This window comes from Cupressus sempervirens, chromosome 11 (assembly GCF_028749045.1).
Source record: "Cupressus sempervirens isolate cs-2001-9-10 chromosome 11, ASM2874904v1, whole genome shotgun sequence".
In the NCBI taxonomy this organism is placed as follows: domain Eukaryota; kingdom Viridiplantae; phylum Streptophyta; class Pinopsida; order Cupressales; family Cupressaceae; genus Cupressus; species Cupressus sempervirens.
In genome coordinates this window covers 134,840,445-134,912,533 of record NC_143128.1, presented here as the reverse complement: position 1 = coordinate 134,912,533, position 72,089 = coordinate 134,840,445, and the positions used below count along the sequence as shown (strand labels likewise).

The window sequence follows — 72,089 nt, the reverse complement described above, 5'->3', positions numbered from 1 at the left end:
CACTTGTAAGGTTGGAAGTATTGGAGACATGGAAATCAGATATTAGTATGGAAAATTGTGTGTTGATGGAGTATTGAAGGAGAAAAATACAATTGTAGAGAGAAAAGGGTTAACCTGTGCCTTAGATTTTCCAAATGTATTCATAATAGAATGGATTAAGATTTTACTAAGAAGAATACATGATCATTATATATGGTTGGAAAATGGCCCTACCAAGATCACAAAAAGGATCATTCAATGAGTAACATGGTATGTTACCCTAGATAGACCAAAGACCATGTGAAGTGATTCTAAGGAAGTGATTGAGAAGAATATAGGGGTTGTATGGAACAAAATAGGGATGCCTATAGATATAATTTTAGATCCCCTAATTAAATTTTTAGTGAGAATAATTTCTCACAAGTTCATTCAATCTATTAGATTGGACAGCATGTCTTGTATTCCTATTGATTTAGGCTATAAGATAGTGAATAAGGATCACTCTTATGACCTTGCCAAGATACAACTCACACAGTTATTAGAAAAATTGGGAGAAATAAGAAAGAAAAAGAGTTCACAATGAAAATTAGGTTCATTATTGGTTTATATATTTTTATATGTACAAAATACATTTCCTTTATTTGGAAAAGTTGCTTGGAAGATGAACAGGTCTATTACAGTTTAGATTGGAGAGTTCATAGAGAAACTTGGGGACAATTTTGAGTTACTTATGATTAGCTATTTTGAAGACTTTAAGAAGTCTATGAAGAAAAGAATGAGGGCACTAGTGTCACTAGTAAAGAGATATAATTATGATGTTTTTTTTCTAGTTGATGCTAATTATACATATGTACAAGAAATAGTTCCTAGGGTCAGATGGCTCAAGATATTACCCTATGAAATGAATGTGGATGAGGCATCAACAACCATCACAACACTATGAGTAGAATAAGTGGACAAGAGTAAAACCTCATTTGGCAATTACAAGGAATCCAAATCAAGAATTATATTAGATTTAAAGACAAGTTTTGTGGTGAGAAAGGAGAACAAAATTGTGAAGAAGCTTAAAGAAAGATTTGGTGAAGGGGAGAAGAGGAAGAAGAAGAAGATGAGGATGAGAATGAAGAAGACAATAAACCAAATCAAGCCCCTCTTTCACTAAAACAAGGTTAAGGAGAGGACCAATAAGAAGAAGAAGTAGAACATGATGAAAGTCACAAGGAAGAAGAAGCCAATGAAGCACCTAAACTTGTAGAAAAAAGGAAAATAAAATCCAAGGAGCCAACAGTTAGGAAACCAAGGAAGGTTGTGAAGCCAACACAATAAGAGCCAAAAACACCTATTACCAAGGCTAGCACAAGAGCAACTACAAAGAAGACATGGGAAGTTGACAAACCCAAAGCCAAAAGAAGTACTACTAATGCAGAGCTGAGGTAGAAAGATTAACCAAAGAGGAGGAAGTATATAACTCTAGATGAATGAGATGAGGAGAGGACTGAATCAAAGGAAAAAAATCAATTCCAAATGGTAAGCCATAATCCCTCTTCTGATTTAGAAAACTTGTATGATAATATCAAGAACAATGTAGATATTTTCAAGGTTCACACATGCTGAGTTTGACAAACATGGAAATGTCGAAATGAATAAGGTTGAGGAATTTGTATATACGATGATTGCCATATTTAAGAATACTCCTATTGAGATTTCCAAATATTTACCCAAAAGTCTACATGATAGAGTTGATAAAAGCTAGCAACACAATTTAACAACTAAAAGGAATATAAGGAAGACTACTCTAGCTAGATTAATGCTGGAATTGGACAAGTCATCTATGACTAAGGCCATAAAAAAATATAATGAGTGGTTTTCTCCAAAATAAAAAGCCTTCAACATTTTGTACAATAATATTAAGGAAGTTGTCAAATAGAGCACCCAAATATGGCAAGTTATGTATGGGTTGGAAACAAAAAATGCAATTGAGCAAGCACTTGAGGATGTAGGTGAGGACACATATGAATAAGAATTAGTAGACATTACCAAGGATGGATATGTCAAAGATGGACATGAAGGATACAAAGAAAAAGAAGTAGATATAGAGGCTATAGTTGAAGAAGAGAAGCATCAAGATCAGAATGTACCGAAGATACATATGTCAAGATCTAGTCCCCCTGATGTGGACCAAGCAAGTCAACAAGATACTATCAAGATAAAGGATTTTTCTAATAATATAGTGTAGAACATCAATCCTTTGACATAGGATGATTTGAAAACGATACTATAGGATTCAAATTTAGCTATCAAATTATGCACTAATCTTGTATTAATTAGTATGGATAGGAGAAATAAAACACTAACACATCTAGTGTAACCCTTACATCTATAGAGACAATAGGTCCAAAAGCACATCTAGGTGTCACTACTAACACTTATGTTTCAATGTGCATTATGGTATATAAAAGAAAGAACACAGTGACATCAAATGTCATCACATCAGTGTGAAATTCTTCAGTGCAAGCTATATTGATAGTTGAGTAGGATGGGACACAAGTCCATATAGGTCAAGAAGGAAATCCTACACCTAAATCATGAACTCAAAGTGAAAAAGAAAAAATAAAGAAGTAGACAGATAGGAGTGAAGAGTCTATTTTGACTATGAAACCAAAGTAACAAATAGTGATTCAAACACTGGTTACCCTACCAATCTATATAACCCCTGTTCCTAGTCAAACTCTTCATAGGTCAAGTGTAGATGTTATACCATTGTAGTCATAAAGGCCTAGTATAGATACATCTAAGGCTAAGAAGGCACATCTTATGAAGATTTCAACTTAGATGAGTGATTGAACTTCCAAATTTTGATCTAGCAACAATCACTATAGAGGAAATGATCATATTGCAATAAGCTCTAGCAAGGAAGAAGAACTAAGAGTTATTTAGAATGGATCACAATCAAAGAAAAGAGCTATATGACATCAAATATATATTTCTTGATGCATTTAGCCTCACAACCCCTAATGAGGATAAACCTTTTATTGAAAAAGTAGTAAATATATCAGATAAAATCAGTGATGAAGACCAAGACACAAAGACTAAATTTTTAGAATTTTTTGACAAGAGGTTTCAAACCAAGGTTGATGAAAATATTTCTAGTATCATTACACTATGAGAGATTGACTTAGTAGCCAAGATGGAAGATGTTAACAAGGTTTTAGAGAATACATCTTCTCTATAAACAAAGATTTTTGATGTGAATTTGTTCACACAAGAGGCACAGAGGGATACTGAACTATTGTAGAGAGATTTAAAGACAACAAGAAATATTCTTAAGTTGTCTCCTATTCATACTCAGAATCATTTTGAAAGAATGTTATCTACTCAAGGTCAACTAGCTATATTACAAGAAAAAAATGCAAATACTAAGGCTACCTTGATAAATATTCAAGCCATGTTGACTCCACACATGGAGGTGTTGCACAAGGAACTAACCTTTGTTGAAACATTGATGAAGAAAGATTCTCATCTTTTTACTCATGAGGGCTAGTAGACATTTTTGTTGAGCTAGATATTCAAATTCAATCTCTAGAGGTAGCATGCAGCAATTGAGATATAGAATATAAGATTATAATGGAGGTCCATCAATTTTTTTTGGACAAAAACACTATTCATTTACCACCTATGACATAACTATCAAAAAAGGGGAAGGGAGATATTGAAATTGAACAAGAGACAAGATTACACAAAGGGGGAGTATATGCAGAAAAAGAGCAAGTTAGAAATTGAAGAAAATTTACTCAAATACGAGTATCAAACTTAGATTCAACAAAAAACAATCAACTTAGGGGGAGGTATGAAGTTTTGAGGTATGACTGATAGGTCATTGTATTTGCCAAATTTTGAAGTTTTTAAATTTTGTATCTCAGCTAAGTAAAGATTATTGATTATCTAATTTATGCTCGTGGTAAGCTTATATATGCCTAAAAGTGTTTTTGTGACTCATGTCAAAGTATGAGATTGTTAGTCTCAGATTGGTTTTGACATATGAGAGACAATACACTTAATTCATTACTTTACAATAATTAGTGCATGTCAAGTAAGTAGTGTATGTCGAGCATAAGTTGTCAGATAATGCATGCCAAGCAAGATATATATTATGGGTCAAGCATATAGTGCTAAATCACTCCAGTGATGAGCAAGCTAGTTATGCTAAATGATTTAGATGATGAGTGAAGAGTCGATTCAAACTCATTCAGAGGAAAAGTTATAGCATTAAAGATATAGTCGATGTCAAGCATTAGAGGCTGCAAGTGTTAAGTAAAAAATTTTGGACATAGTTGTTTGTAATAGAACAAACTCCTATGTAAACCATTTTTGTGCTGAATTAAGGGTTGTTTTGTGAATCTAGAAGATATATACTAAGGTATATTATGAATCCCTATGTAGTGCACACAACCAATCAAATTGAGGGTTGTTCTAAGTAGACAAATGGGTGAATCACAATCCTATCTAACCCTATGATGCGAGAGCATCCTAGGTGTAAGGGAAATCTTGCATCACCCAAACATATATTATTTTGAGTCTTTTTTATTTTAATAAGGACTAGTAGACAAGGGGGTTACTATTTATAGGAACTTACTATTTTCAATAAGTTTTTCATATGAGCTCAAAATGTTCTCATTTTCTACAAGAAGGTTCATTTTAGATTTGTTAGCCTACCATAAAAATCTCATTGCTCAAGCATTAGTATCAGAGGAGTTATTGTGGATTTTTGGTGGAAAAATTTGTAGAAAAATCTTTAGGCTCACCGTTGGAGGCCTTACAGTGCCTGGATGTGGTCTGAAAACTCAACAAAATGGTGCTAGCATAGCCTCGAGCTTGTAGATTACGAGTTGTCATTTCCAAAAAGTGGTTATAATAGCCAATCGGAGCAATGGTTTGTGAGTTATGGCCTTCAAAAGTTGGGCTTCCAAAACTTCTAAAATAATTTGTCGGACATGTATTTGGCTGACTCTATGTCTATTGTTAGGGTCTATTGGCCTTGGGTGTTAAGTTTGAGCATCTAGAACCTTCCTGGGCAACATAAAACTACCTATTTAGGAAAGGCTTGAACAGTGTCTATGATAACTTTGGTTGATAGTTTGTAGTTTGTCTTGCAAATTATTTTACTTACGAATTATGTTATTCTATATTTGTGGTCCAAATAAGAAGTCCATATTTTGTTCTCACATTTTCTGTTGTTTCTATGTTTCTTTTACGAGTTTATGTTATTAAGGGGATTTCCCTACATCAAACCCATGATAATTTGAGAAGTAACCTCTTCATGTCTTAGGTGTTTAGAGGAAAACCAAGATAGTTAACCTCCTCCTTTGCTAACCATGATGAATCCTCAACTGGTCTCCCTTTCCATTTGACTAGATATTCCACATAAGTTCTATTTCTGTTACTTTTTCAAACATGACTGTCTAGTATCTCCTCAATCTCCTTTGTAGCCAAACTAGCTGTAGGAATGCTTCATTCTGCTTCTGCAATTTCATCTCCATCACCTCCTTCATAATACTCTATCAAATCTAAAATATTGAATAGTAGTGAAATATTTGAATCAGTAGGCAACTCCACTTATGCATTTCCAAATTCATGCCTCTTTGGTATCTTGCATTATCCAAACCTCTTCATCTTCAACTTATTATATGCATCCACTAGAAAATGTTCCTTTCTCAAATGAACCATGACTTCATCTCCAATTTAAAATACTTTATATCTCATTTTCACATATACCTTAGCCTTATATTGTGTATTCATCTTTACGATGCGCTTCCTGACCTCCTCATGGATGTTCTTCAAATGTTTAGCAAAATTGTCTACTTCATCACTACTTATCTCTCCTTTAGCCAACTGCCTCAATTCATAAGCATTTCTAGGAATACTCCCATATAAAATTTGGAATGGTGATTTACCAGTACTCCTATTGACAAAATTTTTATATGCAAATTTTTCCTATAGTAAAATCATATCCCATCCTTTTGGTTTATCTCCAACCAAGCATCTCACCAAATTTTCCAAATTGCAATTCATAGCTTCTGTCTATCCATTAGTCTGTGGATGATGTGATGAACTAAACTTCAAATCTATCTTCAACTTCTTCCATAACGTATGCCAGAAATACCCAAGAAATTTGGTATCTCAATATGAAACTATACTCTTTGGTAGACCATGTAATCTCACCACTTATCTGAAAAAAACTCTACTAGATGAACAACATTGCTAGTCTTCTTGTAAGGAATAAAATGGGCCATCTTTGAAAACCTGTCAACCACCACAGAAATAGAATCATGCCCATGTTGTGTCCTCGGTAATCCAAGAACAAATTCCATGCTGATATCCTCCCATAGCTTGTCTGGTACAGGTAATGGTTGATACAACCCTATATTCTACTTCACTCCTTTCGCCATCTAACATACTTTGCAACTTTTTACAAATTTTATCATAGCTTGCTACAATTATGGCTAGTAATAATTTTCAACAACCAAAGCTATGGTTTTATCTCTGCCAAAATGTCTAGCCAATCCTACACTATGCTTCTCCTTGATGAGTTTCTCTCATTGAATTGCTAGGAATGCACAACTAGCTTCCTCTAAACAATATATTCTCCTAGATCATGAAATCCAACCATTTTGTCCTATCAAGTGTAACAAGTTTTATACAAGCATTCCACACTTCACCAAAATTAGGATCATCTAGATACAATATGTTGAGTTCCTTGAATTGAACCACCTCTATCTGCATTTCTATCAGTAAAAGTTATCTTCTACTAAGAGCATCTACTACTTTGTTAGATTTCCAACTCTTGTGTTGGAAAGCAAATGTATAACTCTACAAAGACTCAACCCACTTTAAATGCCTTTGGTTCAATTTTCCTTGACTATTCAAATATTACAAAGCTTGATGACTAGTATACAAAGAAAAATTGTTAGGAAGAAGATTGTGTCTCTAGTTCTTCAATGCTTGAACTATTGCATAAAATTCTTGATCATAAACAAAATATCTTCTTTTTGCATCATTCAACTTCTCACTGAAATAAGTAACAAGTTTACCTTTCTAGCTCAAAAAAACTCCTATTGTAGTACAACTAGCATCAAAGTCTACTTGAAACACCTTATTAAAATTAGGAAGTGCTAAAATAGGTTGCTCAATAACTTTTTATTTCAACAAATTAAAACTCTTATTTGCACCTACATTTCACTTAAACTCTTTGCTATCCCCTCTCATTGTTTTAGTCAAGGGTCCACAAATACTGCTAAAACTTCTTATGAACTTTCTCTAAAATGTATGAAGTCAATGAAAAGATCTTACCTTTGTCACACTCCTTGGAGTAGGACATTCAAGGATAGCCTTCACTTTTTTTAGTTCTATTTTCATACCTTCTCATAAGACTACAAATCCTAGGTACACCAAATTTTTCTTTACAAAACTGTACTTCTTTATGTTTATCAACAACCTTTTTTTTGTCAACTTATCAAACACCTTGCAAATATGAATCAACTACTTCCCTAATGTCTTACTAAAGATCAATATATCATCTAGGTGAAAAATGATGAACTTACCCTAAAACTTCTTTAGTACCTCATTTAGTGCTTGGTGCATTGCTTAGCCCAAAAGGCATGACTAACCAGTCATATAGTCCTTCCCTTGTCTTGAAAGTAGTCTTCCATTCATCACCTTCTCTAATAAAAATCTGATGGTACCCACTCTTCATATTTATCTTTATCAAATACATAGCTCCACTCAAATAGTCCATAATATCATCCATCCTTGATAGTGGAAATCTATAATTTATTGTGATCTTGTTGATAAAATGATAATTTGTGCACATCCTCCATTCTCCATTCTTCTTTGGTGCTAATACTAGTAGTACAACACATGTACTAAAGCTCTCTTGAATCAACCTCTTCTACAACAACTCATGAACTTGCCTATTCAACTCATCACTTTCTGCTGGTGTCATTTTGTGCATTGCCTTGTTTAGCAAACTAGCTCCTAGAACCAAATCTATCTAGTGACTAAGCTTCCTCACTGGGGGCAATCCTTCAGGTACATTATCTAATACTATATCAAAAAAATCTCTCAACATATCTACAACTTCTGTAGGTACCTCCTCTACTTCTTCTTTACTATCTTAGGAATTATATCAAAACATATTTTGGTAGCACTAGATACCTTTTCTTCTTTATCCTTCAATGGCCTCGACTTATGTTTCACTCCATCCTTAGTTAGAGTGTAGGTATTTTCTCACCCATCGTGTACAACATGCCTATCAAACTACCATATCCTACCCAACCACATATGACATATGTCCATAAGTATGATATCACATAGTACCTCATCCTAGTAGCTTGAATTCTTGAACTTCACTAAGCACTGCTCATTGACCATGACCTAATGGTCATCTTGCACCCAATCAATATAGTATGGATGCTAGTGTTCTTGCCTTTACAAATACAACTTGGTGACCATCATTTCTAACACTAGATTATTAGTACTTCCACCACTAATGATCACATCACAACACTTATCTTAACATCTACACCTTGTGCAAAATAAGTTCCTTCTTTACTTAGGTTCATTCTCACCACTTAGCAAGACTCTTCAGTTTACTAGGACTTCTCCTCTTTTAGTATTTTAAAAATGTGAGGATCTGGCACCTTCATCAACATGTGCAACTCTCACCTGACCTTTTGTTCTTTGATCTATCCTTGCCTAGTGTTGGATACATTCAAATGCTCTATGCCCTCTTCTCCCCAATGAAAATATTTTCCACGGAAGCCTCATCTTCTAGATCTTTGTCCTCTACCTCTTCCTCTATAATATCTATTGTTCTAATCATGGAAATGACTGCAATTTCCCCCCTCTAATTTTGATTGCTACTTCTAGCCTCATCCTTGTTCTTTTGATCATCATTATGACTATCATAAGATCATCCACCTGATCTTCCACCATGACCTCTTCCACTATTCTTGTTGTCAAACTTCTTCCTTAGTTTCTCCTCAACTCTTAGAGAAAACTAGTATGCCTCCTCAATACTACTCATTGGAACTAGACTTAGTTCATCCTAAATGCTTGGCCTTAACCGATTAATATAATGGGTGAATTTCTCCTTATTAGCTTCTGTATGGATGATTCTAATGAGAACTCAGTGGAACTCTTTGGTATACTCTTGAACATATTTTTCTGCTTGGTTCAACCATTGCATTTTCTTCAATAGATCAAGCTCATAATCCATGAGAATGAATTGTCATTTTAGTTTACCTTTCACCTGATCCCATCTGGTGATTTTTTCCTTTCCCTTTCTATTTCACTCCAACTAAACCTCCTACCACCATCTTCACATGTCCCTTTAGTTTTTCCTTCACAAACTTGTTCCTATTAGGATCATCAATATCTTCATACTCAAAGTACTCCTCTAGTTCATTGATCCAATTGATCAGCTCCTCTAGATGAAGATTTCCTGGAAAGTGTGAACTTCAAACTTAGGTCTTTTTCTAATCCTATAGATGACCCTAAAAAGACTCTCTTCCTTTGGATTTAGAACTGCCTCTACTTTGACATTTTCTTCTACTTCATCCTCATCCTCACTTTCATCTCTTATGGGAAGATTTATTTCTCTGCATATCTTTTCTTCTAATGCATGCATTTATCTTTGGAGGGCTAAAAAACCCTCAGATGTAACACCTACAACTCTTCTATGACACTCTCTTTGTTGAGGCATTTTCATGTTTCCACTAAAACCCTAGTGCAAACTACCTCACAATTGATGATCTATCTACATGCTCAGCCCAAATCATGGTCCTAGTATGAACTGCCTCACAGATGGGGATTTGTTCAGACACTCAAGAACTCTAGCTTTGATACCACTTGATGCAGGTGACTACCCTTCATACCATAAACTCATAACAAAAACATAGAAACAAAAGAAAATGTGAGAACAAAATATGGGCTTCTTACTTGCACCATAATTGAGAAATTACAAAATTCATAAGTACAATAATTAGCAAGACAAGCTATGAACTATCACCTAGAGTTGTCCTAGACAATGTTTGGACCTTTCTTAAATAGGTAGTTTTATTCCACCTAGGAAGGTTCTAGATGCTCAAACTTAATACCTAGGGCCAACAGCCACTAAAAATTACACATAGAGTTGGCCAAATACATCTTTGACAAATGATTTTAGAATTTTTAGTAGCTCAACTTTCAAAGGCCATAACTCACAAACCGTTGCTTAGATTGGCTATTATAACCACTTTTTAGAAATTCTAGCTCCTAATATATAGGCTCACAATGGTGTTAGTACCCTTCTACCAAGTTTTTGGACATCATCTAGGCACTCTAAGGCCTCCAATGGTGAGCCTGAAGATTTTTCTATGAATTTTGCGACCGAAAATCCACAATAACTTTTGTGATAATAATGCTTGAACAATAAGATTTTATTGTAGGCTTACAACTCTAAAACAAAAACTTGTAGAAAATGAGAACATTCTGAGCTCATATGAAAAACTTACTAAAAATAGTAAGTTCTTCATAAATAGTAACCACCCTATCTACTATTCCTTATTAAAATAGAAACAACCGAAAATAGAATATTTTTGGGTGATGCAAGATTTCCCTTGCACCCAGGATGCTCCTACATCACCCTAAGTCACCTAGGTCTTCTTAAGGACACCAAACCCTAAAGAGTTTATGAGTAAAGCGAGAAGTTTACATGCACAGATAAAGCATTCATGGTGACTAAGGAGCTGAGAGTAAGGGTATGAATTGCATAATCAGTTGAAGAGAATAGAGGAAAGTAGAGAGAGAATAGAAGTGATACATGTAATCATAGAGGATCAAGTATACATTAGAAAAAGGTAATCTGATATCTAGTAGAGAGGTGCTGATCAAAGGATCAAGGCTGAGACATTCTAACAAGTGAATCAGTAAAAAAATTTAACCGAGTATTCCTAACAAGATTTTATAAATCATTTAACATGGTGCTTACTTTATTTTAAGTTGAAGTCTTTTAACCAGGAACACTTCTAATAGGATGTTAAAATCCTTTAATAAGTAATATCTAATAATCCTTGTAAGCCTTTAACAGGGAATAATTTTCATAGGGTAGATCATAGTTTATGATCAAATATTGTAGCCTTCATTGGATACACTTTACAACTACAGTAGTGAAGATTTGTGGGTGTCATCCCCACCCTAGTTTTACCTTCTCATTTGAGGGTTTCTAGGTAACCAATATCTTGTGTCATATGTGTTGATGTTATTTATTTAATGCTATGGATGAATATGTTTAGCTAGCTAATTCAATTACATGCAAACTATGAGATGGATGTGTGGTGATTGTTTTAATGGCTAAAATTTTGAAGGACTAATTCACCCCCAACTCTTAGAGTTTACTTTCCCAATTGTATTTCTAGTAGCCAAATTATTCATAAAGAGAAATGAGTATTGTTATAGAGTTGTTGGGTCTAAACAAAAAGAGAAGATCTGGAGATAATGAAAAAGAAATAATACTTTAGAATTTGCTAGATACATTAAATGCCATTGATAACAAAAGGCAAGTAACTGATGTAAGTGTTCACAAAGAGCATTAATGACTATGATTAACAAAATTGATTTTTCATAGAAAAATCAAGTTCAAGAAATTTTTGAATTGTTGAATATATCTAGAAGAATAGTTTAAAGACATATTAAAAGGAAAAATTTACTAGATGAGAACACTTAAATAAACTGGTTTAATGCTTTCTCAAAAATATATAATTTTTAAAGATCTTAGGAGATAACATGTTGTTTAAATATTGGGCTAGTTATTAACATATTTCTTCCAATATAAGAGACACTATATAGATGGAATATGAAGAGACGAGTATGAAAATTACACATCAAAAACCCTTTGTAGACATAAGGCAAAGTGAATTCATTGAAGCTTTCAAAAAAGAATTTGTAAATATGAAAATTTGTTAGAGAATTTTTGAAAGATTGTGCCCCTATTTTGTATGCATAAATAAGGTATGTAAAACTTATTTTTGTCAAAAGTGTGTTGATTTTAATCTTTGTTTGCAATATTATATAATTTCTATGGAAAAACATAAGCTAGGTGTGATAATTCATAGAATTACAACACAAATTTTCAAGCTTATGTTATATGATATTTCTGAAGACTCAAATGCATGTACAAATTGTGGAGATTTGAAGAAATTTTCAAATTAAATGGATAATATTGATGTTTCAACACTAGATGTCTGGAATATATTTGAGTATAACATGTAGTAAAAAAATAATAGAGATGAATCTAAAAATAACATTGAAGCAGAGAAATTTACCATGTGGTGAGTTTATGGACAAATTCAAGACTATGATTAGTCTACACATCTAACATTGTCATGGTGCAAGATGACAAGTGAAATAGTTTTGAGATTCAAAATCTTGTTTCCCACCATGATGTATTCTATCAATTATAGATTTTTCTAAAAACTATACATTTTCAAATCAGTCTAAAATTCAAGATAAATATTATAATTTAGTTCAAGTTAGAATTTTCATACAAGTTACCCATAGACATGTGCAATTTGATGTGGATGGGTAGAAATTATTGATCCAAATGAATGCATTATCATCAAGTAAGTCTATTTTTGTATCAATTTTGATAGGGTTCATGATAGGAGCTATGTAGCTCATTATTTTTGCAATGTTCTTTGGTCATCTTGAAAATCATCAAATAAATGATTTAGAATAATGGATTTGGTCTAATGGTTGTGTGAGTATGGATAGATGAAAAATACACTTTTAAATTTAATGTGTTATACATAAATATAATTTCTCATAATTTTGTTTTTTTTTTCCGTAGGACAATTAAAGTCTACAAAAGCATTGAACTGGGTTGCAACAAAACAAGTCAGGTGGAATGATAAGTTTATTTGGACCTTCTTTGAAAGTGGTCATGGAAAAGGAGAGTGTGATGGAGCAGAAGCATGTGTAAAGCATGCACTTTATCAACATGAACTTTCAAGTATAATATTGATATGTACTAATCAAATTTGATGTAAATGAGTATCTTATATAATTATTTTGTATATTTTTCAAATTCATACAATTTCCTTTCATGTACATGTGCAAAGATAAGGAAATAAAATCAAGTTATTGAATGGTGTAAAACACATTTTTCTCCTTGAGAAACAACATATATAATAAATCATTTTTTGGGGAAGTGAAAGGTAAACTTTATATTTTTAATTAAATGTAAGATTTTCAACATAGAAATTTGAAAATTTAATTTGTTCCAAATAATTATCGATCCAATCCTTACAATTGTTAATCAATTCTTAGAATTAGAAGATTGAATCAACTAATGACTACATGACAACACAAACTTCCAGTAATTGATGTAAGAAAACATCGTGTTCTTTTTAAGCTTGGATTTAGAAAAATTCAATGAGTCAATGAAAAGTATTGCAAGTGGGCATGTCACAGACTAGAAGTTGGAAGAGATAATCAGAAGTCCTCCTTAGGAAGAAGATGACAATGATATTAATATTCATAATGCTATGTATTCATCTAATTATGAACATGTTTATGATTTAGTTGTTCTAGCTATGCTTTTACAAATATGTTTCATTTTTTATATTTAATTATCTTGATATTATAAATTTATATTTTTCATTAGTTTTGTTCATCTATAGGTGACATCTTTGATTTGAATGTAGGTCTTGAAAATATGGAAGGTGTACATTACTATATACTTAGATATACATAAGAAAAATTCAATTTAATGAACCAATTAAAAATGATTATAACCATTCATATCCAACTAGTTTAGTTGTTATTGAAGGTATAGATTATCCCCTTATGACATATATACAAGTAAATAGTTTGTGTATTTACTCTAAATATTTATAAGTTAGAGATGATTACTACAACTAGTTAATGAATTAAATCATGATTACTTATTATGTCATGTATTCATGCACTTGATCAATAGACATATGATGTACCTAGGTCATAATAGTGGTGATCCTCACATACACATCTCTATGTGTATCATTTACCCCTCTATCTCTAGTTGTAGCTAACTCCAAATATTTTGGCATCACCGAAAGGTTTTGTCTAATCAATTCTCATTTATTAATAGGTCCCAAAGCATTAGCATGTCTGAATTTATATGAAAACCTAGCCTTACCCTGCCTAGCATGGCTAGGGATATCCTATATAATCAACATCACAATCTAGATGAAATTATGTAAACAAGTTTTTGCAAAAATTTAGGGGGAGATCATCTTATTGGGGCCACATGTGATGTGCATCCAACAACAAAGGATGTATAAAGGTTGCCCCAATGGATTAGTACACCTTGTAGCATAGTACCCTCTAACTCTTTTAAATGGTCAATAATATGGGAATATTTTCTTCACATTATCTATAGAGACCAAATCAACTATCTCTCTCCACCTCATACCACCACTAACACCATGGTAGAGAGCACTATACAATGCTTCCAAACATAGACTATCATAAGGGTTAAAACTTTGAATAGTGTTCATCATGTTAATCAACTCATCTCTAATCGCAATTACCTTGTCCCTTTGTTTTATGGTAGGTAAAGCCTATAAACTATGATAATGGAATCAAATGCACTTTGTAAGATTTGAAGAGTCTCGTCGAAAAGTGTTTACCTATCCTAGATAGTATTAGTAGATTTGTGTGATGATCTGTTGCATGAACAACCATGTACACTATTGGAATTCTTTAGAATAACTAAGAGGGGAGAGGGTGAATAAGTTATCTAAGGTCTAGATCTACTATTAAAACTTTTCACAGCTTAGTGAACCCATAAGATATGTATCATCATGAATGCATCCATAAGATTATCAAATCACTTAAAACTTGTAGGTTACTATTAAATAAATTTGTAGAAATATAAACATGAAACATAGCATATTCAATAACAGACTTGACATAATGATTTATGTAAAAACCCAATTTGGGAAAAACCACCAATAACATGCTACTCTTTCTCACTCTTCTAAAGTGATGCCCTATGAAAGGCCAACCTTGTTAAAGGTTATAATGCACATTGTTAAATGTGACCCTATTAAAGGATTTCAATCACCCTATTAGAAGTGAGCCTTGTTAGAGGACTTTAGACCATTCACTTGGAATGACACCTGGTTAGATGATTTATAAATGACTATTATGTCAACCTTAATCCAAAGGATTTACCCTAGACTGATACAATTATTAGAGAGTAACAATAAGGCTTGATATGATAGCAACTTACAAATTCATTTGCAAATTATAGATCCTTTTTTACTCCTCCATTTGGCTTGGCCTTCACACACATTAGTTCTGTTAGCTTGTTCACACTTCAAGCATCCATACCCTTAAGCCTTCTTACACTACTTGCCAATGTAGACTCTTCACTTAGGTCACTAAATGAAAGAATACCCTAGACTCTTTGTCTTTCTTAGGTTCTCACACATGATAACCTTTTCTTCTAACTAACTATCTCTATAAATAGAGAATTAAGATATTTTTCATTCATTCTCCATCATCCAATTTAGGGTTAGGATAGATTAGGTAAGATTCAATTAATACACCCCTTATTTCATTTCATTCCCTTCTAGAAACTTCTCCCTCAATCCTCTTTAAATTCACCTAAAAATGGATTACCATGAATTATGTGTCATCAGCTCATCATCTTATCATCCACAAAGTTCATATAATCCATGAAATCAACTTTGACAACTCAAATCCATTGAATTCATGATCTATCTAATACTATTGACACTCAAAATTAACTAGCTTCTGATGCTTGGCACATACTGTGTTGTTTGATATGTGCTGCAAAATCACTCGGCATGAACTAAAGTTTACTGGTCCTTGCGCAACAACTAAACTTTACTTGCCATCAATTATTTCACTTATCTTACACTAAAATAGACCTTTTCTTTAGTCCAACTAATTTTCTACTTAGCTTGCAATAACTTTTCTCAATAGTTACTATCCACTTAGTCAAGCTTGCCAAACAAACTTTGTTTACCTTGTTCTTCTCATAAGTAGATTATCAATGCACTATAATATCACTATCTTAGCTAATTCTTGTACTCCTTTTCCATATCATAACTCAACATTTCCTATAGGTGCTATTGTTACATCATTTTGATCAAATCCTCTTTATCAATTAAGCAAGTGATAATACTTAAATCATATAAGTAGTTGTCCTACTAGTAGATAGTAGGTTTGAAATTAATGACAAGATAATGGTTGAAACACATTTATCATACTTGTATCAATCTATTTTCAACAATCTCCATCTTTGGCATTGATAGTAGACCAAATTGATCAACCAAAATTGCTAGGTTTGAATAGTACGACCAGCAAGATACCAAAAAGAAAATGATTCTTGTATTGAAATCTCTCCCTCCATTAGTAACTCTCATCTTCTAAATAGGTTACAAAATTATGTTCTGTTCTGATCAACAGACAATCAACTTATCCTTATGACTCCATCTAAATTACTTCTTCTATCTCCCTCTACATTATCTTCCTCTTACTAGGTAGATGTAATCAATAGATACACTTTCTCTCTCAACAGTTAGAATTTCTCCCTTGTACTATGTGTTAGTATTTCTCCCTCTTTATTTAGTTCCTTTATGTGTTGTTAACAATGTTTATCTCCCTCATAGGATTCTCCTCTTTCTTCAATATCTCTCTCTCATAGGTTTTTGTTTAGTTATATCTCCCTCTTTGATAACAAGGTCAAAGACTTGTCATCTTAATATGTAGATATGAATATCTTTAGTTTTACCCTCTATCACTTTGCTTGTGATTGATTTGTAAATCCAGCTCCTTGATTACTTTAGGCAGCTCCTAAACTAAGATCTACTACATCAATATGTAACACATGTCAAATAACTTGTTTGATGTAGGGCACTCCTCTTGTTTCTTAGATAGCCTTTGATAGGGGCATCACCCCTAGTTTACCTCTTAGATACTCATGAGAATCTTTGGATAATGTTTTGCTGAAGATGTTAGTAATTTTTTCTTTTGTGTTAACATATTCCATCTTCACCTCTTTATCTTAAACTAATTCTCTCAAGTAATGATGTTTGATTCAAATTTTCTTAGTCTTTGTGTGCATCAAATGATTCTTTTATATATGCATAGCACTTGTATTGTCACAATAACATATCACTAGTTTAGTGGTCTCTTCCTTCATACCTTTGAGTAGCTATTTGATCCATACAATGTTTGTACAATTTACAACAACAACATATTCAGCTTCAGTAGTAGATTGAGAAATGTAATTTATTTCTTGCTATTCCATGTAACCAACCTCTTGCCTAATAAAAATGCTCCTCCACTAGTGCTTTTGCTATCATCAATATTTACAATCCAATCAACATCAGTATAGTCTCTTAATTCAAATTTTTCATTTTTTTTTTATAGTATAGACCATATTCGTTTGTTCCTTTAAAATATCTCATTATTCTCTTTATAGCCATCAAATGATTCTCCCTGAGATTAGCAAAGAATCTTGCAACTATCCCTATAAATAATGTTATATCAGGTCTTTTTTGTACTACATATTGTAGTTTCCCAATCATAAACCTATATAATGTTTGATTCACCTTAGTTGAATCAGCATTCTTTGACGATTTATGTCCTATCACCATAGGTTTATTTACTATTGTACAATCCTCCAATCCAAAAAAAATTAGTATCTCCTTAACATACTTTGACTAAGTAATGTATATGCCATATTTCATCTAGTGTACTTGAAAACCTACAAAGAACTTGATCTCTCCAAACATAGACATCTCAAATTCTTGCTTCATTTGATTTGCAAAAGCCTTATATAAAGTATCTTGACCTCCAAACATGATATCTGCAACAAAAATTTTAGATAATAAAATACCTTTTCCTTTCTCTATCTTTAAGTATAGATTGATTTTATCATTATTTCTTTTGAATCTAGTTTTCACAAAATAATTATGAAGTCTCTCATACCATGCTCTTGGTGCTTGCTTCAAACCATATAAAACTTTGAGTAATCTACATACCATATTTTTATTGTTAACATCAAAAAATCCTTTTGTTTGTTCTATATAAACTTCTTCCTCTAATATAAAATTCAAAAATGAAGACTTAACATCCATTTGATAAACTTTGAAACCTTTATATGCAGAGTATGCAAGCAGAGTTCTTACTCTTTCCAATCTTGCAATAGGGGAAAATATTTCTCCATAGTCAATCCCTTCTTCTTGTGCATATCCTTTATACACTAGTATTTCCTTGTTGCTTGTAACTTCACCATTTCCATCTAACTTGTTTCTATATACCCACTTGATACGAATCACATTTTTCTCTTCTGGCTTAGGAAGTAGAGTCCATTTTTTTTCTCAATTTTTTCAATCTCTTCTTCCATGGCTTTATTCCAGTCCACATCTTTTAAGGCATCTTCTACTATTTTGAGTGCTTTCATGCTCAGTAAACATGGATAATTTCTCAACTTATTCCTTGTCATTGGTCTAGCATTTTTATCTCCAATGATTTTTGCAGCAGGATGATGTCTCTTCACATATGTAGGCAATCTTTGTTCAGCTCTGGTTTCTTTTTTTGGTCTCTCAACTTCTAAATCACTATATAAATCTCTATTAGGTAGTTGAACATCTCTTTCATGTACACTAATCTCAAAATAAAAATGTGCCTCAACTTCATTCTATAACTCAACACCTAAATGTAACTTAGTTCTTGAATGTAGCTCGACATTCATAGTATGTGACTGAACAACCACTAAAACTTGTTATTGATTTGTAACTTGATTTGCAACATCTTCTTTATCATGCATACATTTATAAAAGTATACAAATAATTTGTATTCTCTCGGTTCCTTCATGGGTTCAACCTCATATACTTCTATATATTCATCAAATTTCACATTTGCACTTTCCACAACTTTTTTAGTATTAGTATTTAAATAGTTATAAGCTTTACTTCTTGTGGAATAACCTAGAAACATACCTTCTTCACTTTTTGTATCTAGTTTACCATTCCTCAAATCTTTGAAAATATAACATTTGCATCCAAATACCTTAAAATATTTTTCATTGGGTGAATATCCATATCATATTTAAAAAGGTGTTGAATGAGTACCTTTCTTGAGTTGCATACAATTCAAGGTATAAACATATGTACTTATAGCTTCTATCTAGTATTTTAAATCAGCATTTTCCTCCATCATGCGTGTCCTAGCATAGTCCATTAGAGATCTGTTCCTCCTTTCAACAATTTCATTTTGTGGAGGGATTCTAGGACCAAATTCTATCTTTTGATTCCTTTGTCATTACAAAACATCTCAAACTCATTTGATGTAAATTCTCTTCCTCTATTTCCTTTTCAACTCTTGTTAAGTATGACTTAAACACTGGGAAAGCATCAGATTTCTATTTCAAAATCATAACTATCACCATTCTAGAATAATCATCAACAAGCAACATAATATACTTATCTCCTTTATAGCTTTGCACTTCAATTGGTCCACACAATTTCATATGAACAATCTCTATTATTCCTTTAGAGTTATGAATTTTACTCTTAAAACTTGACTTTGTCATTTTGCCTAACTAACATTGTTTGCACATTATATTGTTAGGCTTCTTCAACTTAGGCAAACCTCTAACTTTTCTCATGTTACTAATACTAACCGGGTTATCAAAATTAACATGACATAACCTCTTGTGCCATAGCCACACATCATCAAATTCTACAACTAAACAAGCAACATGCTCTATATCAAGATCAAATAGATTGCTTCTAGTTTGATCACCCTTTGCAATTAGTTTTGCATTAGTATCACATATCTTAGCAATATTGTTTTAAATCTCAACCTTACATCCTAAATTATTTAGTTGTGATACACTCAACAAATTATAGTTAAGTCCTTCAACATAGTAAGCATTGTGACATAAAATATTCTCTATGAGCTTGATATAACCTTTTCCTTTTATCAAACATAGTTCATCATTACCAAATATTACACTATTTCCATCATAAAAATTAAAGGTAATGAACTTACTTTTATCTCTCGTCATGTGATGTGAACACCCACTGTCAATGATCCATTTGTCTTTCTTATTCACACAAGATACAAGTTTAGTTGTCTCATCTTCATCAGATTCATCCTTCATTACAACATACACCACTTCATCATCATGGTTATTAGGTTCATCTTTTGTTTCCTCTTCAAAAATGTTGCAAGACTTCTTGCCTTTGTCTTTGTAATATTTGATGTCTTCATCTCTTCTACTTTTGTACTTGTCACCACCTCTGTAATTTGTCTTTTCTAGACATCTAGCAATAATATAACAAACCTCATTGCAATTGAAACAAATAATAGGTAGTTTACCTTTAAACTTTCATTTACCTCTATAAAATCTCCTTGCTAGTAGTGCTTCAAGTTGATCTACATCCTTGTCATCTATCTCACTATCACTACACACGTATTTTGTCTTTCTCTTCTTTTGCTCATTAGATTCTTTCAATGACAACTTAGCTTTAAAAGAAGATTCGATATTTTTAGGTTTGTACTTATCAAAATTGGATAGCTCAAAAGTAGTGAGCCTAACTACTAGACCTTCAAGAGTAAGATCATTCCCTTGTACACATCTTAGTTCAAGATTGTATTGTAGAAACTCTAATAACATAGATGGGTAGTAGTACTCTTAAAAGTTTTCTTAGTACTGTATTATTATCTATTTTACTAATAGCTCCTCTTATTGCATTGACAACATCTTTTATCCTAGAGCAATATTGAGCAATGTTTTCACCTTCTTGCATTATCATATCATTCAACATACCTTTAAGACTTTTAGCTTTGGTTCTTAGAACATTCTTGTCACTTCCATAGATAGTGTGTAGAGAATCCAACATTTTCTTTGCATTGTCACATGCTTTGATATCATTAAACTCGACATACCTTAGGGAAAACCCAATCTCCAACATTTCCTGGTTGTGTTCTTTCTTCTTCTTTAGATATTTAGCAATTAAGACTCTAGTAGGATTAGCATGGTCAACAAAAATGGTACATTGTGCATGATCTCCAAGTCCTCCAAGGTGTAGCTTCATCAAACTTTTCCATACTGAAAATTTATCTCTATTAAGCTTGGATACTTCTCTTTTTGACATCATGATCTTTGTGCTTCTAGTACCTTCAAATTAGTCCTCTTAAGCAGATGGCTCTGATACCAATTTTTGGAATTCCTTAGAATAACTAAGAGGGGGGTGGGGTGAATCAATTATAAAAGGTCTAGATGTACTATTAAAAAATTTCACCTCTTAGTGAACCGATAAAATATTTATCAACATCCATGCATCCATAAGATTATGCAATCACTTAAAACTTGTAGATTACTTTCAAATCAATTTTCTTACATGAGAAATAATAGATTCAATAACACACTTAACTCAATGATTTATGTGGAAACCCAATTTGGTAAAAGCCACTAGTAACACGCTACTATTTCTCACTCTTCAAAAGTAATGCCCTGTGAAAGGCCAACCCTGTTAAAGGTTACAATGAACACTATTAAATGTGGCCCTATTAAACAATTTCAATCACCCTATTAGGAGTGAGCCTTGTTAGAGGACTTTAGACCATTCACTTGGTATGTCACCCGATTAAAAGATTTACAAATGACTATTAGGTCAACCTTAATCTCAAGGATTTATCGTAGATTGATACACATTAGAGAGTAACAATAAGGCTTGATCTGATAACAACTCACAACTACATTTGTAGATTATAGATCTTTTTTTTAGTCCTCCATTCTACTTCACTTTCACACACTTCAACTTTGTTAGTTTGTTCACCCTTCAAGCATCCATGCCCTTAAGCCTTCTTTCTTTTCTTACTAATGTAGACACTTGACTTAGGTCACTCAATGAAGAAATACCCTAAACTCCTTGTCTTCCTTAGGTTCTCGAACATGAAAATCATTGCTTCTGACCAACCATCTCTATAAATAGAGAATTAAGATATTTTGTCATTCATTCTCCATCATCCAATTTAGGGTTAGGATAGATTAGGTAAGGTTCAATGAATCCACCCCCTATTTCATTTCATTCCCTTCTAGAAACTTCTCGTTCAATCCTCTTTCAATTCACCTAAAAATTATTTACCATGAATTTTTTTCCACCAACGCATCAATCTTATCTTCCACATAGTTCACATAATCTAGGAAATAAAATTTAATAAATTAGATCAATCAAATTCATGATATATCTAATAATGTTGACACTAGACATTAACTAGCTTCTAATGCTTGGCACATACTATATTGCTCGACATCCACTATAAAATCACTTGGTATGAACTAAAGTTTATTGGTGCTCAGCATCAACTAAAATTTAGTCAACATAAACTATTTCACTTAGCTTAAACTAAAATAGACCTTTTCTTGGCTCCAGCTAATTTTTTGCTCGGCTTGGACTAGCTTTCCTCGGCACCTACTATCCACTTGGTCAAGCTTGGTAGAAAAACTTTGTTTAACATTTTCTTCTAACCTTACTTAGTGTAACCAAACTTTGCAACCATAAATAGATTATCAATGCATTATAATATCACTATCTTAGCTAATTCTTGTACTTTATTTCCATATCATAATGCAACCTTTCCTCTAAGTGCTATTGATACATAATTTTAATCAATCCTCTTCATCAATAAAACAAGTGATAGTACTTAAATTATATAAGTAGCTATCCTACCAACAAATAGAAAGTTTGACATCAGTGACAAAATAATGATTGAAACACATTTATCATACTTGTATCAATCTACTTTCAATAGTATACTAGCCTCTCTAGAATCATTACCACTAGATGCCATAATGATGATATATATATATAGACAAATAAAACAACAGAGATGATAATACAGATCTACACATGTGCATCTATATGTACATTTTTTTAAAAACTAATTTAATCAAAATATACTAAATGAATATTTTTAAATAAGTATAATTGAAACTTAAGTCATATTGTACAACATATAAATTAAAATTAACTATAATACATTTTGATTTTAGTAATAGGAGTTAGAGATAGAGAACTAGAGGTTAGAGAGGGAGAGAGAAGGTTGAGGATTAGAGAGATGGGGTTATGAATTAGTGAGGCTAGGTTAGGAGTTAGAGGCAGAGGAACTAGGTATTAGAGAGAGAGAGAGAGAGAGAGAGAGAGGGTTCTCCTCTTATTACTATAAACCATAACAAAAAACAAAGAAACAATAGCAAATGTGAGAAAAAAATATGGACTTTTTATTTGTGCTACAAATGTGGAATTACAGAATTCACAAGTACACTATGGTAACCAACATGGGAACCTTCATTACAATAATCTACAAGACAAGCTACAAACTATCACCCAAAGTTGTTCTAGACAATGTTAGGGTCTTTCTTAAAAAGGTAATTTTATGCTCCCTAGGAAGGTTCTAGACATCGAAACTCAATACCTAGGGAATATAGACCCTAACAATACATAAAGAGTTGGCCAAATACATCTTTGACAATTATTTTAGATATTTCAAGTAGCCCAACTTTGAAAGGCCATAACTCACAAACTATTTCTCTAATTGGCTATTATAATCACTTTTCGAAAACATCAGCTTTTGATAGATAGCCTTGGAGTCATGTAAGTGCCCTTCTGTTTAGTTTTTAGACCTCATCTAGGAACTCTAAGGCCTCCAACGGTGAGCGTAAGGATTTTTATGTGAAGTTTTCCATTGAAAATTTGCAATAATTTCTCTAATACTTAAGCTAGAGAAATGAGATTTTTATGGTAGGCTTATAACTCTAAAACAAACATTCATATAGAAAATGAGAAGATTCCAAGCTCATATGACAAACTTACTAAAAATAATAAGCTCCCATAAATAGTAACCACCCTCTCTACTAGTCCTTATTAAAATAGAAAGACTAAAAATAAAAATATTTTTGGGTGATGCAAGATTGTTGTTACACCTAGGATGCTCATGCATTAGACACCTGGGATAATTTTAGAAGTGACCCCATCATGTCTTAGGTATTCAAAGAAAAATCAACATGGTTAACCTCCTCCCTTGCTAGCCATAATGAATCATCTACTTGCCTCCCTTTCTATTTGACCATATATTCCTCATTAGTTAATTCCTTGTACTTTTTCCAACAAGACTATCCAGTATTTCATCAATCTCCTTTATAGTTGAACTAGCTTGTGGAATACTCCACTGCTCTTTTGTGACTTCATCTTGATCACCTCCTTCATAATACTTTGTCAAATCTAAAATATTAAATATTTGTGAAATATTCAATTTAGTAGGAAACTCCACTTCATATGAATTTCTATAATCATGTCTTTTCAATATCTTTCATGATCCAAACTTCTTCATCTTCAGTTTATTATATGTACCCACTAAATAATGCTCCTTTCTCAAATGAATGATGACTTCATCTCTAGTTTGAAATTCCTTATACCTCCTTTCCACATCTGCCTTAGCCTTTTACTATGTATTCATCTTTATGATGTGTTGCTTAACCTCTTCATGAATGTTCTTCAAATGTTTAGCAAATTCTTCTACTTCTACACTACTTATCTCTCCTTTATCCAACTACCTCAATTTAGAAGCATTTCTGGGACTACGAACATATACAATCTAGAATGGTGATTTACTAGTACTCTTGTTGATACAATTATTATATGAAAGTTCTACCTATAGAAAAATCATATCTCATCCTTTTGGCTTGTCTCTAATTAAACATCTCAACAAGTTTCCCAAATTCTTGTTCACAACTTCTATCTATCCATCAATCGATGCATGATGTGATGAACTAAACTTCAAATATATCTTTAATTTCTTCCATAATGTATGCTATTAATAACCAACAAATTTGGTATCTTGATCTAAAGCTATACTCTTTGGTAGACCATGTAGTCTCACCACTTCTCTTAAAAAATAACTCTGCCATGTAAACAACATCAATAGTATTTTTGCAAGGAAAAAAATGTGTCATCTTTGAAACTTGTCAACCACCACAAAAATAAAATCATGTCATGATTGTGTTCTCACTGATTTAACAAAAAATCCATGGTAACATCCTCCCATGGCTTCTTTGGTATAGGTAATGACTGGTACAATCTTGTATTCTACCTTACTCCTTTTTCCATCTAACATACTATGCAACTTTGTGCAAAATTCTTCACATCTTGTTGCAAATATGGCTAGTAATAATTCTCAGCAACCAAAGCAACAGTTTTATCTCTGCCAAAATGTCTAGTCAATCCTCCACTATGCTTCTCCTTGATGAGATTCTCTCTCATTAAACTTTTGGGAATGCACAGCTAGGTTCCTTTGATCAACATACTATCCTAGATCATGAAATCCAACTGCTTTGTCTTGTCAAGTGTAATAGATTCTAAACAATCCTTCCATGCTTCACTAAAATTAGGATCATCTTGATACAAAGTATTGAGTTCCTTGAACCCAACCACCTCAATCTAAATTTATGTTAACAACAGTTATCTTCTACTAATAGTATCTACATCTTTATTATACTTTCCATTCCTATGTTCCAAAAAAAATGTATATCTCTACAAAAAATTAACCCACTTCAAATGCAAAGCTTCATGATCAGTATACAAAACAAACTTCTTAGGAAGAAAATAGTGTCTCAACTTCTTCAATGCTTGAACTATAGCATAAAATTCCTAATCATAAACATAATATTTTCTTTTTGCATAATTTAACAACTCATAAAAATAAGCAATAGGTCTACCTTGTTGGCTCATAACAACTCCTATTGTATAGTACCACTAGCATCATAGTCTACTCAAAACACATTAATAAAAATAGGAAGTGCTAAGATAGGTTTCTCAATAACTTCGTATTTCAATAGATTAAAACTCTTATTTTCTCTTACTGTCCACTTCAATTCTTTCCTATCCCACTCATTATTGCATTCAAGGGTCAAAAATATTGCTAAAAGCTCTTATGATTTCTATAAAAGTTTGCTAGTCCATGAAAAGATTTTACCTCTATCACACTCCTTGGAGTGGGCCATTCAAGGATAGACTTCACTTTCTCTGGGTCCATTTTTAGACCTTCTTCTTAGACTACAATTTCTAGTTAATCAATTCCTTCTTTACAAAACTACACTTTGTTAGTTTTACCAACAACTTTTCTTCCCTCAACTTATCAAACACCTTGCAAATATGGATAAAATTCTCCTCTAATGTCTTACTAATGATCAAAATATCATCTAGAAAAATAATGAAAAGCTTACCCATATTCTCCTTCAATACCTCATTTATTAGCCTCATGAAAGTGCTTGGTTCATTGGTTAGCCCAAAAGGGATGATGATCCATTCACACGATCCTTCCCTTTCCTTGAAAGCAATCTTCCAATCATCACCTTCTCTAATACAAATCTAATGGTACCCACTCTTCATATCTATCTTTGTAAAACACTCAACTCCACTCAAATAGTCCATAATATCATCCATCCTTGGAAATGGAAATTTGTACTTGATTGTGATCTTTTTGATAGAATGAGAATCTATGCACATCCTCCATTATCCATTCTTCTTTGGTGCTAATATGGTTGGTACAACACATGGACATAGACTCTCAAATCAACCCCTTCTACAAAAATTCATGGACTTTTTTGTTCAACTCTTCATTTTCTACTAGTGTCATTCTATGTGCTAGCTTGCTTGGAAAATTGGCTCCTAGAACCAATTCCATTTGATGACTGATCTTCCTCATTGGCGAAAATCCATTAGGTACATTATTTGATACATATCAAAAAAATCTTCCAACATATTTGTAGCTTTTGCAAGTACCTCCTCTAATTCTTCTTTACCATCTTTTGGAATTATAGAAAAATGCATATGCTCATGCTTCATACCTTTTAGAAACTCTTTTCCATCAACAAAACATATTCTGCTAGCGCTACATACCTTTTCCTCTTTATCCTTCAATGGCCTATCAACTTATGCTTCACTCCATCCTTGGTTAGAGTGTATGTATTTTCTCACCCATCATGTACAACATGCCTATCAAATTGCCACAACATACCATGCAACATATGACATATGTCTATAGGTATGATATCACATAGTACCTCATATTGGTAGCTTCCAATCTTGAACTTCACTAAGCACTACTCATTTACCATGACCTTGTGGTCATCTTGTATCCAAGCAATACAATATGGAAAAGGGTGCTTTTGTCTCTTTAGCTTCAACTTCATGACCATCATTTCTAACACTAGATTGTTAGTACTTCCACCACAAATGATTTCATCAAAACACTTACCTTCACATTTGCACCTTGTGGGGAACAAGCTCCTTCTTTGATCAAATTCATTCTCACCACTCGGTAGGACTCTTTTATTAACTAGGAGCTCTCCTCTTTCAACATCTTCAGAATGTGATGATTTGGCACCTTCATCAATATGTGCAACTCTGGCTTGGCCTTCTTTTCTTTGATCTATCCTTCCTTGGCACTAGGTACATTCAAATTCTCTATGCCCTTCTCCATAGTGAAACCATATTCCACAGAATCCTCCTCTTCTAGATCCTTGTCCTCTACCTCTTCCTCTACAATATCTATTGTTCTAGTCATGGATATGATTGAAATTGTTTCCCCTCTAGTTAAGACTACTACTTCTAGCCTCATCCTTTTTCTTTTCATCATCATTATTTCCTTTAAAGATCGGCTATCAGATCATCCACTGCAACCTCTTCTGCTATTCTTGTTGTCAAACTTCTTGCTTAGTTTCTCCTCAACTCTTAGGGAAAACTAGTATTCCTCCTCAATACTATTCATCTCAACAAGAATTAGCTCATCCTAAAGGCTTTGCCTTAACCCATTAAGATAGCAGGACACTTCCTCCTTACCAAATTCTACATGGTAGATTCTAATGAGAACTCAGTAGAACTCTTTGTTATACTCTTGAAAGATTTTTCCGCTTTGTTCAACCCTTGCATCTTCTTTAATAGATCAACCTCATAGTCCATGAGAATGAATTATCACTACAGTTAGCTATCATCTAATCCCATCTAGTGAAGTTTTCTTTTCCCTTTCCATTTCACTCCAACTGAACATCCTGCCACCAGATCCTCGTATTTCCCTTTAGTTTTGCCTTTACAAACATGACTCTATTAGGATCATCAATATCTATATACTCAAAGTAATCCTCTAGTTCATTGATCTAATTGATTAGCACCTCTAGGTTAATATTTTCCCAAAATGTGGGAACCTCAAACTTAAGTCTTTTTCTTATTTTAGACATGGCCCTAAAAAGCCTCTCTTCCTCTGGATATAGAACTACCTCTACTTTGGCATTTACTTCTACTTTGTCCTCATCCTCTCTTTCATCTCTTACGGAAAGATTCATTCCTCTATGCATTTTCCTTCCAATGTTTGAATTTTTCTTTAGAGGGCTCTAAAACCTTCAAGTGTAACACCTATAGCTCTTCCACCATGCTTCTTCATGGAGGCAATTTTGTGCTTTCATTGAAGCCCTACTTCAAGCTACCTTACAATCAGCGATCTATCTACATGCTCAACCCAAACAATGGTCATGGTTTGAACTACCACAATTGGAAATCTCTCTAAACATTCAAGAACTCTAGCTCTGATACCACTTGATGAAGGGTTCTCCCCTTAATACCACAAACCATAATAGAAAACAAAAAAACAACAAAAAATGAAAGAACAAAATATGGACTTCTTATTTGTACCACAATGAAAAATTAAAGAATTCACAAGTACAACATTCTAACATACACGAGCACCTTCATTACAATAATATCCAAGACAGGCTGCAAACTATCACCTAGAGTTGTTCTAGACAACATTCAAGTATTTCTCAAATAGGAAACTTTATGCCACCGAGGAAGGTTCTAGACATTGAAACTTAATATCTAGGGCCAAAAGACCCTAACAATACATATAGCGTTGGCCAAATACATCTTTGACAATTATTTTAGATATTTTGGGTAGCCCAACGTTGAAAGTCCATAACTCAAAAACCATTGCTCTGATTGGCTATTATAACCAACTTTTGAAACTCTTGATCTACGGGCTTGAAAAAGTGCAAGAACTCTTCAATGAAATTTTTAGACCTCATCTGGGAACTCTAAGGCCTCCAATGGTGATCTTGAACATCTTTTTGTAAATTTTTCCACAAAAAATTTGCAATAACTTCTTTGATACTTAAGCTAGAGCAATGATATTTTTATGGTAGGCTTATAACTCTAAAGTGAACCTTCATATAGAAAATGAGACCATTCTAAACTTGTATGGAAAACTTGTTAAAAATAGTAAGCTCCCATTAATAGTCACTTCCCTATCTACTAGTCCTTATTAAAATAGAAAGATTGAAAATCAAAATATTTTTGGGTGATGAAAGATTTCTTTTACACCCAATATTCTCTTGCATTAGAGAGAGGGGGGGGGGGGGGGGGGGGGGGTGGGTTAGAGAGGGGAAGTGAAGGTTAGGCATTAGAGAGATGAGGCTGCAGATTAGTTAGATGGGTTTAGGAGTAAGAGAGAGGAACTTTAGATTAAAGAGAGACACGATTAGGAGTTAGAGATAGAGGAACTAGGAGTTAGGAGAGAAGGGGATGTAGAGAGAGAGAGAGAGAGGGGGGGGGGGGGGTGAGTTTTATTGTTTTGTGGATTTCAGTAAGAGTATTATTAGGTGAATAATGTTAATGTTTAAGGTTCAATGTAGGAGTTAGAGTATGATTTGGTTCGATGTGAGAGTTTTAGTTAGAGTTTCATTGTGTTCAATGTTTCGGTTTCAATTAGAATTTAATTAGGTTCAATGTAAGATTTCCAGGGTTTGATCTGGTTCAATGTGAGGGTTTCAATTACAAGTTTAATTTGGTTCAATGATAGAGTTTTACTTATACTACATAAAATTTCTAGTATTTTCTACATTTTTTTTTTTAATAATACTTCAAGTACTATTTTCTAGAGTTTTATCTAACATTTTCTAATATCTTGTGACATTTACAAAGGATTTTTTTTAATTTTGTCTAATATTTTCTCTAAATAATTTTATAACAATAATGAACAAAAACTTTCATATTCATCTACCAATAATGAAATAATATTTTACAATTTATCCAATTTTTCTAATATTGTCTAGATTCTACTAAAATTAAAATTATTTTCTAACTTGTCTAATATTATACAAACTTACAATAAAATATTCCAATTTATTTTTGTAAAAACTAATATAGTATTTAAAAACATATATGTATACATATAAATTTAAATTTTTCTATTAAAAATATTAAAACATTAAAAAAACATTATAAATATTTTCTATAACTAAGAAAACAAAAATTAAAATATAAATAATATTAAAATATATTAGCATTAAACAACAGACACAAATAATGATTACATGCAAATATAACCAATAACATAAAATAATAGATCACAAAGAAGAGAACACAAGACACCAAGATTTAACTTGGTTCACCCAATCACTAGGCTACGTCCACTAAACATCAAGTCCAATATTGTTGTGATCTAGTGATTACAACCTGGTTACAATTAGTAATCCCTTACAACTCAATACTACCACAAGAATCAATTTTTGCATCACACCTTATGAAGCAATCCCTAATGCTAAGCCCTTTTATACAAGTATTTTGTCACTTTAGGGTTAAAATTAGTTACAACATGTCAGGCATAAAATGTTGGCGAATTGTGGAGTATGTACAATATTTCCCTAATTAGTCACCATGATCTAACAAAATATTGGGAAAAAATGCTAATGTACTTAATCTGGCAAAAATACTCTTATAGACCCTACCCTCTCCATAATCCTTGGAAGCCATTCCATTTAAATGACTCATACGTTGTTCTTTGTGTTGCTCATATAATTTTGTGGGTTTCTAGTAGAACCTGACTCTTTTGGACTAGGTCCAACTGAGTTATATTTGGATGGAAACTATCTATACACATACACATTATATGGGTCCAATTAGGCACCACATAGATCCAACCGACTCCTTTCCAGCCAATATATATCCAGTCGAGTCATTCAAGTTATCCCCAAAGGTGACACAAATCCATTCATTCACCCTATTTAGATTAATTCAATATTTATATGGAAGATATTTTTCACAGTTTCATGTTTGACTTGACACTATTGTATAGTGGGAGTGGTTGGTAATGATATAGATGTTGTGTGTGACTTGAAATCACAGTTTAGTGTGAGTTATTGGCAGTGATGTAAGAAAAGATTTTTTATTGATCTTCATTAGTATTGGAGGTGTTGAAAGGTTTCATAATTCCTTATAAGAAGCCTCTCAGATTTTTTGAATTTCTATTTGGAGATGTTTATATTCATGTGATGAAAGATGTTAACCCCTTGAGGGCTCAATAGGTTCTTTGATAGAGGTGTGAATTATGTTTTCATTTATTAGATTTATGCTATGTTCTTGATGGAACATATTATCTCTTTGATTGAGATTTTTTTAGTTCATGTTGTCATGTTTATGTTCCTAAGGCCATGGTTGGATCTTTGATATTGATCTATTTTTGGTTTCTTTGTATTGACTATATTAATCATTATCTAGATACTTTGGGATATTGCTATGTCCATTGGAGTTGGCATGGATTGATCAATTGTAGGTGCTCATAGATACATGGAGACATATATGATATTGTTTTTCTTTTGATTAGAGATGTGTTTGTTGGCACAATTTGTGGCTTTAGTAGAAGATTGACATTTATTCACTTGATACAGACTTGAAAGGACATGGTACATGTTTGATGTACTATTGATGTTCTTGACGCTACAAGTTTATTATTGTACTTCTATGTAATATTATTGAAATGATTCACACTAGATGGATACTACCTATTCCATGGAGCTTCTTAGTGGATATGAATGTTTCTTTGAGGTTTGAGGTTGTATACGATGTTAATTTTGATCCATGTTGTATACATTGGAGGTATCAAAATGAACATGGCTAAGTTCAAATGGTGCACATGGTTGTGTTAAGTAACACTCTTACAATCAAAGACTATGATCCAAATGTTAATGAAAAAAGAGATTCAATTTATAGTAGAATCAATAAAGAGAGCTACCAAAGATCTTTTGAAAGACTCAATTGATAAAGTATATATTGCAGTAGAGAACTAGTTTTTATTCAATTAATTATCACTTTTGTTTATCTTAGAAAAAATAGAATTTGAGTACTTACATAAATTGAAGAAACTTTTATTTTAATATAAAAACCATAGAACAAGAGACAAACTAATAGTGTGTGAAAATTAAATTAAATACAAGTGATTTGATATTTGCCTAAAATATTAAAATTTGATATTATTATTTCTTCATTGAGTAAGCCACAATTAATTATATATTTTATGAAAAGCATACACATTATTTTCTATAAATGAATAAAAATAATTATAAAGGTGTGTTTTAAACTATAGGTCCTTCAACAACTAATGAGGCTCTTAGAGTTGGATGGCATTGATGGGATAAGGCCATGCTTAGTGGTGATTAGGAAATTTTTCAACTGCATAGCTAACTTTAATACTGTTGGAAATTTTGATGGGAAAAAAGATACTAAGAGGAGGAAGGGGCATAAATTTGGATGTATAAAATTTTTCACTGATAATACAATTAATTGTATTCATAGCTAATCCATCTCATATATCAAATCTCATACCATATAATCATAAACATGAAATGATGAAATGAAGTCTTTGTAGGCATTACATCCATGAAAACATAAACTCTATGATTTTGATAACCTAGAAACATTTCAAGTTGAAGGTAAAACTAGGGTGGGGATGAAACCCACAAATCTCTACTACTGCAACAACAAAGTTCATCTATTAGGGCTACAATTTTCTCACTTTCAATGATCTACCTTGTGAATGGTTTTCTCTACTAAAATATTTTAAAATTGTTATGTCTTACCTTGGAAGAGGATTTTTAACTTACAATAAAGTAAGGACTCTATTAAGAGATTTAAGCAAGGTTTGTTAGAAACACTAGATTAAGAGATTTTTCTTTGCACAATATGTCAAAATTGATTCAATACCTATTCCTTTCATTTTTTTAAAAAGATATTTATGGATCTCCTCTATTCAAAATCTCAATCTAATCTCCATATTTGATATCTCTATTTTGTCCTTCATTTCTCTAATTTCTTTACTTGACCTCCTTTAGGACTTAGCTTCCTTTTCTTTGTAGTTAGCTTGTTTTCTCCTTTACACTTACTTCTTTTCACTATTTCTCACTATTAGGGTTGGAACCCTTATTAAATAGATAATCATAGAAAGTTCTAGATAAGGATTAATGATCCATATTTCATCCTTTTTACATTTTACCCTTCTAATATTCTATTTGGTTAATCTACTTTTCTTGATATTAATGCAATCTAATAAAACACATAGACTTCTCCTTAATTATCTCTATAGTCTTTAAATTTCATATATAAGTTAGCTAAATGATTTATATAAGTTTTTGTGCAATTAAAAACTCATATGTCAAAACTAGTTTACTCAACACTTGAATGATCAAATGCTCGGTCATAACTAACATTCTTGTTGTCACTTAGCTTCTATATACTTTACATAAACTAACTTACTTGGCATTAACTAACTTTCCAAATTCTCAATCTCTTCTATTTTACTCGGCTTATATGTTGTCTCATTTTCTACTAGGGTTCTCAACAACCTTTGACTTTCTTGGCATATAAAGAATATAAACAAGTCCTTTATAGCTTGGCCTTGTCTGGATGGTTCAGTCATAGTGATTACTATCCAACATTTCCTTTGAAATGTATAAGTGTTAGAAACTAATAGGTAACTTAGGCTTAGAGATTAACAATCTCCCCTTTGAAATTAGGAGCAAAATCACTTTTTCATGACTAGCTTGCCATGCAAAAATAAAGATCCCCTTGAGGTTGTAACTCAATCTTCAAAACTTGACCTCTACTATATAGTATATGCATGTTTATAAACTTTTATGCTATATCATCTAATATTGTTGTTTCTGATTTCTATTTGTGTCTTTGTGTCATCCTCCATTTGATTATATCTTGTTCAAATAATCCACCCTTATTTTTGTCACTTTAAGACTTGGGGTTTGCAAGTTATAGCTTGTATTTATCCAAAAATGTTTGATGAAATGCCAATGGTTTTTTAAGTCCTTTATTCCATTTTTCTCTTGTTGATTCTATGACTTCAATATGAATCTCTAGCTAATCAACTAGATCAATTAAACTCTTTGTTGTTGAAAGATGTGTATATTTCTTTGTTAAATTATGAGATATAGATAATTTCCTCTAAATTATCTCCAAATGGGGTAGTAGCATTAATTGAATTGAAATAAATTTGTTCCTTATGCCACTATCTCTAACCATTAAAATGGCTAATCAATATTGATCAAATTCCAACTTATTATATGAAGGTGAGCTTGAAATTATTTTCTTACTGAATGAAAGTGTACATGTTTTTATATGTTCATGTATCAAATAAATAGATCATTGATTCTCCAATGTGAAGAACTCAACATCAAAAAAGTTCATGTATAAAGAATTAATAACCTTTAGAATTCCTTCTAATTGAGTGGTAAGGTTGAAAAGCTCAACCTACCTAATTGAAAGTTCTATTGAAAATTTCTCCAAAACCTTGTGCTCAAATTTCTTCTCAAAGAATCTCAAAAATTTAACATTGGTCTCAATATCTATAGTATAAAATTTATCAACTATATATACTAACTAATCTAAATTTTGATATTGCTCATTAACATAAAAAATATCAAGTGCATCAACAAATATATCTTTGATATCATGCACTACCTATTTATTTTTGTGTTCTCTTCTCAACTATTCTTGCTTGGTCTTATGACTTAGCAAGGTTTGCAATTCTTCCATCTATTCTAATGTCATGTTATTTAATTCATACATAGGCAATGTGATGACTTCATCTAAACTCATTGTTTCCTCTATTGTATTATCTTCATATGCCATCATCTAAGATCAAGGAGTGTTATCACTAGGTAGTGATATTTGCAGTTGTTTTCCCTTTGTAGTCAATCTAGGTGTAAATGGGTAAATTGTGAAAACACAATTATTGCCTTGCCTTGTTGCTTGACACTAATGTTAGAAACTAGTGTAACTAATGTATCATTGAAGCCTTCAATACTTGCAGTCTTAATCCTTGGATAATCTTGATTTTATAGTAATACCAAATTGGTGCATGGTAGAGAGGCATGTGAGGCATTTGGTGTATCATTTTTCAGATCTTCCTCAGACAACACATTCGTATTCTACGAAGATGAATTACGAATGTCCCTAATTGTGACATCTTGTTGTTAACACCCTTTTACCAATTGTCTTATCTCTTCTACAAGATTAGAAACTTCTTCTATATCATCTTTCTCTTCTTTTACACTTTCACCTCTTTCTTCTTCCTCTTCATCCTTTTCAGCCGATGGAATAAGAAATCCAAAAACTTCCTTCCATATGCTAATGCTCTCTTTCTCAAATTCATGATCTTTATTTATCAAAATTTTGTAAGTCCTCTCCTTAGGCATAAATTTCTTCACAAAATCTTTTAGGACTACAGACATACATGTCTTTCCTAAATATGGCATTGTCTTTGCTAACGTGGTCTCCCTAATCTATATTTCAATGGATAATGCCCACTTCTACTTAACATCAACTTTATTCTACAAATTTTTAGGAATCTCCTGACCTAACTCTATAGGTGGAGATTTTAATTGTAGCATGATATCTATCATAGCTTTTCCAAGATTCTCTTGGTCTTCTTTATTTAAAGAATAAAAATTTATTGTCTTCAATGCTTCTATACTTGTTGACTCTTTCATTGTCTCACATACCTTGTCAACAGTCATTGGAGGTAGTCTTCATATAATCTATAAAGTTTTCTCATATCATCAAACTTTGTTTCTTCATAATCTTCCTCCTCATGTATCATGACCATTTTTCTACTTCGTCTCTTAGGTAGATTTTGCTTTGTTGTTTTGGACAACTTCCTCTTTGTTGGACTTTCTTTCTCATTTGTAGCTATGGGCTAAGTTTCCTTTGACCTTGGAATCACTCTTCTCTTTGGCTTAGGCTCAAGCAGTATGACAACCTTCTTAAGATCCTCTTTTACTTTTGGATCAAAAATTACTATTTTCTTCTTTTTTCCCTTGGTCTTAGAACCAAATAGCTCTTTTCCCTTAGTGGTCAAAAATTTCTCAGTGCTTTCCTTGATATTTGTGATAAGGGCTTAACCACCTCCTGTGTACTATAAGTTGTGTGGTTGTATTAAGAATTGATACATTGGTCTTTTGGTGGAATGATAACCCACTCTAACAAGTGGTATTAGAGCTTGGTCTCATGTTCAAATTCTCAAACCCTTGGCTACTACTGAGGGGGAGATTGTTGGAAATTTGTTTAGTGCTGCCCTTAAGATTCATGACAAGGGCTTAACCACCTCCTATTTACTATAAGTTGAGTGGTTGTATCAAGCATTTATAGATTAGTCTTTTGGTGCAATGACAACCCCACTCTAACACTTAGATGACTCAACTTTGGCTTCTTCTCAAGAGTCCTTATCCTCTCATTTTCCTTTAGTGATCTAAAGTTGACCTTCATCAAGTTTTCCCTCAAGATCCTACATTGTTTTTTCTAACTATCTTGGACTTTTTTTTTTCTAATGTCATTCTACTCTTGGTTATGTCATATGTATTGAATGACTCATAATTCACATCAATCTCTTCAAATAGAAGTGCAGTCACCACTACTACAACTTTATCAACACTAACTTCATATTGCATTGGCCTCAACCATGCAACACTCGGTAATACTACCTATTGGTTTGATTTTTTGCATGATAAATTTTCCTTTGTCCAGGTATAAAAATTAGATTGGATCCATTAATGGTGAATAGGGTTTCTTCTTTAATGTTCCAGATTCTATTTGCCTTTAAAAATCCTATTAAACCCTTTGTTTGTTCCCTTTTAAAGGCCATGGGTACAAAAACCTTTTTAAACTTTGGCGAATATTTTGTTTTCACTTTATTTTCTTTGCACCCTCAAGTAGCCTTTTCTCTCTTGTTCCTCACCATCTAATTTTGAAAAGATCTACAATTCTCATTATCTTGCTATGGAAAGATGTGCACTTTTTATGTATAGCGAGGTAGCGAATATTGGAAAATTTAGAAAATAGGATTGTAAAATGAAGGTGTGGTGGTTAGGGATTTAAGTTGTGACCAACTTTCAGTCATGTACACCTTGTGAGTACTATTAGAATAGGAAAAGGGACCCAATAAAGTAGCCAGAAGATGATACCAAAATAAAGGTTTTTTGACGCCTCGCTACCTTGCTATCAGAAAAAATAAGCATCTTGTCATTAGCGATGTAGTGAGTAGTTGGTAAGTATAAGATAGTGACTTTTAAACTTCACAATGACCATAAATTTATCTAGGTGGCATTGTGAGTAATAATTGTTATTTTCAAAAGCTTTTAGTAAGGGTAATGTGGACTTGAATTGCTTTTATTTCTTAAGGTGCTGAGTTTTGTTAAAGACACTAGCTCACAACCTCACTATCAGAAAGTTTTGGCATCTCACCATTAGCGAAGTAGTGAGTCACCATGAAATAGCACATGGTGGGACCTCAAGCAATGTGGAAGGGTGATTAGGATTAAAGTATGTTTTTGTTATGTCAGTGGTGCATGATTTCTCACATCATCAATATCCTAGACCCACACCCATTTATAAAACACATGAGGTATTCTGATCGTCAAAACGAGATGGGATCTATAGTTGTCGCTATCACACTATGGAAAGATACATGATTTTTACTCTATGCAACATGGTGAATATGGGACCCATGACATACAAATAAGTACATGCATTTTCCATGCCATCTGATCAAGTTTAAATCTACAGCCATCATTACCTCACCATGAAGAATTGCATGATGTTTATGTATAGTGAAGTAGCAAATGGAAGCCCCACCTATTTTATGTTAAGTTTTGTATTAAAATATCTTCCACATAATCAATAAAAGATCAATGGTTGTCATTACTTCGCTATAGTGAGATGCTCAAGAGTTGTGTATAGCAAGGTAGCAACTTGATGACACGTGTCACCAGTCTTTAGTGGGTCCAAACTGAAATACTAGCAGTGAAGGAAATATACAGGTGGATATGCTTCATGGGTTGGACTTCCAATGTGTTAAGAGGAAAGATGAGTCAGCTTTACTTTTATCCCTAAATCATAGAATTTTTTATAAATCAACGGTACAAATTCAAAAGGAAAGATGATGCCACACTATTGTTTACCATTGTGTGCCTTTATGAATCTTGAAGGCTTCACGTGCAAAGGAAAGCAGAGTATAATACAAAAGATTTTCTTAGGTCCATCCTATGCAAACAAAGATTGCAAATTTTTTTGAGTAGAAGCCATTGTTGAGAAATTTACGAGTCGAACAAGAATGCATAAGCAAATTCCTGGTGTTCGCAAAGACATTGCAGAGTTACAGAGAGAAATAAGCAAAGAGTCGGGTAAGTATTCACACTATAGTTTTTGTACTATCTTAATTCTACAAATTAAAATTTAGAATGCCTCCAAAGAAGGGATTCTATGCTTAGGTGAATTACTTGGATAGGAATGTCCATGATGATTTACTTGAGCTACTTCCCAATTCCACCACTAAAACTTTGAAAATCAGAAGGCTTACAACATTAAACCCTAGGTTGAGGATAGCAGATGGATTATATGACAAGGGTAATTGGTTCAGGGATTCTAGCACCACTCAAACTAGTCTAGAATTGTTTAGAAAATGGTTTTCAAAGAGGAACCTTTTTCCCCCACATACCAATATTTGGAACTTTGATCTAGGGAAACTAGTGTTTCCTAGTGTGTTGATGGACTATGATCTTCTTGAACCTGTGTCCAAAAACTATGACCAAGCCATTAGGGTTGTAAGAAGAACTAATGGCCAGATCTTAATTATAGTCAGGCCAGATGAGATTAGGGAAGTTTTTGGCTTAGGGCATATCGCTGGTTACCATGTTCCCATTGATTTGGAAGGACTAGAAAAGGATTACATGTCCAAAAAGGACATCATTAGACAAGGTGCATTGAAGGCACATATAGGTAAAATTGGAACTCTTCCAGTGATAACAATAGCACCAAGGAACCCTTCAAAAAGGCATATGTCATTTCTAGTGCTATAGAGATATATAGGACCTTGTGCAGAGTTTTTGGGAGAGACGAAGAATAATTTATGGTTGTTCAGATCTCATCTTTTGGTAAGGACATCATTTTTTATTTTGCTTCTTATTTGGCTGAGGAAATTCACAATGGGTTAATTGGGATTGCCAAGACCAAGATAGAAAAAACCTTTGGTCATTACTCATTGTTGATGCATATGTTTTTGTTTAATGGAGTTTCATATTTTGGTAAAGAAATGAAATTAAATAGAGGGGAGAATGGGGAAGCATTTCCAGTCAAGTTGTGGAGTGCAGATATGATGTGGGATGTAGAGAATTCTAGTTTTGTCTAGTTTGACTAGTATTTAACTTCCAAGTTGAGATGCCTCTTATTAAGTGACAATCCTAAAATCCCTAAAGCATTGATGGGTCTCATAAGGCCTATGGATACCCTCCATAATTTGAAAGTTTGTAATGGGGGAGATATTATTCCTTAGTCTATTTCTACTATTTTTAGAATTTATGGTTTTAGGGGGAGCCCTCATGGATTACCATACCAGGTGCCTTTGAAGGTAGGAGTAGCTAAGTTTTGTGGCAATTGGGAGGAGTAGAGGAAACATTTTTGCTGTAAAGATTAACAAGATCAATTTTCCCCACTTGCACAATAGCCCATCATTTTGTAATCACAAAAGGGGGTTGGAACTCTTTGCAAAACACTTTGGATCCGTACAAGATGGCTATTTCTCACTCACATTTTTATGATTCAGAGGGATTTTTCAACATGGCCTTGAGGTGCAGAATTAAGCTTGGAAAAATTGAACATGATTTTTACTTTCGAGAAGATATAATAAGGAATGAGTACTCCTTGCAAGAGTAGGAGACAAGGAAAGAAAAGTGGAGAGTCTTCTCTAAAATTTTGGATTTCATTCATTATTTTGATCCAGATTATAGTCCTTTGGATGATGTAGTCACAAATATAGATAAGATAAGAAAACTTATGAATACTTTTCCTGAAATAATAGCGGCAATGAATGAAAAGAAACAATTCTTTATTAGATTTTACCTAGATAAGGCTAGAGAAGCAATGAGAATATTAGGCATTACTCCCAATATAGAGGCAAGTCAATCAACTATCCAGAAAATGCCAGGGTACACTCTTATTCAGAATAAAGGGGCCTTTGTAGAAAAAGGAAAACAAATAATGGCCTCCACTAGTGCTATTGTGGAGGAGAGGCCTTTTGAACCCTCTCTAAAGAGGAGAAAGAAAATAAGGGAAGAGGATCCTCATGTTGAGGAATACTCACCCTCATAGACCCCCTTCAAAGTTGAAGAGGAGCAACTCACTGAAGAGTAGGTTGAGCAGTTGGGATCACAAGGGAAGTCTTGGTTACGCAAGTAGAAATAAATGAAGGAGAACCTCAGGGGCCTCCAATGCCAAGTTTTGAATAAACAATTGTAGATTACAAAGGAAGGGTATTGGACCCTATTTTGGAACAAACTAAGTGACAATATTTGTCTGATGATAGTTTTGTCAAATCTAGGGCCTTTCATCAATTTGCATGGAGGGAAAATATGAGCAATTTTGAGGAAAAGTGCAAAAAATAAACAGCAAAGCATCCAAAAATGGATGGAGCCTCTATATAGAATCAAATAAAGGAATAAATGATGCAAGAGTTCCCAAACATAGCCCCTTGAGAGGGGAGGCAAATGGTAAAGGCTTCTAATATATTATTGTTTCCTAATTGGGATATTACAGATACTTTGATTTTCAATTCTATTTCTAATAAATTGGAGTTACAAGACCCAAACAAAAAGGAGTTTGTAGGAACTTCATTTTGTGAAGATCAAGTTGCTCTGGTCATATGGTCATTAAGGAGAGGGTCTAGGGTTATTTCATCATAGCTAGATGAATCTTGGCTAACAAGTAACATCATTGTAAGGAGGGTGGCTGAGACTTCTCATGTATAGGCAGCACAATGGATTGTGGATTCATCCCAATTTGTTTTGGCCACTGCTAAGAAGGAAGAATAGGCCATGTTTGAGTTATAAAACAAATATGAATTTTTTTTAGAGGCCTACAATAAAGAGGTTAAAAACAGGATTGAGCTTGAAAGAAAGCTAATGGGGAGGTCAATAGCACCAAGAATAACATACCCTCACCCCCCAGTTGAACCCTTCAAATCCACCCCCCTCATAGAAATACTAGATACACCCTAAAGGCCATAGTACTACATTGCTGAAGATTTTGAAGAAGAAAAGAGTAAACTATGGGCCCTACATGTGGAGTTGGAGCCAAAATATGAAGATAAATTAAGAAAAGCTCTCACATATTTGGGGGCCAAAATTGAATGGCCACTAGTTTATGATCAGTTGGCTAGGGTGATTAGTATCTGGGAGGAATTAAAATCTAGTGATGAGGCTCTAAAGCCTATTGTGAATAAATGGGTCAGAAGGGAGGAAGAAATGACATTTTTATGTTACTTTTTCATAAAAACTTCTTATGATCAAATTGAGAAAACCTTTGATATTGTTTCTGATATTTCTGATTTTGACAATAAGAGGATTCATTTACAAAGAATAACAGTAGGCTACTTGAACAAGTACAAGAGCCAAAAGTTTAGTTTTTTTCCTCATGCCCTAGATAAGAGAAATAATTTGAAAAACAAAGATGACTAGGCAAAAGAACTTGATATATTTTGTTTAAGGATGAATATAATTATAAATGAAATAGGGCATGCATGGCGGGCTACCACAACTAAAGAAATAGTGAAAGCCCAAATATTCTTTGATTCTTTAAAATAGGAATTTTTTGATATTAATAGGGAGGAAAAATACATTATCAAAAGGCAACAAGACATTCTTCAATTTGATTGGCTAGATGACACAATGTTTGACAAATGGATGGCCAACATAGCTCCTAATGAACTATTTGAGGAAGTTGAAATTGACAATGATGAGGTGCAGGATGATGAGGTTCAAATCATTGATACCATTACATAGGGCCAATAGGAAGAAGAAGAAAAGAATGACCAGTTAGCTCCAGTAACAGATACAAAAGTCGAGGATGTGGATGTGACATAGAAACAATCAAGGATAAAAGTAATATTATCCTTCCAAGGTGAAAACAATGAAAATCCAAAGGTAAAAGTTGATATAGAAATGCCATAATAATCATCATTGGCCAGCCTGATGGAAACATACTTAGAGGAGTCAAAATAATGGTGGAAAATCAAAAAGGCCAGTAACTCATTTTTACGTAACAGAAATGGGCCTACCTAAAGTACACATTGTTGTGTTAAATTTTAATTACATTGATTTTTATTTTCCTCGACATGTGTCAAGTTTTCCACAGTTGAAGCTTGTTGCATCTCACATATTTAAGTGAGATCCCTGGGCTAGAACAAGGGTCTAATTTCTTATACAGTTAGTCATAATTAGTTTTTTTTTTCAGTCCAAGTAATTTGAACAAGCTTTATGATGTATTTTCTCCATTAGTTTATGGGAATACATTAATATAGAATGATCTTTGTGCTTCTTCCTATGATCATTCTGAGTTTACTGCAAAATATATACAATTTTGAAAGAAAATGAATACAAATTATGAGCTATCCCCATATCAATTTTTTCTGAGTTTTGTCTCCTTTTGGGTACTTAGTTATATTGATGTTGTATGAGTAAAAAAAAAACTCGTGCAACTGAATGCAATCATTCAGGTTGTATATCTTTTCATCACTACTATTAGTTCAAGGAATTGAGTAAATGCTATGATGAATTTGATAAGGTTGTTGTAGTAATAGGAAGGATGTTCTGAATGATGGATTCTTGTAAGAACTACTAATAATATTTGTTGTAATGCAAAAAATTAGATCTATAGATTTGCAGTAGACTCTGAACCATGTTGGATTAGGCACTAGTCAAATTGATTTAGCTAAAAGAGAAATAGATAATAAATGGGTATCAAATGCAAAATTTACAATCAATTTTACTTTTATTTCTTGAAGATCTTCAAATTTGGTCAATACTTGTTTGCATGAAACATTCTAGCCTTAGTTAGCCATTGTTGCAAAGAATACTTGCAGATCTACAGAAGACTTTATGACCAAATCTGTTATATGGGATGTGTTCTATTTAAATGTCACCATTAGCTATGTTTTTATAGATTGAGGATGAGAATTAGAATGAAACTCAGATAGTGTCCATACAACAATAGTTAGATTGAGTCATCCCTTAGGTATACCCACCTTGGTTTTGCAGAACCTAAAGAGAAGGAAACCATTCTTGGTTTTGTTAATGTTGGATTCAAATGGTGTGCATGTGTAACTAAAAATAGGAAATGGCTAGTCCTTAGGTTGCATAAGTATTATCATTTTGGTATTGAGGTCATCTATTGCTTAGTAGTTTTAAAACTCCAACACTACCTTTGCATATATAAAATATGTATCGACCATGAAGCATATATCATAAAAATAATTGTCTAGAATTGACTTAGGTATCCTTAGTCTATTTTTCATCTTATTCTTGATGTCATCAAAAAAAATATCCATTACAGCTTAAAAATTTTCTCCTAATTGATTGATTAAATCAGTGATTTACTCAATAGTTGTTTTGTTTCTATCCCATGAAATTTTTCCTACTATGGGAAATGAATTATGTACATAGAAAAATATATAGAAAAGTAGGAAACTAAATTTACATGATGTATTATTTTCTTTTCTTATGGCTCCTAGATTCTTTAAAAATTGTTTCAATTTCAGCTCAACAAAATCATAATGTTAGAAATGCTTTAGAATAACTGAGAAAGGGGGGGGGATGAATCAATTATTCAAGTTCCAAATGTCCTAATAATTTTTTTTCACTAAGTATAGTGTACCCATTTAAACTAACCATGCATCCAAGAAAAACATTCATTTTACCAAATTACAGAAAAATCAACATGCAAGAATAAGACATGAAAGATCAACACATAACATAGTGATTTATGTGGAAACCAAATTTGGGAAAAACCACTAGTAACATGCTAATCCTTTCTCACTCTTCTAAAGTGATGCCCTATGAAAGCCCTACCATGTTAAAGGCTACAAAACACACTGTTAAATGTGACCTAGTTAAAGGATTTCGACCACCCTATTAGAAGTGGGCCTGCTTAAAGGACTTTAGAACATTCACTTGGAATGTCACCCTATTAAATGATTTATACAATGGTTGTTAAACTAACCTAAGTCCATAGGATTTTCCCCTAACTGATGCAATTACTAGAGAGTAACAATAAGGGTTTTTGATTTGATATAACTCACAACATAATTTGCAGATTTCATATCTAAATTAAACTCACAAAATTTTCCTGGCTTTTAGTCTCTATAGTTCTGACAACTTGTCCTCCTTTCAAGCTTTTTTGCCTTGAGCCTCCATGCTCATTGTGCCAATGCAATCACCTTTGTAGTCACCTATTGAAGCAGATTTTCTATACTATGTTCCTCCCTCTTGATGACTTCTCCTTAACACCACCCACTCTCTTCAAACAAAAACTCTTACTTCTTGACCTATAACTACTTAAATAGAAGTCTGGAATACTTTTTCCACTCTAATCTTCTTGCTCTTATTTTTTTCTTTCAAATGGATTAGGTAAGATTTAATGAATCTACCCTTAATCTTGTTTCCTCTAGAATCGACTTGTATTCACCTAGAAATGGTTTACCTAAAATTCTGTGCTACCTGCTCATCATTCTTATCCTCCATCTAGCTCACAAAATTCAAGGTAACAAACTTATTGTCTCAGATCTGGCAAAGCTTTGAATTTTCAAATAATGCAGTAGCCCGACACTATTGACTTTTAGATGCTCAACACATATTGTATTTCTTAGCACCTACTATGGATTCATTTAGCATCAACTAATTTTTACTGATGCCCTGCACCTACTACATTCTATCTAGCTTGACACCTAAACTTCCTTGGTACCTTCTATCACTTAGCATAGACTAGATTTTTTATTTTCTTGACACTTACTGATAATCTTCTCAACATGAACTAACTTGCCCTACACCCACTAATGAATTTAGTCAAGCTTTGCAAATAGCTTTGTTACAACTTATTGTTCTAGAGTTTATAAATGTGGCCAACCTCCATACATTTGAGTGTATTATCAATACATGATTTTACCATTGTCTTAACTAATCCTTGTACTCCATTACAAAACCATAACTCAACCTTTCCCTTAGGTGCTTTTGTTACATCTTATTGATTAAATCATCTTCATCAATCAACTAAGTGATAGTACTTGGATCTTATAAGAAATTGTCATTCCAACAAATAATAGGTTTGACATCAGTGAAAAAATAATGATTGAGAACATTATTTATCAATAATCTCCCTCTTTTTAGCAATCTTCCTTCTTCAATAATGATCTTTTCAAACAGATCTTCAACAATCTCCCTCTTTGGCATTTATGGCAAACCAAAATGATCAAAAAAGGTATAAAAATGCTAACTAGGTTAAAAAAGTAAGTCAAATGCCAAAAAGAAAACTTTGTATCCAAAACTATTCATTCTATCAGCAACTTCAAATTTCTTATGACTCCCTTTGAATTCTATAAGTAACTCCCTCTCTCAAAGTATTAGGGATTTCTCTTTTGTTGATACACTGTCTTCTCCTTTTTTGTTTTGCTCCCTCTCTAGTTTTTTATCTTGACTAATTTCTTTTCTTTTGCTTCATTTTTGCTATTTTCCTAGTATTTTTCCCTCTTTGACAACAATGCCAAAGACATATTATGTTAGCATCTTATCATGCATGTGTAGCATTTATAGGAACTCCAATATCTCCCTCTGGCACCTTGCTTATGACTTGTTTGGAATTTTAGTATTTTAATTACTTCAGGAAATACCTAAAGTAAGTATCCTCTACATCAATTTATATCATTTCAGCAATAAACTCATGTGATGTAGGGAAATTTTTCTATTACTTAAGCAGCCTTGGATAGGGGCATCACCCTTAACTTACCTCTAAGATATTCAAATTTATCGTTAGGTAATGGTTTTGTGAAGATGTCAACAATTTGTTCCTTTGAATTAACATATTCCATATTCACTTGTTTGTCTTCCACCAGTTCTCTTACATAGTGATACTTAATTTAAATGTTCTTTTTTATGGCATGCATCACAAGATTCTTAAATATGTTGATGGCACTTGTGTTATCACAATAGAGTATCATATGTTTAGTTCTCTCTTCCTCCATACCTTTCAATGGGTGCTTTATCCATACAATATTGGTGCAGTTGATTCAATTATGGATTGTGAGATACAACTTTGCTTTTTTCTGATGCAAGTGACTAATCTTCTACCTAAGAAGAGTGCTCCTCCATTGGTTCTTTTTTTGTCATCTATATTACCTCCCCAATTTACATCAGTGTAAGCATTCAACTCAAACTTTTCACTCATCTTGTAGTATAAGCCAAAGTCATATGTTCCTTTTAGGTACCTCATTATTCTTTTTACTACCATAAGATGATTTTCTCTTGGGTTTGTAGAAAATATTGTCACTATTCCAACAAATAATGCAATATCTAGTCTACTATGTACAACATATTGTAACTTTCAAATTATTGATTTGTACATTGTCTGATTTACTTTAGCTCACTCATCATTCTTGGATAACTTATGTCTTGTTACCATTGGTGTACTAACTAGTTTTGAATCCTCTAAGCAAAAATGTTTTGAGTATCTCCTTGATACATTTTGATTGAGTCACAAATATGCCATGTTTTAGTTGATGTACTTGCAATCCAACAAAGAATTTGATTTCTTCAAACATTGACATCTAAAACTCAATTTTCATTTGATTAGCAAAATTTTTGCATAGTGCATCTTTTTGTTCAAATATTATATCATCAACAAAGATTTTAGATATCAAAATGTCTTTACCTTTTTCTTCCTTGATATACAAGTTTTTTTTTGTCATCTGTTCTCCCAAATCCTATCTTCATGAGATATTTGTGAAGTCTCTCATACCATGGTCTAGGTAGTTGTTTCAAACCATAGAGTGTTTTATGCAGTTTGCAAACCATATCCTTGTTTTTGTCATCAAAAAATCCCTCTAGTTGTTCTATGTAGACTTCTTCTTCTAGTATACCATTCAGAAAAGTAGACTTTACATCCATTTGGTAGACTTTAAAACCTTTGTAAGTAGCATATGCAAGTGGAGTTCTTACTCCTTCCATCCTTGCAACAAGGAAAAATGTTTCCCCATAGTCTAGTCCTTCTTCTTTTGCATAACCTTTATAGACTAGTCTAGTTTTATTTCTTGTGATCTCACCATTCTCATCTAGCTTGTTTCTAAATATCCACTTGGTACCAATCACATTCTTATCAGGTGGACTTGGAACAAAAGTCCAAGTTTTTTTCTCTCTATTTGGTCAATTTCTTCTTCCATAGCTTTGCACCAATTTTTCATCTTGTAGTGCATCTTTCACTATTTTGGGTTCAATCTTGCTCAGCAGATATGATTCATTTCTTAGTTTTTCCCTTGTCATAGGTCTAGCTTCCTTGTTACTGATGATTTGTTCTATAGGGTGATTTCTTCTCACATACTTTGATAGCCTTGATTCTATCCTTATTTCCATGTTTGGTCTTTCAGTTTCAGAGTCACTATGCACATCGCTTTCATGTGTACTAATTTTAGAATCAGAATGTGCATTTTCTTCATTCTTCAACTCAGCTTTTGAATTCAAGTCAACATTCACTAGTTGTGACTCAACCAATACTGAAACTTGTTTTTGATTCCCAACTTGATTGGAAGCTTCTTCTTTAGTAGGCATTCCTTCATAAAAGTATACAAAGGATCTATACTCTTCTAGTTTCTTGGATTCATCAACTTGAACTTCTACATGCTCATAAAAGTTTACATTTGCACTCTCTACAATTTTTTTAGTGTTAGTATTTAAACATTTATATGCTTTACTTCTAGTGGAGTATCCAAGGAATATGCCTTCATCACTCTTTGCATCAAATTTACCATTTTTAGAATCTTTAAGAATATAGCATTTACAACCAAACACTTTTAAATGTTTTACATTGGGTGAGTGACCATACCATAATTCAAAATGTGTTGCATTTGTACCTTTCTTGATTTTTACTCAATTTAGGGTGTAGACAACTGTACTTATAGCTTCTCTCTAGTGCTTTAGAGCAACATTCTTCTCCATCATTAATGTTTTGGCATAGTCTATCACTGATCTATTCCTCCTTTCTATAATGCCATTTTGTGGGGGAGTTCTAGGTATTAATGTTAGTATCATCCTAGAGTAGTCATCAACAAACAACATTATATATCTATCTCCTTTGTAACTTTGCACTTCTATTGGGCCACATAAATTAGTATGGACTAACTCTAGTACTTCTTTGGAAGTATAGGTTTTTCTTTTGAAACTTGACTTGGTCATTTTTCCTAGCTGACACTATTTGCACATTGTATTGTTAGGCTTCTTCAGTTTAGGCAATCCTCTAACTTTCTTCAGTTTATTGATTCTTATTAGAGTATCAAAGTTGAGGTGACATAGCCTTTTATGCCATAGCCACACATCATCAAATCTTACAATGAGATAGACAACATCCTCCATATCTAGGTAAAATAGATTACTCCTAGTTTGATCTACTTTTCCTATCAGATTTCCATCAGTGTCATAGATTTTAGTAGTTTTGTTTCCAAATTTTACTTTGCATCCTACACTGCTTAAATGTGACACATTCAGCAGATTGTAGTTTAATCTTTCAACATAATAAGCACTATCACATGAAATTTTCTCTGTAAGCTTAATGGAACCTTTTCCTTTGATTAGACATGGAGCATCATTTCCAAATCTAACACTATTTCCATCATACTAGGTTAAGGTAACAAACTTACTTTTGTCTCCTATCATGTGATGTGAGCATCCACGATCTATGATCCACTTCTTATTCTTGTTTACATAGGTTACTAGTGTTGTTGTTTCATCTTCATTTGACTCATCCTTTATGGCTACATAGACTGCCTCATCATCATTTTCATCAAAATCCTCTTCTTCAATAATGTAGCACTTTTTGCCTTTGTCTTTGTAATCTATACTATCATCTTCTCTTTTGTTCTTGTACTTGTTGCATTTTGTGTAGTTTTTTTTTCTATGTGCATCTTGTAGCAATATGTCCTACTTCATTACAATTAAAATAAATGATAGGAAACTTACCTTTGCCTTCGTGAAAGCTTTTGGCCAAAAATGCTTCTAATTGTTCCACATCTTCTTCATCTGTGTTGTTGTCACTAGATGCATATTTTATCTTTCTTTTCTTCTTCTTTGGTTTCACCTCCTTAGTGCCTTTCAATAATAGCTTGGCCTTGAAAGTAGATTCAAGATTCTCAGGTCTGTAGTTATCAAAGTTGGATAACTCAAATGTTGTAAGTCTTCCCACTATACCTTCAAGAGTTTGCTTGTTTCCTAGTACACATCTGAACTCTTGGATGGATGATACTTTAATAGAGTATATGGGAAGAAAGGTTTTTAAGAATTTTCTATTGACAGTTTCATCATCTAAATGACCACCCAAAATTCTTATTGCACTTACTACTTCCTTTATTCTAGAGGCATATTGAGAAATATTCTCACCTTCCTCCATTCTCATGTCATCAAACTTTCCTCTGAGGCTTTCTCTTTTTTCTCTTTGGACATTCTAATCTCCTCCATAAATATCTGATAAGGCTTTTGACATCTTGAATGCAGAATTATATCCATTGATGTCATCAAATTCAACATAGTTGAGGGCAGAGGCAATCTCCAACATTTCTTAATTGTGCTCTTTCCTTTTCTTCATATCTTCTACAGTAGGGAAACTAGATGGAGTTACATGTTCCCTTCAATTGAGGTTTTTGCATGATCACCTATTGATCCTAGGTGCAACTTCATTAAACTTTTCCATGCAGTGAGGTTATCTCTGTTAAGCTTGGGAACTTCTCTCTTAGACATTTTGATCTTTTTTTCTTCTATTACATTTAAACCAAATTAGTAGATGGATCTAATACCAATAGTGAGAAATGTTTTAGAATAACTAGGAGCGGAGGGGCGATGAATCAGTTATTCAAGGTCCAAATGTCCTAATAATTTTTCACTAATTATAGTGTGCCCATTTAAACTAACCATGCATCCAAGCTAAACATTCATTTTAGCAGGTTACTAAAAAATATACATGCACAAATAAGACATAAAAGCTCAACACATAACATAGTGATTTACATGGAAACCCAATTTGGTAAAAACCACCAGTAACATGCTACTCCTTTCTAACTCTTATGAAGTGATTCACTATGAAAGGCCTACCCTATTAAAGGTGACAAAACACACTATTAAATGTGGCCTAGTGAAAGGATTTCAACCACCCTATTAGAAGTGGGCCTGCTTAAAGGACTTTGGAACATTCACTTGGAATGTCACCCTATTAAAGGATTTATACAATGGCTGTTAAACCAACCTAAGTCCATATTACTTTTCCCTAACCAACTCAATTGCTAGACAGTAACAATAAGGGCTTTTGATTTGATATAAATCACAATATAACTTGAAGATTTCAACTCACAGAATTTGCCTAGCTTTCAGTCTCTGTAGTTTTGATAGCTTGTCTGCCTTTCAAGCTTTGTCTTCTAGAGCCTCCATGCTCACTGTGCCAATGCAATCACCTCTATGGTCACCTATTAAAGTAGAATCTCTATACTTTGTTCCTCCCTTTTAATGTCTTCTCCTTGACACCACATAGTGTCTTCAACCAACCACTGTTGCTTCTTGACCTATAGCTCCTTAAATAGAAGTTTGGGATACTTTTTCGGCTCTAATCTTCTTGCTCTTAATTTTTTGGTTCAAATGGATTAGGTAAGATTCAATGAATCTACCTTTAATCTTGTTTCTTCTAGAAACATCTTGTAGAATTCACTTGTATTCACCTAATAATGGTTTACCAAAAATTCTATGACACCATCTCATTCTTATCATCCACTTGGTTCATAAAATTTAAGGTAACAAACTTATCATCTCAGATCTAGTGAATCTTTGACTTTCCAAATAATATAGCAACCTAACACTATTGACTTTCTAATGCTTGGCAGATACTATGTTTCTCAACATCTATTGTGGATTCACTTGGTATCAACTAAGTTTTACTAATGCTCAACACCCATTACATTCTGTCTAGCTTAGCACCTCGACTTGCTCGACACCTTCTGTTTCTCTCGATAGACACTAGATTTTGCATTTTCTTGGTAGTTACTAATAATTTGCATACCATGAACTAACTTTCTTGGCACTCACTAATGAATTTAGTCAAGCTTTACAAATAACTTTGTTCCTACTTATTCTTCTAGAGTTTCTAGATGTGGCCAACCTTGATACCTTCAAGTGTATTTTCAATACATCATTTTACCATTTTCTTAACTAATCATTGTACTCCATTACAAAACCACAACTCAACCTTTCCCTTATGTGCTTTTGTTACATCTTATTGATTAAATCCTCTTCATCAATAAACTAAGTGATAGTACTTTGATCTTATAAGCAATTGTCATTCCAACAAATAGTAGGTTTGACATCAGTGACAAAATAATGATTGAAAATAGTCTTTATCAAAAATCTCCCTCTTTGCAACAATTTCCCTTCTTCAATAATGATTTTTTCGATTAGATCTTCAACACATAACTATGATCATTCTTCACAATTTTGTATTCCAAGTCCAATATAATGCTAGGTATGTTATTGAGTGAGCTTGAATAATAGAAATTGTGTGCAAGCACATGTACTACAAACCCAATGATAGGATCATCAATTCCATCAATCAACATGCCCCAACCATTCTACTTCACCTTCATTTTTTTCTTGACAACATTCCATGCAACACTAATAATTAACTTAGGTTTATCTAATGTAGGATAACTAGTAACTTGACGTATGATAGCCTTGTTAATCTTTATTGGTCCACCCTCTAACCAAATCTTCATATCATCTTTTTCAGATCAATACAATCTTTATCCACTTGACTTTGAAAACCTTTGGAAAGGCTAAGGCATAAGCCAAGCTTTTCTTGGCAGCTATCTTGTGTTCATCCTTCAACACTCCATTATTACATAATATCCCATATTTTGCATGAAGTTCATACTCTAATTTCTCCCACTTTACACATATAACATGATTTTATATCATGAACCATCAATACCCTTAATGGAATTGATGACAAGGCACCAAATTCATCACTAGTCAATTCAATATTTAGATATTCCATAAAAATTTTTGGGGGACACTAATCATTCCTCACAATCTATGCATTTCTCTTCTTCAATACTTCTTTTTTTTGTAGCTATAGATATAGATTATGCCATCTTTAAACTAGGCTTCAATTTTTTTTTTTTTTGACAATAACTAAAATAACTCAACTCAGCATTGAAAACTTAACTTACCAAATTTGTTCTATGAATGACATGTTGTGATTCATTTTCTATATCATTGAAATTTTCTTTTGAATCACTGGTGCACTTCAAATTACCTAGTAAATATGAAAACAGATACCAAAATTTTATATATATATATATATATATATATATATATATATATATATATATATATATATATATATATATATATATACCTTCATACTATTTATTTTAGGTCTAAAATTAATGTATTTTTACTCTAGTAGGTCCGCAACAACTATCTTGGCCTTTCACACCTCTTTTCATTGAAATAATCAATCACAGTCACCTCACTCAATCAATACCAATTTGTTCAGCTAGTACATCAGCTTGATCAATTTAAGAGTTTTGTCTATATTGTAATGCTCAATCAATACAAACTATATTATTGATGCCTAACACTTGATAGTGAAACTCACTCCATTACTCTATATGTCTCTCATATTTGTCTTAATGCATCTTTATGCATGTTGATATGGACTTTTAATAACTTTCTTGTTAGTAACTAATATAAGATATTACATTTAAGTATACAGTCCATATTGATCCATTGGATTGGGTGATCTCAGCTTTTCTTTCTATACTGCTTCCATCTTCTACTATCACTTTCCATGTTTTGTTCATCTTAACTTTCCATTTTCCTTTGTTTCTTTCATTTTTTGGTGCTTTTTCTCAAGTCATGTATTTATTACTAACATGTCCAACCTTGCAAAAACTGAAATAAACTAGGTTTCCATTCAACCATTTCTTATAGTTACCTTTGAAATGTGTCTTAATGCCATTCCCTAGAATGTTCCCATACTCTCCAAAATAATGATAATTATACTATGTGTTGTAATTCTTATATAGTTTTTCATTCTACTGAATGGCCACATCTTTCCTTTTCTTTAAGGATTTTCTTAACTCATCTTTTGATCGTGCAAGTTGTAGTATGATTTCTATTTCAATCATCTAGTTCTTAATACCTTTTCCTATTTTTTATTCCTCCATATCAAGATCTTGTGCTCTCAAGATGTTAGACTTCATTCAAGAGAAATAAGATTTGATACCAATTATTGGAAATCCTAATGGTAAACAAAGTACAAAGAAGGGGTGGGGGGTGGAGGGGTCAATCAGGATCTATAAAAAATTCACTAATAAAACAATTAAATGTATTCACACCTAATCCATCTCATATCTCAGATCTCATACCATATAATCATAAGCATGAAATAATGAAATGAAATCTATCTAAGCATAACATTCATGAAAATATAAACTTATAACACAATGATTTTGGTAACCCAGAAACACTTCAAGTTGAAGGTAAAATGTGGGTGGGGATGAAACCCACAAGTCTTTACTACTACAATAACAAAGTTCACATGTTAGGGCTATAATTTGATCAATTTTGATTATCTATCCTATGAGGGGTCATCTCTTCTAAAATCTTTTAAGACTATTAGGTTTTACCTTGTTAGAGAATTTTACACTTGCAATAAAGTAAGGACTATGTTAGGTGATATAAATAAGGCCTGTTAGATCCAATCTATTAAGAGATTTTCCCTAACTTAATCTATCAAAAATGATTTAGTACCTAATTATTTGGTTTCTTCTAAAATCTATTTATAGGTCCTATCTCTTCAAATATCAATCTAATCTCATTATCTGATATCACTGTTGTGTCCTTCACTGCACTGATTGCTGTGTTAAATCTCCTATTAGACTTAGCCTTCCTTCATCTATTCTTGGCTTTTTCACTCCTTCACACTTTCTTCTATTCACTATTGCTCACACCATGATCTTAGGGTTGGAGCCCTTCTTAAATAGATAATTGTAGAAAGATCTACATTAGGACCAATGATCAATATTCCATACTTTTTTGTTTTACACTTATGATTCTCTAATTGGTTAATTTTCTTTTATCGAGACTAATGACCTAATAAAATACATAATCTTCTCCTTAATTATCTCTAAAATCTTTAAATATCATGTAGAAGTAAGCTAAAATGATTTATATAAGTGTTTCTACAATTAAAAACTCATATGTCAAAACTCATTTACTCAACACCTGAATGTTTTGACATTCGATCATATCTAACATTCATGTTGTCACTTGGTTTCCATACGCTTGGCATAAACTGACTCATGAGAAGCATTAACTAACTTTCCAAATGCTCAGTCTTTTCTATGTTACTCAGCTTGTATGTTGACTTGATCTCTATTGGGGTGCTCAGCAACCTTTTACTTGCTCAACATGTATAAAGAAATAAAAACAAGTCCTCTATAGCCCAACCTTCTCTAGATAACTTGGTCATAGCGATGATTGTCCAAAACTGCCTTTGAAATGACTAAGTGTTAGAGACTAATAGGTAACTTAGACTTAGAGATCAACAAATACTAGTGAGACACAAGTTGGACAATCATAATGTGAACAAACATTTCAAAAAATCAAACATTACACAATAAATTTGTAACTTTATCTTGCATGCAAAGTGCGTATGAGCTAGGGGTTGCATGTCATAGGTTTTTAATCTCCCCAAATACAGTCAAGAAATTTGGATCAGTGTGGGGCTCCTAAGAGGAAAATCCCATCGGCTTAAAAATGTTTGTTGTTGATTGAGGAAAGATGTAGTCATTTTGGACTAATACATTATTGGTCCATATCTTATGAAAAAGGTCTAGAATATGAAAAAAATGTATTAAAAAAAATAATTTGTAAGTTTTGATTAGGAATTGGTGAGGATAGAATCTCAAAACCTTTTATTGAATAATCTTCATCAAGTCTATATTAAACTTATCTCTATTATTTAGTTTCATAGAGAGTAGTTGAAAAAACAGAATAAAAGAGGTGTAAGAAAGTTTTTAGTTACAAGAAGGATACAAGAAAAAATGATATGCTACTCATCAAAAAAATGGTATTATAGAAACCCACCACTATCCATAGGTAAAAAACCTAATTTCTCTAATACCATGAGAGAAAATAGAGCATAGAAACTCGCTCATAATGAAACATTTCTCCAAAATTAACTACTACAAATGGAAGACTCAAGAATCCTATTTATAAGAAATATTACAATAAATATAGAGGAAGAGTTATATATATATATATATATATATATATATATATATATATATATATATATATATATATATATATATATATATATATATATATATAATTTATTAAATATAGCTGAGAAAAGTGGTTGATAGTCGTAGATGGTAAAAAAAAGATTGCACTTAGAACATGAGTTTGGTCTCTACTAAAATTCACTAAGTTAGTTGGGATACTTAATTTACTTCAACACATCCCCTAACATAATTATATTAATTATTATAAATATCCACACATTATCTAGAAATGATGGGTCTTAACCTAAACCTTTCTTAAATACCCATTTACAAGCATTTACTTCCTAAATATAATTATTGAATATGGCTAGAATCTCTCCTAAATGAATGACAATTATCAAGCATTCATGTGACCACTTGTAACCCCAAAAAGTGTCTAATAGATACTAACATAGTTTCACATAATTCCTTAGTAAAGATATCAACAATTTGGTCCTGCCTATTCCCCTAAATTTATTATATAAGCTATTCTAAATATCACCTCATAATCTAGAAATAATGGGTCCTAACCTAAATCCTTAGTAGATACCCATTTACAATCATTTAATTCCTAAATATAATTGTTGAGAATGGATAGAATCCTTCCTAAATGAAAAACAATCATGAGACATCTATGTGGCTGCTTGTAGCCCAAAACAACTCTAATAGATACAAACATTATTTCACATAATGCCTTATTTAACATATCAATAATCTAGTCCTACCTATTGTTGGATGAGATGGTTGATATAGTGATGGTAGACTCTAATTTGTTTTGTGCAATCATGATGCTACTTGAGGAGTGATAGAATGGCTTGTAGCCAAGTTATTTACTTTGTTTCTTCATCTTTTGTAGTATATTAGGCCTTGTAATAGATAGAGAAATATTCTAAGATTGCTTTTTACTAGACCATGAAACTAGACTTGAGCCAAGATAAACAAAATAACCTATAGTATATTTGGAGCCATTTGCACATCCTAGCCACTCTAAATACCCTATAAGTGGAAAGTCTCCATGAGATGAATATCATACACCCATTTTTAAAATCTCCTTCCACATATCTTAATATTATTTTGGATGTAATCTAATTTGGGACCTTAGGAGAAATCAAAAATTCTGAAACCACACTAACTACAAAAGAAATATTTGATGAAGTGTGTGCCAAATACATATGATTACCAATCAATTTCTTGTATAAGGTAAATCTCAACAACTTTATCTTCCATGTTCTTTCTTATCTTCAATCCTAAGGAAATTTGATTAGACACAATCTTACAATCTTCCATTCAAAACCTTTTCAACAAGTCTAGAGCATAATTTTTTCATGATAAATACCATGATCCTTCTACCATACTTGTATGCTATGAAAAGTGTAGAAATCAAGTCTATCATCTCAAATCTATCTTAAAAATTTAACATTTCGTTACTAATTTGGGTTGTGTTATGTCTTCTAATGATAAGAACATCAACATAAAGTACAATTTAATATTGATGTCACCATGATCAAATTCAATTGCATAGAAATTTGGATCATGAGGACTATTATGAAAGCCTTGAGTTTGGAAATATTCATGAATTTCACATACCAAGCTCTTGAAGCTTGTTTTGGACTAGATAAAGAGTTTCTTGATTTGCAAACTAAGTCTTATTATCCTTGAATTTAAAATCTTTGAAGTTGAGTCATATAAATTTGTTCATGAATTTCACCATTCAAAAATGTAGTGTTAACATCAATTTTGCAAAGAGGCATCTTGAAACAAGTTTCCAATTCTGTAATAGTCTTGAGAATACTAATCTTTTCTACTAAAGGAAAAGTTTTCATGTAATAAATTCCTTTTTCTTTTTAATATTCTTTTTCCTCTAATCTTGCCTTATTTATTAATTCTCCCATCTGACTTAAACTTAGCTTTATAAATACACTTATTATTAGCCACATTCTCACCCTTTGGTAACTCCATTGATTCACAAGTTTCATTCTTTATCAAATATATTTTTCCCATTTTAGTTTTCCATTAGCCTCAACATATGTTTAAAGATCAATTTTCTTCATTATGGTGCTCATTAGGATCAAATGAATTGTTTGACTCATCTGATAATCTCTTGAATACTTTTAGTCTCTAGAGATGGATTAGATTCTTTGACTATATTAGATGATTTCTTAGAAATTTTAACAATTTAAAAATCTTTAAAATATCTATTGTTATGCATAGAAAATTGTGGAATAGAAGAAGATTTTGTCACATAACTAAACCTGTCATTAAAATTGACATCCCTACTTGTAAACACATCTTCCACAAGAGGCTCATACAACCTTTACCATTTCCTTTGATCAACATACCCCACAATGATGCACATGACACTTTTCTTATCAATTTTATCTTCTCTAATCTCATTTATTATATGAGAAAATGTTTCACATAAAAGAACTCTAATATACTTGACATTGGTTTCCTTTCACTCAATGCTTCTTCAAGAGTACTGATATTCAAAAAACTCATGGGATATCTATTTAAAACATGAGATGCAATATTAATATCTTTAGACCATAGAAACAAATCAAGATTCATAGATTATATAATACACTAAATGATTTGTACTAAAGTCCTATTCTTCCTTTTAGAGATGCCATTTTTTGGAGGAGTATATATAGCAAACAATTTTCTCTTAATTCCATGATACTCACAAAATGATTTGAACTTAATACTATTTACATATTATCCACCATTATCTTTTTATCTTGATCTTATTTCGAGTTTCATTTTCCATAACATCTTTAATCATTTCAAATTGTTTTAAACCATCACCCTTTTGTTTCAATAAGTAAACCCAAATTTTCCTTGAGAAATCACCAATGCAAATTAAAAGCCACCTAGATCTTCCATTTGATGTGGGGTTCATAACATCACATAAATTACTATGGAAAAGTTCAAGACATGTTCTTTCTCTCCACATAGATCTCTCAAAAGTGTCTATATGTTTTTTACCAATAATGGATCCCACACACATATTTTTTTGGCTATTTTTATCCAAGGTAGTCCACCCAGCATACCGATCTTTGAAAGCATAGCCAAACTTTGATAATATATGTGACAAAATGTTTTATGCCATAACTCACTTTAAGATGATCTTATAGTAATATAAGCCTTCTTATCAATAAATGCTAAAAAATTATATATTCCACCATTCTCAACTCTTGTTCCCACTATGTTGTATTCATCATTGCTACTCTTGTTGAAATACTTATCTAAATAGAACACCACCTTGTAATCATGTTGACTTATTTATCTCACTAAAAGAAGGTTTTTGGTTACCTAAGACAAAATTCAAATTTGTTATTTCCAATATTTTACCATCATTTAGTTTAGTTTAAATTTCACCTATTCCTTCAACGTTATATTAACTATCATTACGAAGAAATATTCTTGTACCTTTTGTTACTTCTAAAGAGATCAATATGATTTTATTGTAAGCCATAGATTGGCTAGCTTCTAAATATATATACCATGCATTACTTGAATCACCTTGAGTAGCTAAGGAAGTTATTATTATATGATGATATACCTATTCTTGAAAAGATTTTTATTTCCTTCTTTGACAAAATATCCTTTTTGATTTCTTAAGACATTGATAACTTTTATGCTCTTCTCATTCACACTTATAACATATGGTATAACTTTATTCCTTAGAATCATTTTTTGTAGTTTCTCCATTCATTTTAATTACCTTTTATAACTTGTCCTATTTTAATTACCACTTTGTTGATTCCCATGACTAGTTCGTTGATTTTGAAAAGAGGTATATTGATTGTAATTCTCATATTTTCCTCTACATGTAAATGCTTGACTTCTAGTATATTTACTTGTCAAATTTTTATGTTTTTCTTCTTCATGGAATAATTTTTCAATTTTTTGAGTTAGTTCTAATGTACAAATGAAATTATATACTCATCTACAAGACAATCAATTAAAAAATCTATGATTTCAGTGTCTTGATAGTCAACCTTCATCATAGCAAGTTGATTTATTAAATTTTTTAATATGTCAATATGATAATTTATGGTATCTTCTACTTTGATTTTCAAATAAGCTAACTATCTCTTAATGTCCATCAGTTTTATCTTTCTAGTTATTTTCATACATTATTTGAAAAGTTTCCCATATCTCTCTAGTTGTTTTTAAATTTTGAACATGAGGCTTAATTCCTAGACTAATTTTCCATAAAAGTGTAGCATGAACACTCATATCTATTTTATTCCATTTATCATGTTGACTTTGACATGTAGGCTTTTGTTCAATGGCGACTTCCTATAAATTGTTCATTTGTAAAATAGACTCTATGTCACATTCCCAACTAGCATAATTTGAGCCATCTAATTTTTCACAAAGCACAATATTAGATACCTTAGTAGAATCCATTTCAAAAAGACATAGTAAGATCTCAAAAATGCAAGCACATAATCAAAAGTCTCTAACAAAGAGAGTTCCTTGATGTTGGGCTTCTTATGTGCCAAACAAACAAGACTTCAAAATCTTACAGACCAAATAGATTAAGAGAGATTTATCAAAATCATCACATCATTAAAAAGCTGCTACTTTTCACTTTTATGAACCATTGCAGAAGATGCGAACATAAATTTTTCAAAGAACACTTACAAGATAATGACTTCCATCTACACTTGATTAGTATATCACCACACAATTTTGGGACATGCAACACTTTTTATCTACCAAGAGCCTTGCACTTCTAAATCACACAGATATATCAGCACTATAAGATTTTTTAAAAAGGCCATTAGCAACTATTTTCCAGAAAAGTAGAGAATTTTAACACCAAGCCCAACACATCATTTCTTTGACAAAGATGTTATCTTTCATGAACTATATTCAGCTTGAGTTAAGCTTACCTACATCAATTTTAACATGTATGATCCACACAAATAATATTAGATCTAGTTGTTTTCTATGATCTATAATTGGAATAGTTGTAGAACAACTGTCTCCAATGTGGACTTCTCTCTATCATCAATTTTCCTAATCCTTTTATTTTAACCTCAACTTCAATCTTCAAAATAGCATTCACCATTCCTTATTCTTATCTCTATACCAAGTTTAAAACACTAATTCCTCTACTACCATGAGAAAATAACATAACAAAAACACTCAAGCGTAAGATAACATTTCTTCAAAATTGAGCACTGCTAATTATAGGCTCAACCACTCTTATTTAAAATTACATTAAATGTAGAGTAGGAGTTAGATCTATATAATTTGTAAAATATAGTTCAGAAATGTTGTTGGCTAGATTTAGACAATTGATAGAATAGTTGCTCATGGAGCATGAGTTGGGATAATTAATTTATTTCAGCACCCACTTCATCATCTAACATATAAGACATTTTGGGAGATAATTTCTTTTATCCATTGTAGGAACTCAATCATAAGCCTATTTGGCCAAACAATAAACTACACTACTCCACTCCCTAAGAATATGTCAAAGAGTAATAGATTCCCAAAAACTATACAACCAAAAGATTTATCTAATAACCAAACACAACTTCATTGATATGTTAGTTAGTTAGAAAAGTCACCTGAATTGAGAGTAGGAATCACATATAATCCTATTTCAAATGAAGAACATAACTATGCTTAAGAGTTTAGAAGTTGGCTAGAGCCTCCATTAAAGTATTCATATGAAGGCCCTTATAGACAGAAAAATAAAATGAATTGAAAGATATCACGACCAACCCATCTAAAATGGACATGATTTCCATGGGATGTGTCATCAATGTTAACTTTAAAAATGACATAGAGGTCCAATGGCCCTCCCAACAAATCATTCTTAATGGATGTTTAAGCACTTTTCAAAAGAAGAAAATTGAGAAATTCACAAATATCAACATCTTCAAAACAGAAAATATGATTTAGAATAAATTCTTATATATTTTTTCGTTAACCTTTTTATTAAACACTAAAAGAAATAATAAAAGTTCTACAAAAACAACCATGATAAGTAGTAGATCATTTACATAGCTTGTCAAATTGTGATACTCCTATCAGCATTTAATTGTGTACTTTTTGAGTCAAACTCACTGACTCATATTTCATGAGTACTGATTCAACACAAATCCATCTCTCATGTGAATAATTGGAGCACTTGGCACTCATTGGATGCTCACAGAGGTGAAGCATTGGGACTTCCCTAGAGGTCACCCATCCAAGTACTACTCTAACTTGATAGTTTAATCACTCCCTCAAATATACACTTTTATAATCTGAATAGTTTAGAGCCAAACTGAATGTTTGTGCTTCATAGTTTACAAATTTTACACATCTAAACTTGTTTTCTTAACAAAAGTTCTAATCATTTATTATTCAGTGGCTGACTCTTTTCCTTCTTTTTAAATTTTTTTTTAATAAAACAAATTAGAGAACCCAGTAATTTAACAAATAGCTCTCCCATCACAACTCTCTGATCAAATGTATAGAAAGAATTTTTTTTATCTTTACATTCGAGAGGAAAGGCAATATGGTTGTGAAGCTGCTTGGACCTACCTATGCCTTCTAGAGAAAGATGTTCAATTTGAAATCGTCTCTCTTGATCTCCTGAAAGGGGATCATAAAAAACCAGACTTCCAGGCCTTACAAGTAGGGAACTTTCCTTGTAATATATTTTTTCTTTGCTGTTTACATTGTAGGGTAATACATTGTTAGTAACTTGTATTTGTATGATGCAGCCATTTGGAAAAGTTCCAGTACTCCAGGATGGAAGTCTCACACTGTTTGGTAACATGTTGATTATATTTATATTTATGGGTAGTCTACACTATTGTTTTGAATTTCATACAACAGTGCTCTTCCATCCGATATCTTTAATATTTCTTTCCAAAGCTCATGTGGCTCATGTGGCTAGTTTACATAAATACTTTTTGTGATACGTTTTTATTTTATGTGATGAAAAATATGCTGGTTAGTGCATCCATCATTGTTATAATCACTTTTTGCAAGGAGATCTGATTTGGGTATTGTAGATCTGAGATTTTATTAAATGGGTATGTACAGAGTCAAGGGCTATCATAAGGTACTATGCTGAGAAATATGCAGGACGCGGGACTCCTTTGCTAGGCAAGACATTGGAGGAGAAAGCAATGGTTGAACAATGGGTTGAAGTTGAAGGAAAGAATTTCAATCCTCATGTTTATGCATTACGTTATCAGCTTATCTACGCCCCAAGGAATAATGTGCCTCAAGACAAGGCTGTTATTCAGAGCAGCGTACAAAAGTTGAGGGAAGTGTTAGATGTGTATGAGGAGACGTCGTCAAAGAACAAGTACTTGGCACTGGATTTTTATAGCCTTGCTGATCTGACACATCTTCCATATATTGAATATATAATGAATGCTACTGATAAGAGTTACCTCATTAGGGATAGGAAACATCTGAATGCATGGTGGGAAGATATTTCATCCAGATCTGCATGGAAAAAGGTTTTGGCTATGTGAAACCAGGGATCATATAGTCTATTCTCTTGCAACTATTTGTTCTAGTCTACGTTGCACGACAATCATGATTGCATAAGAGATTCTCAAAGAGTTTTAATTTACTTATAGAAGTGAATGCTTTTCTAATTCTAGCGCAACATGATGGGTAGGCAGAGGACAAAAAATAAATGCACAGAACAATACGATGTGCTGCCACACAATAAACTATGTTATATTTCATTCCACCGTAATATCAAATGAGTACATACAACCTTTTATAAGAAAGCATACAATATTCTAGAGAAATCTACTATTAGCCGAGAAGACGAAACATCTACAAGCTTCTGGAAAAATATTACAGCCGACTCTTTGAAAAAACCCTAAACATAAACCTAACAATCTAGAAGCATAGTTTAAAATGAGAGATCTAGAACTCTCGATGAGAAGAAGCAATAAATGAAGTAGTTGGAGTAGGTAAGGGCAGGGAAGATTAAATGGACAGTTGGAAGCCTACATCACCAACACTCCCCCTTAATCTTCACTGCCATGTATGTCTATAATAACAATACTTTCTCGAAGATGTTCAAAGACATTCTTTGCAAGAGGCTTTGTGAAAATGTCTGCCAGTTGTTCTTTGGACCTGCAAAACTTAAGCCATATGTCACCATTGTTCACTAATTTACGAATATAATGATATCTTATATCTATATGTTTACTACGTTGATGAAAGACATGATTTTTTGATAAATCAATTATAGAATTATTATCACAATATATTCTTGTAGGTTCTTCTTGTGGATGCTTCAAGTCTGAAAGTACTCTTCTCATCCATATTGCTTGACAGGCTGCTGATGTTGCTCCAACATATTCTGCTTCAGCTGATGATAATGTCACAATTGGTTGCTTCTTTGATGCCCAAGAAATAGCTCTTAACCTTAGGTGAAAGATATGTCCTGAAGTACTTGTTTTATCATCAAAGCTACCTGCCCAGTCACTATGTATATAGCCAATCAGCTTCTAATGATCTAAATGTGCATATAAGATCTCAAAGTTCTTTGTTCCAGCTATATACCTTAGAATCCTCTTTCCAACTTTCCAATGAGTTTCTTTTGGTTTATCCATGAATCTTGAAATGAGACTAACTCCATGCATTATATCTGGTCTTGTAGTTGTCAAATATAAAAGGCTGCCAACTAATCTTTTGAATAAAGTTGTGTCTACATTAGGACTTTCATCATTCTTGCTAAGTTTTATACCCGATGCAACTGGTGTAGGGGCTGAATTCACATTTGTCATTTAAATATTTTCAAAAAATCAATAGCATACTTACTTTCACAAATGAAAATGCCTTGATCATTTTGATTTACTTGTATCCCAAGAAAATATCTCAAAGGTCCCAAATCAGTAATATCAAATTCATTTTTCACTTTGACATACAAAGTTGGTTCATAGCCACACTTACTAAAACCATTATTCACAAAATAAGAGTCTATTCTGCTATACCAAGCTCTAGGAGCTTGCTTCAAGCCATATAGTGCCTTTTTCAGCTTGTATACCTTATGTTCTTCTCCCAAAATTTAATATCCTAGTGGTTGTTTCATATACACTTCTTCTTCTAAAATGCCATTCAAGAATGCTGATTTCATGTCCATTTGATAAACTTTCCAATTATTTTGAGCTGCAATGGATAAAATCATTCTAATAGTGTCTAATCTTGCCACAGGTGCAAATGTCTCATTGTAGTCTATACCTAGTTGTTGTGTGAAGCCTTTGGCTACTAGCGTTCCCTTGACCATCAGCATTATATTTTGTTTTATATACCCACTTAACTCCAATCACATCCTTGCCTTTAGGAAGATCTACTAAGTCCCAAGTATCATTCTTTTCTATTGACTGAATTTCTTCATCCATGGCTGAAATCCATTTGTCATCTTTAATAGCTTCTTCAAAATAAATTAGATCAGCATGTGCTAAGAGTGCAAAATTAATGCTTAAGTCATCATTTTCAGCCTCCTGTAATTCATCATATATATCTCTAAGACTTCGTTTCTTCCTTGAAGTATTTATAGTTCTTGATCTTAATGAAGTAAGTGTTGGATTAGATGATTAACTACTATTAGTGCTTCCTGGAGTAGTAGTGTTTTGAGTGGTAGGTGCCCTTGTAGGTGTTTTAGGAAGATTTATTTGTCTTTTAGAATGCACATCTTGAGTTTCATTTTTTTCATTTTCTTGTGGAGCACTAGCTGCAACTGTAGTTGACTTATCCAAGCTACCATCCCATGCTTCTTCTTCTATGAACTCAACATCATGACTTATTATTAACTTCTTTGTGATAGGATTGTATAGCCTATATGCCTTGGATTGTTCACTATATCCCACAAATATGCACTTCTCTCCTCTATCATCTAATTTTTTTCTCACTTCTTGAGGTACCAATGAGTATGCAACACAACCAAACACTCTCAAATGTGCTAAATTGTGCTTCTTTCTGCTCCAAGCTTCTTTAGGTGTTTTATTTATTACTACTTTTGTTGGAAATCTATTTAGTATGTATGCTAAACATGCAACTGCTTCAGTCCAATACTCATTTGGCAAGTGTTTTTCCTTTAACATACTCCTTGTCATCTCCATAATTGTTCTATTTTTTCTTTCTGCTACTCCATTTTGTTGTGGAGTGTACCTTGCTGTAAATTGTTTTCATCTGCCATTTTCTTTGCAAAAATTCAAAAAATCATTTGATATGTATTCTCCACCTTGATCAGTTCTTAATGTTTTAATAGAGTATCCACTTTCTTTCTCAACTTTTGCCTTGAATTCTTTAAAGACTGCAAATACATCTGATTTATACTTCACAAAATAAACCCAAACTTTTCTGCTAAAATCATCAATAATTGTCAAGAAATAAAGTTTTCCACTTAAGGATGGTGTTTGCATTGGCCCACAAAGATCTGAATGGACTATCTCAACTGGATGTTTTTCTCTATAAGACTTTCCAACTGAAATTTTTTCTCTATGTTGCTTTGCCAAAATACAACTCTCACATGTTGTCTTAAGTGGCTCTATTGATGGCAACCCATAGACCATTTGTTTCTTATATAAGAGTTGTAACCCTTTAAAGTTTAAATGACCAAACCTTAAATGTCATAGACAAGATTCATTTTTGTGGAAAGATTTGAATGCATATTCAACTACGTTTTGCAATTCATTTGACTCTAAGAATAATTCACTTTGGATTTTAAGTGGGAACATTCTACTTTGAGTCCTTTCAACTTTTGCAATCAGCCTATTGCTTGGTCTTTTATCTAGAATCACACATTCACCATTTTCAAAATGTATTCTATATCCCTTTTGTACTAGCTGTCCAATACTTATGAGATTACAATCCAGGAACATAATATACATTAGGAATTTCCTTTTCTTCACATTTCTTAGTTCTTATGCTAATTGACCCTTTTCCCATGATTGAGATTTGATGATCATTCCCCAACTTAACCTCTGATTTTACTGATTCATCTATTGTTGAGAATATCTCCTTAGACCCACTCATATGGTTACTACAACCACTATCTAAGAACCATACTTCTTTAGAACTCTCTTGTGCAACATTGCATGTTATCAAGATGGTGTTTTCGAAATGTCCCTTTATTGATTTTGTATGATATTTCAAGCCTCAAATCAGATCTTTAAAATCAAACATCCAATATTACAAAGATCCACCCATTTCTCAATAAAATCCAAATCGAGTATGTCCAGAATAGTGCCAAAAACTTCACAACTTCACAAATTATTAATAAGTCTAAAAATGGAAATTTTTACCAAAATTTCAGCAGCATAACAGCCTACAAAATGAAATTTCCAGATCTGTATAGCCTTTACACAACAGTTCACAAATGTAGGACAAAAACTATGCTCATCGGGCTCTTGAAATTAACACAAAAATGCCCAAAAATACCACAAAAACACTAATAATTTATCTCAAAAGTTTAATCACGTTCCAATACATATATTAAACTCTATTTTAACATCTTGAAGTTTGAAATATAGCAGCAACCCAAACTGATATGAAATACTCAACTGAAAACACCAAACTCATACAAAAAACACACTCAAAAACCCAAAAATCTGCACTGTTCTGCACAAAGGCAAACTCTGTATGAGCATGCACATGGAATGACTTCAAACTCCCATCCTTAGCCTTCCTAGAAACCTACAAACTCTTGTTCTTGGGTCTCCTTCTCCACAAGTTTGGCAGCCTCTAAAGAACAACAAAGAAATGAGCAAAAATCAAGTTCTGGAATGAGCCCAAAATGCCTCCAAACCCCTTAAAAGAAGGCATAACCCTAACTCACATCCAAGAGGGGTTAATAAAATATAATTTAATAGTAATTTTTATTTATTAGTCCATTGATTTCAAAAGATTAGCCCCTTTTGCCGAAACTTCACCTTTTTGGAGCCTGCCTGCCTTAACAAAGTTTATTATTTTTTAATTATTTGAAAAGGGGACATGACAAGTCCTCCCCTCCCAAATATTGCTTTTCCTCAAGCAATGAAGGTTGGAATTCTCAAGAATATGTCCTCCTTCCCAGGTTGCATCCTCTAGTGGTAATCCTTTCCCTTTGACCAAATGCTCTATGACGCTCCTGTTTCTCAATCTTTTCTCTCTTGTATCCAAAATCTCTTCTAGTATCAAAACTAATTTTCCTTCATCATCAAGAGGTGGTAATTTTTTAGATACTATGTTTTTCTGGCCTAGAACCTTCTTTAGGCAAGATATATGAAAAATATTATTTATTTTGCTGTTTGGTGGGAGCTCCAATTCAGAAGCTACCTCTCCTACCTTCTTGATGATTTTATAAGGCCCATAGAACCTTGGCTTGAGTTTCTCTGCCCCACTCCTCTTCAAGGTGCTTTTCTTATATGGCTACAACCTAAAAAATACCAAATCTCCCACCTCAAAAGATCTTTCAATCTTTTTCCTATCAGCATATATCTTTTGTTGGTTCTGTGCATGTTGTAGGTTATCCTTGAGGGACATTATTATGTCTTGGCTCTGCTTGACGAAATCACTTGCTGCCGGTACTCTGCTATCAAAAAGTATTAGATCAACAAAGGAAAGGTCATCATAACCATAAAGAGAACAAAAACTAGGCATACCAATAGACATGTGATGAGATGTATTGTAACAATACTCCCCTAGGTGTAACGATTTCACCCAAGCATGTTGTTGATTTGAAACATAGTTCCTCAAATATCCCTCTATCCATTTATTAACTATCTCTATTTGTCCATCTGTTTGAGGGTGATAGCTAGTAGTGGGAGTGAGTTTAGTTCCTACCAAATGAAAGAGCTCCTTCCAAAAAGAGTTGAGGAATCTACTGTCCCGGTCACTAACAATGTTTCTAGGCAAACCATGTAATCTAAAAATTTCCTTGAAGAACAATTCGGCCACTTGTGATGCCTTGAAATCAGATGTGATATGAAAGAAATGTGCATACTTAGTTAGTCTATCTACCACCACATATATGCAATCCTTACCTTGAACCTTGGGCAACCCAGTGATGAAGTCCATGGAAATACTTTCCCACTTTTGTTCAGGAATAGGAAGTGGCTGCAACAACCCTGCAGGAAAATTTTGCTCACTCTTGCTTTGTTGGCATACCATACATTCTTTAATGTGTTTAAGGACATCCTCCTTCATACCCTTCCATAAAAACCGCTCTCGAATTTGCTTGTATGTCTTGAAGTATCCCTGATGACCAGCCAAAGGTGTGTCATGAAAAGCCCTCAATATCCTCTCCTTAGTTTTTGATCCTGGCACTAGGAAGATCCTGTTCTTGTAATAAATCAATTCATCAAAAACCTTGTACCTATTATCATCCACTAACTTATCCAAAATCTTTGTGGCAAAGGAATCTTTAGCATACTCTAAAATTATGGAGACTTTCCAATCAGCAGAGATAGATGATAAGGAACACAAAGTGGGCTTTCTTGAGAGAGCATCAGCAACCACATTATTCTTTCCTTTCATGTATTCAATATCAAGATCATAAGCTTACAATTTTCTTACCCATTTTTGTTGACGATCATTCAAATCCCTTTGGTTCAAGAAGAACCTGAGGCTATTATGGTCTATCTTTACAATGAATCTCCCACATACCAAATATTGTCTAAACTTATGAAGTGCATGCATGATTGCCAACATTTCCTTTTCATGGATGGAGTAACCTTTCTCTGATTGATTTAATTTTCTACTGTCAAATGCTATTGGATGTCCCCTTTGAGTTAGGACAGCCCCTATACCTTCTCCAGAAGCATCACATTTAACAACAAAAGGTAAAGAGAAATCTAGAATTGCAAGCACAGGGCATGAACTCATTACCTCCTTAAGCTTATCAAATATTTTTTGTGCCTCTTCTGTCCAAAAAAAAGCTCCTTTCTTTATCAAATCAGTCAAGGGGGCAGAAACCTGAGAAAATCCCTTGGCAAATCTCCTATAGTAGCTACACAACCCAAAGAAACCTCTCAACTGTGTAAGATTAGTGGGTGGAGGCCAATCCAAAATTGCCTGGATTTTTTATTGATCAACATGTACTCCTTTAGAACTTATAATATGTCCCAAATATAGGATCTCTATCAAACCAAACTCACATTTAGATAGCTTAGCATAGAAGGATTGCTGCTCCAAGATTCCCAAAATAGTGTCTATGTGCTTTAGATGCTCTTCCCATGTTTTACTGTATATCAAGATATCATCAAAAAATACCAAAACAAATTTTCGAAGATGCTGGCTAAATACCTTATTCATACAAGATTGGAATGTTGCAGGTGCATTAGTGAGTCCAAATGGCATAACAAGAAATTCAAAGTGCCCATAATGACAACTGAAAGCAGTCTTTTCCAGATCTTCACTCCTCATTCGGATTTGATGGTACCCTGATCTTAAGTCAATTTTTGAGAAGTATACAACACCATACAACTCATCAATGAGTTCATCTGTGCGTGGTATAGGATACCTATTTTTTATGGCCTTCTTGTTTAGAGCCCTGTAGTCTATACACATTCTTATTGTACCATCCTTTTTCTTGACAAGTACCATAGATGATGCAAATGGACTAGAGCTAGGCCTTATGAATCCCATGTCCAGGAGTTCTTTAATAGTTTTTTCAATTTCTTCCTTATAACCTCTTGGATGGCGGTATGGGGTTGTTATAACTGGTTTGGCACCCTGTTCTAACTCTATAACATGCTCAAAATCTCTATCTGGTGGTAATCCTGGAGGCAAATCATTGAAAACTATACTATGCTTATCAAGAATATTTTGAATTTCAAAATGAAAATTACCTTGATTCTTTGGAGAGCTTGTTGGTTGGATTATGACTCCTGCTGCCCATGTTACTTGTCCTCTTCGAAAAGTCCTCTCCATCCTCTTTACAGAGACCGCCTTAGGTGCTCCATTCGATAAACCTCTCAATATGACTTCTTTCCGATTGGAATGAAATTTAAACTTCATAGTTTGATGGTTCATGTAATAGCCTCCAATAGAGTGCAACCATTGAACACCCAATACAAGATCTGTCTCCCCAATACCAACCACATAGAAGTCATCACATAACTCATAATCTCATAAGGTCATCTTGAGTTGTTTCACCACCCGTGTGCAAGGCATAGTGAATCCATCAGCTACCGTAACATTGAATCCCTCAAAATCTTTTTCTTTAAGTCCTCTTTTCATGACAAATCCCTCATCAATAAAATTGTGAGTTGCCCCACTATCAAGAAGAACTGTAAACCTTTTCCCTGCTAGTACCCCTCGAATTCAAAAGGGATGGTATCTTGGGACTCCCGATAATGCTGCTAAAGTGCCACCTTTGCTGATTTCTTTTTCTTTCTCTTCTTCTACCTCCTCCTTAGTATCATTAAATTCCTCATGCTCATCTGAATCAGATTCTGAAACAACTTCAATATAGTGCACTTGACCTTTCCCCAAACATCTGTGTCCTGGAGCCCATCGTTCTTTACAAGTAAAACAAAGCTTTTTCCTTCATAATTCACTCCTAGTCTCTTCATCTACCTTCTTTTTTGCCACATTTATCACATCTTTTGGTGGTAGTGTTGGGAAAGTTTTTTCTTGAAAATTTCCCTTATGTTGCCAAAGATTTGGGCATTTTTGATTAGTGGTTGATTTCATAGGCACGCAAGTTTCAAGTTGCAAGATTCTTTTGATAGCTTCCTGTAAGGTTGAGGGTGAGAAAGCCTTAACCAAACCCTTAACAAAATCTTCTAAACTATCAAGAAAAAGATAAACAATCCTCTTTTCACTCATATCAGGTACCATAATAGCCACTTTTTGAAACTCTTCTATATACTCATTAACTGATTTGCTTTGCTTCAAATTTGACAATTCTTTAAAGTACACTTCATCATCCTTGAGGTCAAATCTGTTGTAGTAGCAGAGCGGGAAATAGAATAAGAAATGTTTTATGTTTTCAATATTTAAATTTAATGTTTTCAATAAACGTCCTACATGTGGTGGCATACCTAGAGTAGCAGCTCGATGAGCTCTCCAGATATAGCCACCTAGGACCAGGTGTAGGTTTTTTAAATTAGAATAGTTTTAATTGGTAGATAATGATTGTCAGAATCCAATAATAGGTAGTAGGTAGTTCCAGATTCTTATCCGTTTCTTGGATAGAAGAAAAAAAAATGTTTCAGATCCTTTTATTAGAAAAGGAGAAGTTAGTTTTAAATAAGCCATTCGGCTATGTAAGAGATTCATTCAAATT

General features: G+C 32.8%; 1 protein-coding gene across 1 annotated transcript; it reads left to right on the top strand.

Moving 5' to 3' along the window:
• Nucleotides 1–38,545: 38,545 nt before the first annotated feature.
• Nucleotides 38,546–63,327, top strand: LOC149528566 (glutathione S-transferase F10-like). Its single transcript, XM_089808053.1, has 4 exons — nucleotides 38,546–38,615; nucleotides 62,394–62,473; nucleotides 62,563–62,611; nucleotides 62,888–63,327. Exons 1-4 carry the CDS (start codon nucleotides 38,546–38,548, stop codon nucleotides 63,325–63,327), a joined length of 639 nt encoding a protein of 212 aa, XP_089664179.1.
• The last annotated feature ends 8,762 nt before the right edge of the window (nucleotides 63,328–72,089 follow it).

Excerpts from the sequence above, each read along its gene's own strand:
- LOC149528566 (XM_089808053.1), top strand. The coding sequence starts at position 38,546 with ATGCATAAGCAAATTCCTGGTGTTCGCAAAGACATTGCAGAGTTACAG. Across the intron at positions 38,616-62,393 it reads AGAAATAAGCAAAGAGTCGG|AGAAAGATGTTCAATTTGAA; the intron begins GTAAGTATTCAC and ends TATGCCTTCTAG. Across the intron at positions 62,612-62,887 it reads TGGAAGTCTCACACTGTTTG|AGTCAAGGGCTATCATAAGG; the intron begins GTAACATGTTGA and ends GGGTATGTACAG.